The sequence below is a fragment of the Rana temporaria genome, chromosome 6, assembly GCF_905171775.1.
Source record: "Rana temporaria chromosome 6, aRanTem1.1, whole genome shotgun sequence".
NCBI classification, from domain to species: domain Eukaryota; kingdom Metazoa; phylum Chordata; class Amphibia; order Anura; family Ranidae; genus Rana; species Rana temporaria.
In genome coordinates, this window is record NC_053494.1 from 9,359,259 (window position 1) to 9,420,206 (window position 60,948).

The following is a 60,948-nucleotide window of genomic DNA, read 5'->3' on the forward strand; positions in this document are numbered from 1 at the left end:
AGCATCATTAGAAAGGTAGCACAGATAATGGAAAAAATACACCCCCTAAGCTAGTAGGAGCGGCAGAATGTGGGGGGGGGGGGGGGGTGTAATTCAGATTTTTTTTTGTTTTTTATTCTGCACTGACTGTCTTTGAAATTGCCCCAGCCCCTGTTCAAATCCAATCCTGGGACAGACAGGGGTCAGACTTGGTCCGGGGACAGTGTCCTCAATCCAGGGACTGTCCCCCGAAACTGGGGATCTCTGGACACCCTATTCTAAGCTGCCCGGGACTCCTCTCCTCATTGGCTGAGACAGCAGTGCGGTGAGATTGGCTCCCGCTGCTGCCTATCAAAACCATTCAGCCAATCAGGAGAGAGAGAGGGGTCGCAGCTCCATGTCTGAATGGGTTACCCCCTTTTTCTTATTTTTTTTTGTGTATTTTTGTTTCCTTATTTATTTATCCCGATTGTTTCTTTTTTTCTTGATAAACTTTCCCCCTTTCCCCTCCCCCCTCCTTTTTTTTATTTTTATATACATATATTATAGACACATGGGGGCAGATCCACAAAAGAATTACGCCGGCGTATCAAGTATCTCTTGATACGCCGCGTATCTAAAAAACAAGATATGACGGCATCTCGGATCGATCCGACAGGCGTACGTCTTAGTACACGGTCGGATCTTAGATGCAATTTTTCGGCGGCCGCTAGGTGGCGTTTCCTTCGAATTCCGCGTCGAGTATGCAAATTAGCTAGTTACGGCGATCCACGAACGTACGTCCGGCCGGCGCATTTTTTTACGTCGTTTGCGTTCGGCTTTTTCCGGCGTATAGTTAAAGCTTTCTATATGGTGGCGTACTCAATGTTAAGTATGGCCGTCGTTCCGCCTCGCATTTTTAAATGTAGTTTACGTCGGGTCAAGACGCATTTACATAAAACACGCCCCCATCACAGAGATTTGAATGCCGCGCCATTACGCCACTAAAGATACACTACGCCGCTGTAACTTACGGCGCAGATTCTTTGTGGATTTGAAAAAAAAGGTAAGTTACGGCGGCGTAGTGTATCTTAGATACACTAGGCCCGGCGGATAAATGCGCCGCTGTACGTGGATCTGCCCCTAGCACTTTTAGAGAGTATCGAGTCTAGAACTTTAGAACCCAAACATATAATTTCCATAGATGCAAATCACTTTGCACATGCACTTTAGTGAATATTGATTCTAGAACTCTAGATCTTAAACACACAGGGGCAGATCCTCAAAGAAATTACGCCGGCGTATCTGTTGATACACCGCGTAATTTCAAATTTTGCGCGTCGTATCTTTGTTTTGGTATCCACAAAACAAGATACGACGGCATCTGTGTTAGATCCGACAGGCGTATGCCTTAGTACGCCGTCGGATCTTGTAATTTTTCTGCGTCCACTAGGCGGCGTTCCCGTCGTATTCCGCGTCGAGTATGCAAATGAGCTATTTCCGACGATCCACGAACGTACGAGTGGTCGTCGCATTTTTTTACGTCGTTTCCGTTCAGCTTTTTCCGGCGTATAGTTAAAACTGCTATCTGGTGGCGTACTCAATGTTAAGTATGGCCGTCAATCCTGCGTCTAATTTTGAAAATGTTATGTTGTTTGCGTAAGTCGTCCATAAATGGGGCTGGACGCCATTTACGTTCCCGTCGAAATCAATGACGTCCTTGCGACGTCATTTGGAGCAATGCACCCTGGGAGTTTTTACAGACGGCGCATGCGCAGTTCGTTCGGCGCGGGGACGCGCTTCATTTAAATAAAACACGCCCCCTACCCGCCCAATTTGAATTCCACCGCGAGAGATGCACTACGCCGCCGTAACTTACGGCGCAAATTCGTTGAGGATTCAAACCAACTCAAAGTAAGTTACAGCGGCGTAGCGTATTTGACATCTGCGCCGGGCGCAGCGTATGTATGTGGATCTGCCCCACAATATATAAAAAAATCCTTTCTTTTTTTTTTTTTTTTATAAATGGAAACTTACCAGTCCAGGGCACCCGCGATGTCGGCAGCCTAAGCTAATCAATCGCGCGGGTCTCGGCTGCCCCGCCGCCATCCTCGGCTTCACCTCTCGGTTCCCTACTGCGCATGCGCAAGTCGCTCTGCGCGTTCTCACTGGTCCCTGCTGTCTTCTGGGACCAATGTGTTTCCCAGAAGACAGCAGGGGAGGACAGTGTATGCGCCGGACATGACGTAGGTCACCCCAATCCCTGCGGTGATCTATGTCAGGAAGTGGGAGCAAATACCTGTATTAGACAGGTTTCTGCTTCCCCCTCCCCTTGACAACGGAGGGAGGAGGGTTCCAAAAAGTGGAAGTTCCATTTTTGGGTGGAACTCCACTTTAACCACTTCAGCCCCGGAAGATTTTACCCCCTTCCTGACCAAAGCACTTTTTTGCGATTCGGCACTGCGTCACTTTAAAGCGGAGGTTCACCCAAATAACATGTATATAAGATCATATTCTTTATACTTCCAACATGTACAGTATGCTTTTTTTTTGGCTGTACATACCTTATTATGGCTATTTTCCATCCGGCTTCCGGGTACTCACCCCCGCAGTAGTAGGCGTTTCTATGCAGAGGCGCAATGTCACCTGGGACTTCGCCCAGATGATTGACGGACTTGAGAAAAATTTCCCCCTGGCAGGTAAGGCCCCCCCCCTATTACGTAGGCTCGTCACGAGAGTCACAGAGTTTCCGAAAGTAGCCGAACTGCGAGTCAGCTCTACACGGCTCCTAGTCGGTGCGCAGGCGCCGTGTAGAGCTGACTCGCAGTTCGACTACCTTCGGAAACTCAGTGACTCTCGTGACGCACCTACGCAACAGGGGGGGGGCCTTATCCGCCGGGGGGAACTTTTTCTCAAGGACGTCAATAATCTGGGCGAAGTCCCAGGTGATATTGCGCCTCTGCATAGAAACGCCTACTTCCGCGGGAGTGAGTACCCAGAAGCCGGGTGGAAAATAGCCATAATAAGGTATGTACAGGTATATAAACAATTGAAAAATGTAATATGTAAATATGTGCTCATACACTTAGTTCCAGGCATATTCAATTAATATATAGTCACTATGGAAAGAAAGCTAATTGGAAATCAACTAATTCAATAAAAACTTTAAAAATGTATAATTATTGTAAGTAATAACTAAATATAGTATTTATGTATAATACAGCACCATTTAAATATGGTAATACAATAAAATAGGGAAATAGAAAAAAAGGACAGAGTAATGCCGCGTACACACGATTGGTCAAACCGATGAGAACAGTCTTGTAACGGTCAGGGGTTAACGCGGTTTACGATATTCCATTCCACCAACCCAAGACAGCTTATCCGACGCTCCACAATCCAGCAGACACGACCCATTCCATTCCCCAGAATAACGAGACACACAGCTCTGTTCTCTGGTTCCAAACGGATGAACACTTTAATGGTAAACTCAGCTGGTTATATACAGTTAGAAACCAAATCTGGACAATGACTCAACTCCACCCACAACATGACACAATGGGTGCTCAATACACATTCCGTTAGATAATGACATTCAGATGAGCTAATTACTGATCATTACCCAGACAGTCTGGCTCTGCGATAAGTTATTCTCACCTGCTACACAAAACACATTCCTTTAGTAAACATAATTGACATGCTAATCCACTACACCTGAAAGGTCAGACAGCTGACCTTTCAGACTGCCAACACATATCTATCATCAATAGAACTTTCACATAATACAGGGTTAGTTAGCATACACAATGAAATATCTTAGGAGCCAGACTTAATTAACACAATAGACAATAGAATGCAATCACAGCAAGCTTTTATCATTACAGCCCAGTAGACTTAATTAGCACCTTAACAGTCTATGTGTCCCCACATGAATGAGTCACTCTCCTATTGACCTGTTGGGGTCAGAATTAACCACCTGTAATATTTCAAGATATCCTGCAATAAATGATTTATCATTACTGTCCCATCTCATGTAATCCAAGATATCATTTCTCAGTCATCCTATGCCCCTATTGGAAATAGGATGACCCTAGACCCAAGAAGCTGGGCACAGGAGTACCCCGCATCCTTCAAAAGTCTCTGGGTATCACGGGCCATTCCGTTACAGGTCAGGTCATCGGACCAAAACGATCGTGTGTCGGCCCCATCGGCTATTTATCCATAGGTAAAAAAAAAGCAATCTTGTTTTAAATTTAACCGATGGATACCTAACCGATAGAAAAAAAAAACTGATCCATCGGTTAAAAATCCACGCATACTCAGAATAAAGTCGAGGGCATGCTTGGAAGCATTGAACTTCATTTTTTTCAGCACATCGTTGTGTTTTACGTCACCGCGTTCTGACACGATCATTTTTTTAACTGATGGTGTATAGGCATGACTGACCATCAGTTAGCTTCATAGGTTAACCAATGAAAACGGTCCATCAGACCGTTTTCATCGGATGGACCGATCGTGTGTACAGGGCATAATAGTAAAAGGGAAAAAATGAAGGTAAGAAAGAGAGAAAAGAGTCTAGGGTAAGAAAGTTCTCCGGAGCATCTATATTGTAAGAATATTATTAAGTTAGTACAGAAATAAAATGTTCATGTTTAGTACTTGTTTCCACTCATATTGTTGTATAATATTATAGTATTATAGTATATCAAGGTCTTCATAGGGAATTGTCAGGGCTCATAGGAAGAAAATACGTCATCCAAGGATTCCATATTTTCTCAAAATTTTGTATAGTATCGTTGGTTATGGCTTCTGATTTGGAAAGGATCATTGCTTGGTTTATTCTGTTTTTAGCTTCAGAGATCATTAATGTATTGGTTTTCCAAGCTTTGGGAATGGTTTGCTTTGCGGCTCTGGAGAAAGAGCCTAAATTGAGTGTAAGAAATATGAACTGGTTTTATATTTAAAAGCGCAATAGTTGTGTCTGGAATGATGGCTATCTTAAAGTGGAGGTTCACCCCCAAAAAAATCAATTTTTACCATTAGATTAAGGCTAATTACGGGAAGCAGAATCGGGTGTTTTTTTTTTAATCAATGCAGTACTTACCGATAGATAGATAGATGTTCTCCGTGGCTTCCGGGTATGGGCTGCGGGACTAGGCGTTCCTATTTGATTGACAGCCTTCACGTTCCAACCCCTGTGTCTTTGTGCGACGCAGAAAAGGTGAACGGATGGACTCCACATGCCTGGTTCCCACCGTGAAGCATGGAGGAGGAGGTGGGATGGTGTGGGGGTGCTTTGCTGGTGACACTGTTGGGGATTTATTCAAAATTTAAAGCGGTGGTTCCCCCTAAAACAAATTTCTAACAATAGATTCGTAAGACCCGTTACACTGCGGGTAGGCTGGCTTTTTTTTTTTTTTTTTCGTACATACCGAGATCTCGCCTTCTCGTCCCTTGGCGGTGGGCGTTCCTAGTTGATTGACGTTCCTCGGACGGGCGCATACGTGACGTCATGACTTTCCGACAGAAGCCGAACGTCATTGCGCAGGCGCCGTATAGAGTCGGCTCTATACGGCGCATGCGCAGCGACGTTCGGCTTCTTTCGGAAAGTCGTGACGTCACGTATGCGCCCGTCCGAGGAACGTCAATCAACTAGGAACGCCCACTGACAAGGGACGAAACGCCGAGATCGAGGTATGTACTAAAAAAAAAAAAAAAAAAGCCAGCCTACTCGCAGTGTAACGGGTCTTACGAATTTATTGTTAGAAATGTGTTTTAGGGGGAACCACCCCTTTAAGGCATACTGAACCAGCATGGCTACTACAGCATCTTGCCGCGGCATGCTATTCAATCCGGTTTGCGTTTAGTTGGACCATCATTTATTTTTCAACAGGACAATGACCCCAAACACACCTCCAGGCTGTGTAAGGGCTATGTGACCAAGAAGGAGAGTGATGGGGTGCTGCACCAGGTGACTACCACTTGAAGCTCATCAAGAGAATGCCAAGAGTGTGCCAAGCAGTAATCAAAGCAAAAGGTGGCTACTTTGAAGAACCTAGAATATGAAATAGATTTCCAGTTGTTTCACACTTTTTTGTTATGTATAATTCCACATGTGTTACTTCATAGTTTTCATGCCTTTAGTGTGAATCTACAATTTTCATAGTCATGAAAATAAAAAAAACTCTTTGAATGAGAAGGTGTGTCCAAACTTTTGGTCTGTACTGTATGTATATTTTTGGCGTATTGTTAACAGAGGTGATATGTATTGGGGTCAATAATTACAAATATTGCCCAGAAGTTAGTGAATATAGATCAACCACCAGGGTAGCGCAATCCACATACCACACTTAAGATTATGGAGTCGTTTTGATTAATTACCTTGTCATTCAGGTGTCCATGAAAGCCGTGAAGACCTAAGAAGAACCATCAGCTCAGCCCCTCCCTCCGCAACATGCTGTTTTTATTCTTATTGGATGTTACAAAAGTAAAAGGGATAGAGGTAGAACAGGAAAAACAAGTAAACAAAGTCAAACAATTGCTGTGCATACTGCGCTCAGAAGAGGAAATGAAACGACGTCTACAGCAGAGGAGCCGCAACACTTCTACAGAGGTAAGAAATCATTCTTTTATAATATTAATTTTATTCTTGGGACTTTAGTCTACATATTCATCTCAGGAATGGGATTAGTTATTGTTATAGTGTAATTATAGATTTCCTACAATTCCCTCAGGGAACGGAAGGTTTTGCTCCCACAGCGCCCAGCTGCTGCTATTTGCCAGTTAGGAGCTGCCAATCCAATGCTGATTGACAGTGCTGGGACAAGGTCATCCAGTGCCCAGGGCAAAGATGCCAAACTGCGCCCCTCCTTTCCCTTAGGGTTAGGGTCCCTGCAATAAACCGTGCGCCAGGGGCAGCCGCTCCCTCCTGCCACCCCTTGTCCCGGGGTCTTGCCGAAAAAGGTCCCCCCGGCGCATAAGGTCCCCCCTGTACTGCGCAGGCGCGGCGCTTGCCTCCGAAAATAGCCGAACATATAGAGCTGAGAGTCAGCTCTAGACGGCGCCTGCGCACACCAAATTGTGCTACACTTCTGACATCCAGGCTCATTCCTTACCATCCCCGTGGACGTGGAGCATGTTAAAAAAAAAAGAGCCAGGAGGCCGAGCGAGCGAAGTGAGGACATGAGGCCGACTGGCCACTTACAGCGAGGTCCACGCAGGCGCCGTCTAGAGCTGACTCTCAGCTCTACATGTTCAGCTATTTTCGGAGGCTCAGTTCAGGTTCGTACTGCGCAAAGCGCCACGCCTGCGCAGTACAGGGGGGACATAATCCGCCGGGGGAACACTCATCGGCAGAACACCGGCCCTGCTGATTGATAAGGGCGAGGTTCAGCTTTGCACTACACAATGGGATTGTGGGGATTGCCTGAGCTTCAGTAACTTCTGTCTGAAATCTTTGCCGGTTTGCCACCAGAAATAAGGAACAAAGAAAAGGGTGTGCAGCGCTATATAGTGATAAACCAAACACAGTAGACATGTGCGTTCCCGTTTGTAACGAATGGATTTTCGTACGAATTTGTTAGTATTCGTACATTCGCATCAATTCGAGCATCCGAATAGGTGAAAGAACCAAAATAGGAAAATTACGAATAAGCCAAATAACGAACAAGCGAAAATACGAACGTACGATTGCACAATCTTTCTAAAATACGAAACACCGAAACAGCAAAAGAACGAAAATGACATCTATAACGAACGATTTTCATTCCGTATTTTAAATCCTTTGTCTGTTTTGTATTTTCATTAGTATGTTCGTATTTTCATTTGTGTGTTTTGTGAATCCGTTTCTTTGTCTGTTCGTAAATTTGTGCACTCAAATCGTTCTTTCGAATGGGCAGTGTAGTTAGTGAGTGATGTATCTTACTTAACCACTTAAGACCCGGACCATTATGTAGGTTAAGGACTTTGCCCCTTTTTGCGATTCGTCACTGCGTCCCTTTAAGTGACAATTGCGCGGTCGTGCGACGTGGCTCCCAAACAAAATTGGCGTCCTGTTTTTCCCACAAATAGAGCTTTCTTTTGGTGGTATTTGATCACCTCTGCGGTTTTTATTCTTTGCACTATAAACAAAAATAGAGCGACAACTTGGAAAAAAATGCAATATTTTTAACTTTTTGCTTTAATAAATATCCCCCAAAAATATATAAAAAAACTTTTTTTCCTCAGTTTTGGCCGATACGTATTCTTCTATCTATTTTTGGTAAAAAAATCGCAATAAGCGTTTATCGATTGGTTTGCGCAAAATTTATAGGGGCAGATCCACGTATCGGATCGTAATTTTATTCCGGCGTAGCGTATCGTAGTAACGCTACGCCGCCGCAACTTTGAGAGGCAAGTGCTGTATTCACAAAGCACTTGCCTCTAAAGTTACGACGGCGTAGCGTAAATCTGCCGGCGTAAGGGCGCGGAATTCAAATGTTAAAGATGTGGGCGTGTTTAATGTTAATTTTACTTGACCCAACGTAAATGACGTTTTTTCTGAACGGCGCATGTGCCGTCCGTGGGGGTATCCCAGTGCGCATGCTCGAAATTCACCCGCAACAAGCCAATGCTTACGACGTGAACGTCATTCTACGCAAAGCCCTATTCGCGAACGACTTGGGCAAACAACGTATAATTTTCAAATTTCGACGCGAGAACGACGTCCATACTTAACATAGGATACGCCTCATATAACAGGGGTAACTTTACGCCGAAAAAAGCCTTACGGAAACTAAGTAAAAAAATGCGCCGGCCGGACGTACGTTCGTGGATCGCCGTATCTAGCTAATTTGCATACTCAACGCGGAAATCGACGGAAACGCCACCTAGCGGCCAGCGTAAATATGCACCTTAGATCCGACGGCGTACTAAGACGTACGCCAGTCTGATCTAGCACCGTTTCAGGCGTATCTTGTTTTGTGGATACAAAACAAAGATACGCTGGAGCAAACTAGAAGTTACGCGGCGTATCAATAGATACGCCAGCGTAACTTCTTTGTGGATCTGGCCCATAGTGTTTACAAAATAGGTTATAGTTTTTATTAATATTTTTTTTTTTTACTACTAATGGCGGTGATCAGCGATTTTTTTCGTGACTGCGACATCATGGCGGACACATCGGACAATTTTACACATTTTTGTGAGGGGAGTTCTACATCGGGGGAGGGGGGGGGGTGAGGTGAGTAGTGCTGGAATTTATAGGAGTCAGGTAGGTCAGTGTGTGTGTAAGGAGGCACTCCACTGGCTGGGGACAGTGACACCTGAGATGTAAGGAAGCACTCAGCTTGCTGGGGACAGTGACACCTGAGATGTAAGGAAGCACTCCGCTGGGGACAGTGACACCTGAGATGTAAGGAAACACTCCGCTGGGGACAGGGACACCTGAGATGTAAGGAAGCACTCCACTGGCTGGGGACAGTGACACCTGAGATGTAAGGAAGCACTCCGCTGGGGACAGTGACATCTGAGATGTAAGGAGGCACTCCACTGGGGACAGGGACACCTGAGATGTAAGGAAGCACTCCACTGGGGACAGTGACACCTGAGATGTAAGGAAGCACTCCGCTGGGGACAGTGACACCTGAGATGTAAGGAAGCACTCCGCTGGGGACAGTGACACCTGAGATGTAAGGAAGCACTCCACTGGGGACAGTGACACCTGAGATGTAAGGAAACACTCCGCTGGGGACAGGGACACCTGAGATGTAAGGAAGCACTCCGCTGGGGATAGTGACACCTGAGATGTAAGGAAGCACTCCGCTGGGGACAGTGACACCTGAGATGTAAGGAAGCACTCCACTGGCTGGGGACAGTGACACCTGAGATGTAAGGAAGCACTCCGCTGGGGACAGTGACATCTGAGATGTAAGGAGGCACTCCGCTGGCTGGGGACAGTGACATCTGAGATGTAAGGAAGCACTCCGCTGGGGACAGTGACACCTGAGATGTAAGGAAGCACTCCACTGGGGACAGGGACACCTGAGATGTAAGGAAGCACTCCACTGGGGACAGTGACACCTGAGATGTAAGGAAACACTCCGCTGGGGACAGTGACACCTGAGATGTAAGGAAGCACTCCACTGGGGACAGGGACACCTGAGATGTAAGGAAGCACTCCACTGGGGACAGGGACACCTGAGATGTAAGGAAACACTCCGCTGGGGACAGTGACACCTGAGATGTAAGGAAACACTCCGCTGGGGACAGTGACACCTGAGATGTAAGGAAGCACTCCACTGGCTGGGGACAGTGACACCTGAGATGTAAGGAAGCACTCCGCTGGGGACAGTGACACCTGAGATGTAAGGAAGCACTCCGCTGGGGACAGTGACACCTGAGATGTAAGGAAGCACTCCGCTGGGGACAGGGACACCTGAGATGTAAGGAAGCACTCCGCTGGCTGGGGACAGTGACACCTGAGATGTAAGGAAGCACTCCGCTGGGGACAGTGACACCTGAGATGTAAGGAAGCACTCCGCTGGGGACAGTGACACCTGAGATGTAAGGAAGCACTCCGCTGGGGACAGTGACACCTGAGATGTAAGGAAGCACTCCGCTGGGGACAGGGACACCTGAGATGTAAGGAGGCACTCCGCTGGGGACAGTGACACCTGAGATGTAAGGAAGCACTCCGCTGGGGACAAGGACACCTGAGATGTAAGGAAGCACTCCGCTGGGGACAGTGACACCTGAGATGTAAGGAAGCACTCCGCTGGGGACAGTGACACCTGAGATGTAAGGAAGCACTCCGCTGGGGACAGTGACACCTGAGATGTAAGGAAGCACTCCGCTGGCTGGGGACAGTGACACCTGAGATGTAAGGAGGCACTCCGCTGGGGACTGTGACACCTGAGATGTAAGGAAGCACTCCGCTGGGGACAGTGACACCTGAGATGTAAGGAAGCACTCCGCTGGGGACAGTGACACCTGAGATGTAAGGAGGCACTCCGCTGGGGACAGTGACACCTGAGATGTAAGGAAGCACTCCGCTGGGGACAGCGACACCTGAGATGTAAGGAAACACTCCGCTGGGGACAGTGACACCTGAGATGTAAGGAGGCACTCCGCTGGCTGGGGACACCTGAGATGTAAGGAAGCACTCCGCTGGGGACAGTGACACCTGAGATGTAAGGAGGCACTCCGCTGGGGACAGTGACATCTGAGATGTAAGGAAGCACTCCGCTGGGGACAGTGACACCTGAGATGTAAGGAAGCACTCCGCTGGGGACAGGGACACCTGAGATGTAAGGAAGCACTCCGCTGGGGACAGTGACACCTGAGATGTAAGGAAGCACTCCGCTGGGGACAAGGACACCTGAGATGTAAGGAAGCACTCCGCTGGCTGGGGACAGTGACACCTGAGATGTAAGGAAGCACTCCGCTGGGGACAAGGACACCTGAGATGTAAGGAAGCACTCCGCTGGGGACAGTGACATCTGAGATGTAAGGAAGCACTCCGCTGGGGACAGTGACACCTGAGATGTAAGGAAGCACTCCGCTGGGGACAGGGACACCTGAGATGTAAGGAAGCACTCCACTGGGGACAGGGACACCTGAGATGTAAGGAAGCACTCCGCTGGGGACAAGGACACCTGAGATGTAAGGAAGCACTCCGCTGGGGACAGTGACACCTGAGATGTAAGGAAACACTCCGCTGGGGACAGTGACACCTGAGATGTAAGGAAGCACTCCGTTGGGGACAGTGACATCTGAGATGTAAGGAAGCACTCCGCTGGCTGGGGACAGTGACACCTGAGATGTAAGGAAACACTCCGCTGAGGACAGTGACATCTGAGATGTAAGGAAGCACTCCGCTGGGGACAGGGACACCTGAGATGTAAGGAAGCACTCCGCTGGGGACAGTGACACCTGAGATGTAAGGAAACACTCCGCTGGGGACAGTGACACCTGAGATGTAAGGAAGCACTCCGCTGGGGACAGGGACACCTGAGATGTAAGGAAGCACTCCGCTGGGGACAAGGACACCTGAGATGTAAGGAAGCACTCCGCTGGGGACAGTGACACCTGAGATGTAAGGAGGCACTCCGCTGGGGACAGTGACATCTGAGATGTAAGGAAGCACTCCGCTGGGGACAGTGACACCTGAGATGTAAGGAAGCACTCCGCTGGCTGGGGACAGTGACACCTGAGATGTAAGGAGGCACTCCGCTGGGGACAGTGACACCTGAGATGTAAGGAAGCACTCCGCTGGGGATAGTGACACCTGAGATGTAAGGAAGCACTCCGCTGGGGACAGTGACACCTGAGATGTAAGGAAACACTCCGCTGGGGACAGTGACACCTGAGATGTAAGGAAGCACTCCGCTGGGGACAGGGACACCTGAGATGTAAGGAAGCACTCCGCTGGCTGGGGACAGTGACACCTGAGATGTAAGGAAGCACTCCGCTGGGGACAGTGACATCTGAGATGTAAGGAGGCACTCCGCTGGCTGGGGACAGTGACATCTGAGATGTAAGGAAGCACTCCGCTGGGGACAGTGACACCTGAGATGTAAGGAAGCACTCCACTGGGGACAGGGACACCTGAGATGTAAGGAAGCACTCCACTGGGGACAGTGACACCTGAGATGTAAGGAAGCACTCCGCTGGGGACAGTGACATCTGAGATGTAAGGAAGCACTCCACTGGGGACAGGGACACCTGAGATGTAAGGAAGCACTCCACTGGGGACAGGGACACCTGAGATGTAAGGAAACACTCCGCTGGGGACAGTGACACCTGAGATGTAAGGAAACACTCCGCTGGGGACAGTGACACCTGAGATGTAAGGAAGCACTCCACTGGCTGGGGACAGTGACACCTGAGATGTAAGGAAGCACTCCGCTGGGGACAGTGACACCTGAGATGTAAGGAAGCACTCCGCTGGGGACAGTGACACCTGAGATGTAAGGAAGCACTCCGCTGGGGACAGGGACACCTGAGATGTAAGGAGGCACTCCGCTGGGGACAGTGACACCTGAGATGTAAGGAAGCACTCCGCTGGGGACAAGGACACCTGAGATGTAAGGAAGCACTCCGCTGGGGACAGTGACACCTGAGATGTAAGGAAGCACTCCGCTGGGGACAGTGACACCTGAGATGTAAGGAAACACTCCACTGGGGACAGTGACACCTGAGATGTAAGGAAGCACTCCGCTGGGGACAGTGACACCTGAGATGTAAGGAAGCACTCCGCTGGGGACAGGGACACCTGAGATGTAAGGAAGCACTCCGCTGGGGACAGGGACACCTGAGATGTAAGGAAGCACTCCGCTGGGGACAGTGACACCTGAGATGTAAGGAAGCACTCCGCTGGCTGGGGACAGTGACACCTGAGATGTAAGGAGGCACTCCGCTGGGGACTGTGACACCTGAGATGTAAGGAAGCACTCCGCTGGGGACAGTGACACCTGAGATGTAAGGAAGCACTCCGCTGGGGACAGTGACACCTGAGATGTAAGGAGGCACTCCGCTGGGGATAGTGACACCTGAGATGTAAGGAAGCACTCCGCTGGGGACAGCGACACCTGAGATGTAAGGAAACACTCCGCTGGGGACAGTGACACCTGAGATGTAAGGAGGCACTCCGCTGGGGACAGTGACATCTGAGATGTAAGGAAGCACTCCGCTGGGGACAGTGACACCTGAGATGTAAGGAAGCACTCCGCTGGGGACAGGGACACCTGAGATGTAAGGAAGCACTCCGCTGGGGACAGTGACACCTGAGATGTAAGGAAGCACTCCGCTGGGGACAAGGACACCTGAGATGTAAGGAAGCACTCCGCTGGCTGGGGACAGTGACACCTGAGATGTAAGGAAGCACTCCGCTGGGGACAAGGACACCTGAGATGTAAGGAAGCACTCCGCTGGGGACAGTGACATCTGAGATGTAAGGAAGCACTCCGCTGGGGACAGTGACACCTGAGATGTAAGGAAGCACTCCGCTGGGGACAGGGACACCTGAGATGTAAGGAAGCACTCCGCTGGGGACAGTGACACCTGAGATGTAAGGAAGCACTCCGCTGGGGACAAGGACACCTGAGATGTAAGGAAGCACTCCGCTGGGGACAGTGACACCTGAGATGTAAGGAAGCACTCCGTTGGGGACAGTGACATCTGAGATGTAAGGAAGCACTCCGCTGGCTGGGGACAGTGACACCTGAGATGTAAGGAAACACTCCGCTGAGGACAGTGACATCTGAGATGTAAGGAAGCACTCCGCTGGGGACAGGGACACCTGAGATGTAAGGAAGCACTCCGCTGGGGACAGTGACACCTGAGATGTAAGGAAACACTCCGCTGGGGACAGTGACACCTGAGATGTAAGGAAGCACTCCGCTGGGGACAGGGACACCTGAGATGTAAGGAAGCACTCCGCTGGGGACAAGGACACCTGAGATGTAAGGAAGCACTCCGCTGGGGACAGTGACACCTGAGATGTAAGGAGGCACTCCGCTGGGGACAGTGACATCTGAGATGTAAGGAAGCACTCCGCTGGGGACAGTGACACCTGAGATGTAAGGAAGCACTCCGCTGGCTGGGGACAGTGACACCTGAGATGTAAGGAGGCACTCCGCTGGGGACAGTGACACCTGAGATGTAAGGAAGCACTCCGCTGGCTGGGGACAGTGACATCTGAGATGTAAGGAAGCACTCCGCTGGGGATAGTGACACCTGAGATGTAAGGAAGCACTCCGCTGGGGACAGTGACACCTGAGATGTAAGGAAACACTCCGCTGGGGACAGTGACACCTGAGATGTAAGGAAGCACTCCGCTGGGGACAGGGACACCTGAGATGTAAGGAAGCACTCCGCTGGCTGGGGACAGTGACACCTGAGATGTAAGGAAGCACTCCGCTGGGGACAGTGACATCTGAGATGTAAGGAGGCACTCCGCTGGGGACAGTGACACCTGAGATGTAAGGAAGCACTCCACTGGGGACAGGGACACCTGAGATGTAAGGAAGCACTCCACTGGGGACAGGGACACCTGAGATGTAAGGAAACACTCCGCTGGGGACAGTGACACCTGAGATGTAAGGAAGCACTCCACTGGGGACAGGGACACCTGAGATGTAAGGAAGCACTCCACTGGGGACAGGGACACCTGAGATGTAAGGAAACACTCCGCTGGGGACAGTGACACCTGAGATGTAAGGAAACACTCCGCTGGCTGGGGACAGTGACATCTGAGATGTAAGGAAGCACTCCGCTGGGGACAGTGACACCTGAGATGTAAGGAAGCACTCCACTGGGGACAGTGACACCTGAGATGTAAGGAAACACTCCGCTGGGGACAGTGACACCTGAGATGTAAGGAAGCACTCCACTGGGGACAGGGACACCTGAGATGTAAGGAAGCACTCCACTGGGGACAGGGACACCTGAGATGTAAGGAAACACTCCGCTGGGGACAGTGACACCTGAGATGTAAGGAAACACTCCGCTGGGGACAGTGACACCTGAGATGTAAGGAAGCACTCCACTGGCTGGGGACAGTGACACCTGAGATGTAAGGAAGCACTCCGCTGGGGACAGTGACACCTGAGATGTAAGGAAGCACTCCGCTGGGGACAGTGACACCTGAGATGTAAGGAAGCACTCCGCTGGGGACAGGGACACCTGAGATGTAAGGAAGCACTCCGCTGGCTGGGGACAGTGACACCTGAGATGTAAGGAAGCACTCCGCTGGGGACAGTGACACCTGAGATGTAAGGAAGCACTCCGCTGGGGACAGTGACACCTGAGATGTAAGGAAGCACTCCGCTGGGGACAGTGACACCTGAGATGTAAGGAAGCACTCCGCTGGGGACAGGGACACCTGAGATGTAAGGAGGCACTCCGCTGGGGACAGTGACACCTGAGATGTAAGGAAGCACTCCGCTGGGGACAAGGACACCTGAGATGTAAGGAAGCACTCCGCTGGGGACAGTGACACCTGAGATGTAAGGAAGCACTCCGCTGGGGACAGTGACACCTGAGATGTAAGGAAGCACTCCGCTGGGGACAGTGACACCTGAGATGTAAGGAAGCACTCCGCTGGCTGGGGACAGTGACACCTGAGATGTAAGGAGGCACTCCGCTGGGGACTGTGACACCTGAGATGTAAGGAAGCACTCCGCTGGGGACAGTGACACCTGAGATGTAAGGAAGCACTCCGCTGGGGACAGTGACACCTGAGATGTAAGGAGGCACTCCGCTGGGGATAGTGACACCTGAGATGTAAGGAAGCACTCCGCTGGGGACAGCGACACCTGAGATGTAAGGAAACACTCCGCTGGGGACAGTGACACCTGAGATGTAAGGAGGCACTCCGCTGGCTGGGGACACCTGAGATGTAAGGAAGCACTCCGCTGGGGACAGTGACACCTGAGATGTAAGGAGGCACTCCGCTGGGGACAGTGACATCTGAGATGTAAGGAAGCACTCCGCTGGGGACAGTGACACCTGAGATGTAAGGAAGCACTCCGCTGGGGACAGGGACACCTGAGATGTAAGGAAGCACTCCGCTGGGGACAGTGACACCTGAGATGTAAGGAAGCACTCCGCTGGGGACAAGGACACCTGAGATGTAAGGAAGCACTCCGCTGGCTGGGGACAGTGACACCTGAGATGTAAGGAAGCACTCCGCTGGGGACAAGGACACCTGAGATGTAAGGAAGCACTCCGCTGGGGACAGTGACATCTGAGATGTAAGGAAGCACTCCGCTGGGGACAGTGACACCTGAGATGTAAGGAAGCACTCCGCTGGGGACAGTGACACCTGAGATGTAAGGAAGCACTCCGCTGGGGACAAGGACACCTGAGATGTAAGGAAGCACTCCGCTGGGGACAGTGACACCTGAGATGTAAGGAAGCACTCCGTTGGGGACAGTGACATCTGAGATGTAAGGAAGCACTCCGCTGGGGACAGGGACACCTGAGATGTAAGGAAGCACTCCGCTGGGGACAGTGACACCTGAGATGTAAGGAAACACTCCGCTGGGGACAGTGACACCTGAGATGTAAGGAAGCACTCCGCTGGGGACAGGGACACCTGAGATGTAAGGAAGCACTCCGCTGGGGACAAGGACACCTGAGATGTAAGGAAGCACTCCGCTGGGGACAGTGACACCTGAGATGTAAGGAGGCACTCCGCTGGGGACAGTGACATCTGAGATGTAAGGAAGCACTCCGCTGGGGACAAGGACACCTGAGATGTAAGGAAGCACTCCGCTGGCTGGGGACAGTGACACCTGAGATGTAAGGAGGCACTCCGCTGGGGACAGTGACACCTGAGATGTAAGGAAGCACTCCGCTGGCTGGGGACAGTGACATCTGAGATGTAAGGAAGCACTCCGCTGGGGATAGTGACACCTGAGATGTAAGGAAGCACTCCGCTGGGGACAGTGACACCTGAGATGTAAGGAAACACTCCGCTGGGGACAGTGACACCTGAGATGTAAGGAAGCACTCCGCTGGGGACAGGGACACCTGAGATGTAAGGAAGCACTCCGCTGGCTGGGGACAGTGACACCTGAGATGTAAGGAAGCACTCCGCTGGGGACAAGGACACCTGAGATGTAAGGAAGCACTCCGCTGGGGACAGTGACACCTGAGATGTAAGGAAGCACTCCGCTGGGGACAGTGACATCTGAGATGTAAGGAAGCACTCCGCTGGGGACAGTGACACCTGAGATGTAAGGAAGCACTCCGCTGGGGACAAGGACACCTGAGATGTAAGGAAGCACTCCGCTGGGGACAGTGACACCTGAGATGTAAGGAAACACTCCGCTGGGGACAGTGACATCTGAGATGTAAGGAAGCACTCCGCTGGGGATAGTGACACCTGAGATGTAAGGAAGCACTCTGCTGGGGACAGGGACACCTGAGATGTAAGGAAGCACTCCGCTGGGGACAGTGACATCTGAGATGTAAGGAAGCACTCCGCTGGGGACAGTGACACCTGAGATGTAAGGAAGCACTCCGCTGGCTGGGTACAGTGACACCTGAGATGTAAGGAAGCACTCCGCTGGCTGGGGACAGTGACACCTGAGATGTAAAGAGGGGCACTCTGCTGGGGACAGTGACACCTGAGATGTAAGGAGGCACTCCGCTGGGGACAGTGACATCTGAGATGTAAGGAAGCACTCCGCTGGGGACAGTGACACCTGAGATGTAAGGAAGCACTCCGCTGGGGACAGTGACACCTGAGATGTAAGGAAACACTCCGCTGGGGACAGTGACACCTGAGATGTAAGGAAGCACTCCGCTGGGGACAGTGACACCTGAGATGTAAGGAAGCACTCCGCTGGCTGGGGACAGTGACACCTGAGATGTAAGGAAGCACTCCGCTGGGGACATGGACACCTGAGATGTAAGGAGGCACTCCGCTGGGGACAGGGACACCTGAGATGTAAGGAAACACTCCGCTGGGGACAGTGACATCTGAGATGTAAGGAAACACTCCGCTGGGGACAGTGACACCTGAGATGTAAGGAAGCACTCCGCTGGGGATAGTGACACCTGAGATGTAAGGAAGCACTCCGCTGGGGACAGGGACACCTGAGATGTAAGGAAGCACTCCGCTGGGGACAGTGACACCTGAGATGTAAGGAAGCACTCCGCTGGGGACAGTGACACCTGAGATGTAAGGAAACACTCCGCTGGGGACAGTGACACCTGAGATGTAAGGAGGCACTCCGCTGGCTGGGGACACCTGAGATGTAAGGAAGCACTCCGCTGGCTGGGGACACCTGAGATGTAAGGAAGCACTCCGCTGGGGACAGTGACACCTGAGATGTAAGGAGGCACTCCGCTGGGGACAGTGACATCTGAGATGTAAGGAAGCACTCCGCTGGGGACAGTGACACCTGAGATGTAAGGAAGCACTCCGCTGGGGACAGGGACACCTGAGATGTAAGGAAGCACTCCGCTGGGGACAGTGACATCTGAGATGTAAGGAAGCACTCCGCTGGGGACAGTGACACCTGAGATGTAAGGAAGCACTCCGCTGGGGACAGGGACACCTGAGATGTAAGGAAACACTCCGCTGGGGACAGGGACACCTGAGATGTAAGGAAGCACTCCGCTGGGGACAAGGACACCTGAGATGTAAGGAAGCACTCCGCTGGGGACAGTGACACCTGAGATGTAAGGAAGCACTCCGCTGGGGACAGTGACACCTGAGATGTAAGGAGGCACTCCGCTGGGGACAGTGACATCTGAGATGTAAGGAAGCACTCCGCTGGGGACAGTGACACCTGAGATGTAAGGAAGCACTCCGCTGGCTGGGGACAGTGACACCTGAGATGTAAGGAAGCACTCCGCTGGGGACAAGGACACCTGAGATGTAAGGAAGCACTCCGCTGGGGATAGTGACACCTGAGATGTAAGGAGGCACTCCGCTGGGGACAGTGACACCTGAGATGTAAGGAAGCACTCCGCTGGGGACAGTGACACCTGAGATGTAAGGAAGCACTCCGCTGGGGACAGGGACACCTGAGATGTAAGGAAGCACTCCGCTGGGGACAAGGACACCTGAGATGTAAGGAAGCACTCCGCTGGGGACAGTGACACCTGAGATGTAAGGAAACACTCCGCTGGGGACAGTGACACCTGAGATGTAAGGAAACACTCCGCTGGGGACAGTGACACCTGAGATGTAAGGAAGCACTCCGCTGGGGACAGTGACACCTGAGATGTAAGGAAGCACTCCGCTGGGGACAGGGACACCTGAGATGTAAGGAAGCACTCCGCTGGGGACAGGGACATCTGAGATGTAAGGAAGCACTCCGCTGGCTGGGGACAGGGACACCTGAGATGTAAGGAAGCACTCCGCTGGCTGGGGACAGTGACACCTGAGATGTAAGGAAGCACTCCGCTGGCTGGGTACAGTGACACCTGAGATGTAAGGAAGCACTCCGCTGGCTGGGGACAGTGACACCTGAGATGTAAAGAGGGGCACTCTGCTGGGGACACCTGAGATGTAAGGAGGCACTCCGCTGGCTGGGGACACCTGAGATGTAAGGAAGCACTCCGCTGAGGACAGTGACACCTGAGATGTAAGGAAGCACTCCGCTGGGGACAGTGACACCTGAGATGTAAGGAAGCACTCCGCTGGGGACAGTGACACCTGAGATGTAAGGAAACACTCCGCTGAGGACAGTGACACCTGAGATGTAAGGAAGCACTCCGCTGGGGACAGTGACACCTGAGATGTAAGGAGGCACTCCGCTGGGGACAGTGACATCTGAGATGTAAGGAAGCACTCCGCTGGGGACAGTGACACCTGAGATGTAAGGAAGCACTCCGCTGGGGACAGGGACACCTGAGATGTAAGGAAGCACTCCGCTGGGGACAGTGACACCTGAGATGTAAGGAAGCACTCCGCTGGGGACAGGGACACCTGAGATGTAAGGAGGCACTCCGCTGGGGACAGTGACACCTGAGATGTAAGGAAGCACTCCGCTGGGGACAGTGACACCTGAGATGTAAGGAAGCACTCCGCTGGCTGGGGACAGTGACACCTGAGATGTAAGGAAACACTCCGCTGAGGACAGTGACACCTGAGATGTAAGGAAGCACTCCGCTGGGGACAGTGACACCTGAGATGTAAGGAAGCACTCCGCTGGGGACAGTGACACCTGAGATGTAAGGAAGCACTCCGCTGGGGACAGTGACACCTGAGATGTAAGGAAGCACTCCGCTGGGGACAGTGACACCTGAGATGTAAGGAAGCACTCCGCTGGGGACAAGGACACCTGAGATGTAAGGAAACACTCCGCTGGGGACAGTGACACCTGAGATGTAAGGAAACACTCCGCTGGGGACAGTGACACCTGAGATGTAAGGAAGCACTCCGCTGGGGACAGTGACACCTGAGATGTAAGGAAGCACTCCGCTGGGGATAGTGACACCTGAGATGTAAGGAAGCACTCCGCTGGGGACAGGGACACCTGAGATGTAAGGAAGCACTCCGCTGGGGACAAGGACACCTGAGATGTAAGGAAGCACTCCGCTGGGGACAGTGACACCTGAGATGTAAGGAAGCACTCCGCTGGGGACAGTGACACCTGAGATGTAAGGAGGCACTCCGCTGGGGACAGTGACATCTGAGATGTAAGGAAGCACTCCGCTGGGGACAGTGACACCTGAGATGTAAGGAAGCACTCCGCTGGGGACAGTGACATCTGAGATGTAAGGAAGCACTCCGCTTGGGACAGTGACACCTGAGATGTAAGGAAGCACTCCGCTGGGGACAGTGACACCTGAGATGTAAGGAAGCACTCCGCTGGGGACAGTGACACCTGAGATGTAAGGAAACACTCCGCTGGGGACAGTGACACCTGAGATGTAAGGAAACACTCCGCTGGGGACAGTGACACCTGAGATGTAAGGAAGCACTCCGCTGGGGACAGTGACACCTGAGATGTAAGGAAGCACTCCGCTGGGGACAGTGACACCTGAGATGTAAGGAAACACTCCGCTGGGGACAGTGACACCTGAGATGTAAGGAAGCACTCCGCTGGGGACAGTGACACCTGAGATGTAAGGAGGCACTCCGCTGGGGACAGTGACATCTGAGATGTAAGGAAGCACTCCGCTGGGGACAGTGACACCTGAGATGTAAGGAAGCACTCCGCTGGGGACAGTGACATCTGAGATGTAAGGAAGCACTCCGCTGGGGACAGTGACATCTGAGATGTAAGGAAGCACTCCGCTGGGGACAGGGACACCTGAGATGTAAGGAAGCACTCCGCTGGGGACAGTGACATCTGAGATGTAAGGAGGCACTCCGCTGGGGACAGTGACACCTGAGATGTAAGGAAACACTCCGCTGGCTGGGGACAGGGACACCTGAGATGTAAGGAAGCACTCCGCTTGGGACAGTGACATCTGAGATGTAAGGAAGCACTCCGCTGGGGACAGTGACACCTGAGATGTAAGGAAGCACTCCGCTGGGGACAGTGACACCTGAGATGTAAGGAAGCACTCCACTGGGGACAGGGACACCTGAGATGTAAGGAAGCACTCCGCTGGGGACAGTGACACCTGAGATGTAAGGAAACACTCCGCTGGGGACAGTGACACCTGAGATGTAAGGAAGCACTCCGCTGGGGACAGTGACACCTGAGATGTAAGGAAGCACTCCGCTGGGGACAGTGACACCTGAGATGTAAGGAAACACTCCGCTGGGGACAGTGACATCTGAGATGTAAGGAGGCACTCCGCTGGCTGGGGACAGTGACATCTGAGATGTATGGAAGCACTCCGCTGGCTGGGGACAGTGACATCTGAGATGTAAGGAGGCACTCCGCTGGCTGGGGACAGTGACATCTGAGATGTATGGAAGCACTCCGCTGGCTGGGGACAGGGACACCTGAGATGTAAGGAAGCACTCCGCTGGGGACAGTGACACCTGAGATGTAAGGAGGCACTCCGCTGGGGATAGTGACACCTGAGATGTAAGGAAGCACTCCGCTGGGGACAGTGACACCTGAGATGTAAGGAAGCACTCCGCTGGGGACAGTGACATCTGAGATGTAAGGAAGCACTCCGCTGGGGACAGTGACACCTGAGATGTAAGGAAGCACTCCGCTGGGGACAGTGACACCTGAGATGTAAGGAAACACTCCGCTGGGGACAGTGACACCTGAGATGTAAGGAAACACTCCGCTGGGGACAGGGACACCTGAGATGTAAGGAAGCACTCCGCTGGGGACAGGGACACCTGAGATGTAAGGAAGCACTCCGCTGGGGACAGTGACACCTGAGATGTAAGGAAGCACTCCGCTGGGGACAGTGACACCTGAGATGTAAGGAAACACTCCGCTGGGGACAGTGACACCTGAGATGTAAGGAAACACTCCGCTGGGGACAGTGACATCTGAGATGTAAGGAGGCACTCCGCTGGCTGGGGACAGTGACATCTGAGATGTATGGAAGCACTCCGCTGGCTGGGGACAGTGACACCTGAGATGTAAGGAGGCACTCCGCTGGCTGGGGACAGTGACATCTGAGATGTATGGAAGCACTCCGCTGGGGACAGTGACATCTGAGATGTATGGAAGCACTCCGCTGGGGACAGTGACACCTGAGATGTAAGGAAGCACTCCGCTTGGGACAGTGACACCTGAGATGTAAGGAAACACTCCGCTGGGGACAGTGACACCTGAGATGTAAGGAAACACTCCGCTGGGGACAGTGACACCTGAGATGTAAGGAAACACTCCGCTGGGGACAGTGACATCTGAGATGTAAGGAGGCACTCCGCTGGCTGGGGACAGTGACATCTGAGTTGTATGGAAGCACTCCGCTGGGGACAGTGACATCTGAGATGTATGGAAGCACTCCGCTGGGGACAGTGACATCTGAGATGTAAGGAAGCACTCCGCTGGGGACAGTGACACCTGAGATGTAAGGAGGCACTCCGCTGGCTGGGGACAGTGACATCTGAGATGTATGGAAGCACTCCGCTGGGGACAGTGACACCTGAGATGTAAGGAAGCACTCCGCTGGCTGGGGACAGTGACATCTGAGATGTAAGGAAGCACTCCGCTGGGGACAGTGACACCTGAGATGTAAGGAAGCACTCCGCTGGGGACAGAGACACCTGAGATGTAAGGAAGCACTCCGCTGGCTGGGGACAGGGACACCTGAGATGTAAGGAAGCACTCCGCTGGCTGGGGACAGAGACATCAGGGCTCTCACTCATTCTGCATTATGGTGAGTTAAACTGTTAATTTTATATTACATTGTAATAATAGATGAGTCTGTGATGGGGGATCTTTTATGGGGGGCTTTGTGATGGGGGGAATCTGTGATGGGGGATCGGTGGCTGTCTCGGCTCCTCCTCGCAAGAACTAACCCCCTTCATGCAAGCTCTCTCGCATATGGGTTAGTTCTTGCGGGCGCGTTCCCGTGATACATTTGGCGGCTATATCACTTGGCTCCTGTGTGTGTGTGTGTGGGGGGGGGGGGGGGGGGGGCGTCATTGAAGGACCCGGCCTTGGGGCGGCCCAGGGAGTAAATCCAGGCCTGGTGACGGGTCCTCTTTAAGGAGAGATGGGGGGTCAATAAGACCCTGCATCTATCCTCCAGGCTGGAAAGCATGAGATCGGGAAAAAAAATTGCGGCTTTGTTTACTTCCGGGTGCCCGGGCCTCCGACGGTCATAGAGATGACTGGTGACCACCTGGACTGTAGGTTTGTTCTTCAGTAGAATCTGTTTGTAATTTTGAACTGGTACTTTTTTAAGTGTGGCTCCAGACAAAAAATCGATTTTTAAGCTTTTTGGAAAACACAGAGAAGGGTTATCACCCATGTAACATTTGTTTTGCTGTCTGTGTGCATCTGTTCAGAAGATTTCACCTCACTTTCTGTCCCAAGGACAATTGGATTTTGAAAATGTGGTGTTATTAGGGAAACAAGGATTGGTGATAAAGCATCAGTGGAGAGGAGACACCTTTTTCCCATATTAACTCTTACAGGGGTAGATTTCCTCTCACTTCCTGTTGTCTCCTTCCGTTTGTAAGTCGGATGTTTGTAAGTTGGATGTTTGTAAGTAGGGGAGCACCTGTTTATACTATACGGCCTGCCCTATACACTCTGCAGAAAATTGGGCCTTAGGTGTTGGTAGGGTGACCCCATTTCCAAACTGCCATTCAGGGACACACCCCCTCTCTCACCTTCCCCAAAAAAAGATGAGGGGGGGGGGGGGGGGCAGGGGGTGATGTAGTCTCGGGGTTGATGGGGAATTTGGCAGCGGGTTATTTGTCAGGTGAATGTGCCACCAGATGCAGTGCCGCTTGCCACCCATAGCCTGCCACCAGATGCAGTGCCGCTTGCCACCCATAGCCTGCCACCAGATGCAGTGCTGCTGTCACTCCCTCTGCATGAGCCACGTGCGTAGAAGGAAAGGAGTGGCGTCACTATCTGGAGAGTGAAGATCACACCAGTCCCTGTTGCTTGCCGCTGGGTGCCGGAGAAGGAGGAGGTGCCGAGGTGGGCGGGGACAGCAGTGCTGCACTAGGCGCAGGCCTCGGTCTCGGTCTCACTGTCTGAGAGTTAATTGTCACTGGTTGAAAGACGCCAGGCAGCGCCGGCCCTAGCAACCAGTTACGGAAATGTACTTATTAGTTAGTAAGGGGTGGCTGTGTCCTCTATTTCATTCCGGGACACTGTATTGTCCCAGAAGGAAGGTACCCGGGACCCAGGACAGACATGTCAATTGCGGGACAGTCCCGGGCAATCCGGGACACGTGGGCACCCTAGGTGTTGGTGGTGCCACAACACTGTAACTCCTCCCAGATACTCTGGAACGGGCCCTGCTTTGAAATATTAGATCAAAAATTGTAATTACATGGCTCTGTTAAACAGGGGCAGAAAAATTGGGTTTTAGGTGTTGGTGGTACCAGAACACTGTAAGCCCTCACAGTTACTCCTGTTGAGCGCAGGAACGGGCCCTGCTGTGAAATATTAGATCAAGAATTGTAATTACTGTACAGAGTAAGAACAGATACTGAGAATTACACCCGACATACAGGACAAGAGAAGTGGTACTGTGCAGAGTCCATACATACAGAATAAGAACAGATACCGAGAATTACACCCGACATACAAGACAAGAGAAGTGGTACTGTGCAGAGTCCATACATACAGAATAAGAACAGATACCGAGAATTACACCCGACATACAGGACAAGAGAAGTGGTACTGTGCAGAGTCCATACATACAGAATAAGGAGAGATACCGAGAATTACACCCGACATACAGGACAGGAGAAGTGGTACTGTGCAGAGTCCATACATACAGAATAAGAACAGATACTGAGAATTTCACCCGACATACAGGACAAGAGAAGTGGTACTGTGCAGAGTCCATACATACAGAATAAGAACAGATACTGAGAATTACATCCGACATACCGGACAAGAGAAGTGGTACTGTGCAGAGTCCATACATACAGAATAAGAACAGATACTGAGAATTACACCCGACATACAGGACAAGAGAAGTGGTACTGTGCAGAGTCCATACATACAGAATAAGAACAGATACTGAGAATTACACCCGACATACAGGACAAGAGAAGTAGTACTGTGCAGAGTCCATACATACAGAATAAGAACAGATACTGAGAATTACACCCGACATACAGGACAAGAGAAGTGGTACTGTGCAGAGTCCATACATACAGAATAAGAACAGATACTGAGAATTACACCCGGATATTTTTTATATAGATAATCAGAAGATGAAAATGACAAGGGCCATTTATAGACTAGAAATCAGAGAGGGACCGACAAATATCTATAATATTTAATATTTCTCTTATAACAGAAGCCGATCTCCTTGCAATAAATCTGTGAAGAATGCTGTGATGGTCATCATCTGTCAGATCTGAATACACCGGACAAGAAAAATGGAAGGTGATAATGAGGGTGGGTAAGAAACATTCCTGCACTATAAGGCCTCATGCACACTTATAAAAACGTCAGTAGCTTTGCAGTGAGTTTTCAAAGTTTTTGCAATATCGTTTTTTTTAGCATTAGCATTTTTCAGCTAGAAACCACCTCTCTGCTATTAGTCAGGGAGGTGGCCTTGAGGCATAGGAGAAGCATGTTGTGAGTCATCTCGGAAGGCTCCAGCGCAAGCCGGCCAAAGCTGAGCTGGCAGCTGACCTCCCTTCTGGTTTGATCTCCCGACATGCAGGCAGGGGCTCAAAGGTGTCTGGTGACCGGGCAGTTCAGTCACCGAGGTCCCGCTTTCGTTAGCTGGTGTCGGGGATTTTGTAAGGTCAGAGCAGGTCAGAGCTCCCGGGCACAACGTCTTCCCGGAAGTCCCGCGCATGCGCACTCTTTGATTTGAATTTTTTTGCTTTTAAAAACGTTTGTTAGATTCTCTGATCATTAGTGGGGTCAACATTTTTTATCAGTATAAGGACTGCCCTTCTTTCTATTCGATATGATTAACCACTTGTCCACCGGGCCTATTTTGGCACTTCTCTCCTTCATGTAAAAGTCCCAATTTTTTTGTTAGAAAATTAACTCCCAAACATTATATATTTTTTTTAGCAGACACCCTAGGAAATAAAATGGCGATTGTTACAACTTTTTTCTCGTACGGTATTTGCGCAATCATTTTTCAAACGCCTTTTTTTGGGAACTGGCTTCTCCAACAGTCATGTCAATAAACATGGAGTATCAAACCGTTTTCTATACTCTAGTGTCACCAGTGACAACAAAACAATAGATTGTAAGAAAGGAGAGGAGAATCAAAGAGAGAAAAGAAAGAGAGAAAGAAAAAGTCCAGAACAGAAAGGGAGTTTAGGTTACCGCGTCTGCTACCTCGCCCGCTCCCGGCGTGTCCTCCCTCCGATGCCACTCGCTCCAGACCTTGTTGTGGGCGTCCATGCCATTGTGTATCCTAGCTGTCATCCGTTCCATCAGCTCCACGTCCTTGAACCTGGCGTAGAGGGCCTCCTGGGATGGGGGTGTGGACTTCTTCCAATTAAGGGCTATCAGACACCTAGCCACGGTTAGAATGTGCCTAAGTAGTTTTTTGTACGGCTTGGCAAGTCGGGGTTGGGAGATGCCTAGCAAAAATTGTTTAGTTGTCAGGGGGATTGGTGTCTCAAAAAGACGGGTAAGTAGTTGTTGCGTGGACTGCCAAAACGGGGTAATGAGGGGGCACGCCCAATAGATGTGGAAGAGAGAGCCTCTGTCTTGATGGCAACGCCAACATCGATCAGAAGTGGAGAGGTAAATTTTATGGCGTATGACCGGGGTTTGATACCAAAAAAAAAGGATCTTATATGAGTTTTCTTTATACAGGGTACATAGGGATGATTTAGCTGCCTGCCTCCAGACGGCCTGCCAGGCCTCCATTGGCAGTGACTCTCCTAGCTCCCTCTCCCACCTCAGCATATACTCATGCTTCCCCCGCCCCGGCCAATCACACGCATTCAGGAGCTGGTAAATGTCTGTGATCAACCCCCGTCTGTGGCGTCCCTCCAGAACAATACGTTCAAATGGGGACGGTTGTGAGAATTGGAGCCTTGGGGCTATCGGTTGTGCCTAGTGTCTTATTTGTAGGTAGCTATAGAATACCTGTCTGGGTAGATCGTGTTTCTCCTGAAGCTCCGAGAATGTTAGCAGCTTGCGGGACCTAGGGTCGACTAAGTGCCCAAAATGGAATAAATCCCGAGAGGCCCAGGGCCAGGACATCTGGTGAGTTAGGCTGTCTGGTATTTTGGGGTTGCAGACAAAAGAATTCAGCAAAGAGCACTCGGACTTGAGCACCACCTCTCGGGACATCTTGCGCCAGAGCCCCTGAAGTAAAGACATCGAGCCAAGCAATCGGTCAGGTTCTACCTTCACACCAACATCCCACAAGAGGCTATTTGGGTGGACCGGGGCTAACCATATTTTTTCTATTTCCGTCCACTTATTAAAGGACCTCTGGGGGAACCAGGAGACTATCGCGTGCAGCTGGGTGGCTTGGTAATATCTAACGAGGTTAGGGAAAGCCAGACCTCCATCTCCCCGCGAAGCTGTCATGACTGACCCGGGGATCCTATGTTTCTTGTGGTTCCAGACAAACTTCAACATGTCACTCTGGAGTCTGCGAAGGTGGGCATATGGGATCGGGATGGGTAGCGTCTGAAAGAGGTAGAGGAGCTTGGGATAAATGACCATTTTAAATGCCCGCTACGCGGCCCAGGAGCGAGAAATTATGTGCCTTCCACTTTTGGAGAAGGCCTCTAACCATCCGGTAGAGGGGGGGGAAGTTAGCCTGGTAAAGGGAGCCGAAGGATGGTGTGATATGCACCCCCAAGTATTTAAGGGATGAACTCTCCCAAGTATAGGGGAAGTTCGACTGCAGATGTTGGACCTCAGCCCCCGGGATGTTAATTGGGAGGGCTGCTGACTTTGAAGCGTTCGTCTTATATCCCGACATTGTCCCGTATTTATCAAGTTTGGCATGAAGGTTAGGTAGGGATATTCTGGGTTGGGTCAGGGTGAGGATGATGTCTCCTGCAAATAGAGACGTCGTAAATTCTGTTCCCCGCACCGAGATACCCCTAATTTCCGGGTTCCCCCGTATGGATGCCGCCAGGGGCTCAACACAAAGGGCGAAGAGCAAGGGTGAGAGTGGGCATCCCTGGCACGTGCCGTTCGCTATCTGAAAGGGGGAGAATGTGGCAAAGGGGGTCTTAACCTGGGAGGTAGGGTTTGAATAGAGATGCTGTACCGCCCGTAGGAAAGGTCCTTTGAACCCCATGTGGCGCAATGTAGCAAACATAAAGGGCCAGCTCAGGCGGTCGAAGGCCTTCTCCGTGTCTAGACTCAGAATCAGGGCTTCCGCCCCGTCTCTGTTGGCTACATCGATCAGGTCAATGACCTTCCTGGTATTGTCCCCTGCCTGACGTAGAGGTACAAAGCCCACTTGGTCCTTGTGGATCAGGGAGGGGAGGATAGCATTCAGCCTAACCGAGAGGAGTTTTGTAAATATCTTGAGGTCCGAGTTCAATAGAGCTATGGGTCTGTAACTGGCGCAGGAGGCCGGGTCTTTACCGGGTTTCGGTATGAGGGTCAGAAAAGATCCCTTCATATCGCTCGAGATTGGGGTCTGATGGAGAAAGGCATTAAATAGTGTGGTCATGTGGGGGCTGAGTAGTGGGAGAAAGGTCTTATAGTACTCGTAGGGTAATCCGTCAGGGCCAGGGGATTTATGGGCAGGGAGGTCCTTCACAGTTGCTGCTATTTCTTCCGCTGATATGGGAGCGTTCAAGCCCTGTAGGTCCGCCACCCGGAGTCGGGGTAGGCCTGCCTGCTCTAGATATTGGGTCATACGGGCCGTCAAGTCAGGGGAGGGTCGTGTGGAACCTCTGGTTTGTTATACAGGTCCGTGTAAAAGTCTGTAAAGGCTCCTGCTATGTCACGAGGGTGAGTCAGAAGATCGCCCCCCCTATTCTTAATCTGATGTGGGGTAGAGGCAAGGGCCGGTCCGCCAGTTTCCTGGCTAGGAGTGTTTGCGCCTTGTTGCCCTTGTCGTAATAAAGTTGCTTAAGGCGGATCAGTGCTTTCTTTACTCTGCCTAGGGCGAGGTCTCGAAGTGTCATGCGCGTTTGGACAATCTGTTTAAGGAGTGTAGTGGACAGGTTCAGTAGGAGCTTAGCTTCAAGGGCCTTCAGCTGCTGTTCCGCTAGCGCCTTGGCGGCATCGGCATCCTTCTTCATAGCTGAAGAAAGGGCTATGCATTTTCCCCTGAGCACGGCCTTGTGGGTGGCCCACAGGGTGGAGACGGAAATGCCCGGAGTGTCATTTTCAGCGAAATAATGCTGCAGAGTCACCTCCAAATCCAACCTCGAGGGGGCATGTTGCAAGAGGCAGTCATTAAGCCTCCAATTATAGGGCCAGCGGAGGGGGTCATTTAAGTTCAGGGAGAGCGTGATAGGGGCATGATCCGACCAGGAAATGGGTAGCACACTAGCCGATTCCGCGATACGTAACGTGTTGTTATTTACAAAAAAATAGTCTATAGTCTATACGCGTGTGTGTGTGGTGTGGGGCCGAGTAAAATGTATATTGGCGGTCACCCGCATGAAGGGCCTGCCAAGCAGCAAAAAGTGCGTTTTTCCTAGTCAACTGGCGAAACAACTTGGAGTCCCTAAGAGCCCGGGTCTGCGAGGTCTGGGCATTTGCCACTAGGCGGTCCCAAGTAGCCGAGTGCGCCAAGTTAAAGTCTCCTCCAATCACCAGAAAGTCATGGGACTCCCGAAAAAGGTGGGTGTGTACCCTGGTTAGAAAACGGTGCTGATGCGTATTGGGTGCGTAGACTACGCAAAAGGTAATGGCCTGTTCCTGCCAGGAGCCCCTGAGGATAAGGAAGTGTCCCTGTGGATCTAGATATGTGGAAGAGCATGAAAAGGGGGTCCCCTTTTTAAAGAGAATAGTGACGCCTGCTCTCTTATTTGGCCCAAAAGCCTGGTACACCTGGGGGAAGTATCTGGATGCAAATGTGAAGGAGTCCCCTTTATCGAAATGAGTTTCCTGCACCATTATAATGTCTGCCCCTGACTGCCTAAACTCTCGGAGCGCCAGGTGGCGTTTTTGTTGGAGTTGAGTCCGTGGACATTCAGTGAGAAAATTCTAGCCATGACAGAGGAGGGGGTGCACTGCAGGTATACTTATCTGGTGGAGCTGAAGACGTGACCAGGTCAAGGAGCGCAACACCGACGCAAGGAGGCAGCAGGGCTGAGGTGCAAACCACGGAGGACAGGAGCAGAGAGTTCTAGAGGGGAAAAAGGAGAAAAGAGTTAGAACATTCGTAATAAAAACAGTAAACATTTACATGTAGGCTCTGGTTGACCAAGGGGTCATGGGCCTAACAAGTTCTGATCGGACTCCCCGACCGGGATATCTAAGAAGTCCAGGCTGGGGAGACTCGGAGGGACCAGGGTCCAGGGAGGAACTCTCAAGTGGAGAACCACAAGGGCGGATCAGCATCCGGGATGCCGATCAGTCCAGGTAGGGGCCACTTCGGGGCAGCCCGATAAACAAAAAACAAAAATGTGGTGAGGGCCTTCGGGGGAAAGGCACGTCAGTGAAGCGCATGAGCTTCCAAAAACAAGGATCAGTACTTGGTGTTTTCCGGCCGGGCAGGTCGGGCTACGTAGGCTGTGCAGCTGGTAACCGGGGGGAGGGCTCTCCGATATTGGGGCCCCCAGATCTGTGCTTAGAGGATCGACTGGAGGACTCTGGACCTCTGGAGCGCTTGTTCGGTGGGACCTTCTGCCAGACCACCGGCAAGGGAGGGGGAGTGGCCACCAGGTCCCAGTCAGGCAGTTGAGGGACAGGAATGCCCAGGGCATCACAAATGAGTCCAAGTCTTCAGGGTAGCGTAGGACCGCTGATCTCCCCTGGTGTTCGGCGGTCAGGCTGAAGGGAAAGCCCCATCTATAAAGAATGTCTTTGTCTTGTAGGGTGCGCAGTAGTGGTTGCAGGAGTCTCCGCTTCTGGAGCGTGATCCATAAAAGGTCTGGATAGATCTGCACCGGGGAATTGTCAAATACCAAGTTGCGGACAGAGCGGGCTTTGCGCATAATGGTTTCTTTCAACGGGTATGATTGTATTCGACAGATAACGTCCCTTGGTTTGGAAGCGGGCCCTTTTGGGAGAAGGGTCCTATGAGCTCTGTCCATTTCAGTGTGTTTGTCCGCGGGTGCCCTCAGGAGATTGTTAAACATCGTCTGGAGCGTTTTCTGCAGATCCTCAGCCTCCTCCGCCTCAGGGAGGCCTCGCACTCTAATGTTGTTCAGGTGCCCCCTGTTGTCCAGGTCGTCTATGTGGCGTTGCATATCTCGTAGCATGAGGCGGTGGTCAGAACCCTGAAGTTGGGTTCGATGTACTGCCAGTTTAGTCTCCTGGATCTCTTCCTCGGCCATCTCTACCCTGTCGGCTAGGTGTTTAAGGCCTGCTTAGATGTTTTGGATCTCGGTCCGGCAGGTGGCCTTCACGTCCGCAATCAACTGCTTAAAATCCTCTTTTGTGGGGATGGCTTGCAAATAGGTCTGCCAGGAGGGCTGCCCAGCCCCATCTGACCCCCATGGCGGGGGAGGGGGTGTGGGGTTCAAGTGGCGGTGGGTCTCCGTGGTGGGACCTGTGGTCTGGGGCAGGGGATGCTCAGGCGGGGGGGCCCACGACTTGGCCCAGGGGGGGCTGCAGGGTGGAAATCAGGGAAGCGTCCCCCTGAGGGGTTAGACGGGTCTGTGCTATGTGGGCATAGGAGGGGGGGTGGTGGGCTGCCTCATGTGCCTCAGACTGGCGTATCTCTCTGGAGCGTGAGGCTCTCTGGGCCTGTGGTGGGTCCGGGGCCCACACCGAAGGGGGGCTATGTGCCTGAGGTGTGCTCAGCCTCTCCATCGCAGGGGGGTGTAGTGGGCTCGGCAGGACCGGGAAGTCCAGGAGTGCATCCGGGGGAGAGGAGGGCATAGAGGCAGAGTCCTGTGTCCCCGGGGCCTGTGCTGCATGCAACAATCTGGGAATGTCCTCCGTGCCCTGCATGAACTGCGACGGAGGCTGTGTTGCTGCCTGGTCACCGCATGCCGCGGGCGGGCCGTTAGGCGGGCATTGGCGGTCACTCACCGCTTGCTGGGACCCATCGGGGTCTGATGTCCTCGACTGGGATGGAGATAGATCCTGGGGGATCTGCGGCAGGCTGGAATCCTGTGATGACGGCGGTGAATGGACGTGGCGGCGGGAGGCCTCGGTGTCCGGCGCCATCTTGCTGTGACCACCCGGCAGCATATCAGGCACCCAAAAGTAGTCCCTGAAGGACATGGAAGCTCCGGGAGGCGGTAAGGACGATCCTCTGGCTGAGGAGGATCGAGTGGTGCGGGTGGAGCTCATTAATCTGTGGAGATTTCCCCCGAAATTGGCCTAATTGCTGCGGGCTAGTTAGGAGCTCCTAAGCAGAGCGTCCGTCCAGGTCGGCTTCCGGTTACGCCCCCCTAGGGCCCACTTTTGATCCTGCACGGGCCCACTGATTTCATGATACGCTCCTGGTTTAACTAAACATATTTATGCATAGTGGTAGGGATACTAGTCTACAACAATTAGCCCTCATTGTCAAATTGTTCTCATAAATTAAGGATAGATTTCTGTTTAAATACTGTGTGAAAATATATATATATATATTTTTTAAATAACTGCTTTTTGTATAGTGTGTATTGTTAACGCATTTAAGTACAGTAACAAGCATGCTATAGGGATTAACCCTAATGGTTTATTTTTCTAAGTGATTTAAGGATATGTTATTATTTGTAACAGGCACATGGAACAGATTGTCGAAGTTGGCGTCAGGAGTGTGGGGTATTGTGCCTCGATTATTTTCACAGGAACCTTCAAGCTCAGAGCCAGGTACGTGGAATATTAAACCTCAAGTTCAGTTTACAGTTAATTATGTTTGCACTTTACTGTTGTATCGCTATGTGAGGTTTATGCAAGCCTTCTTCCGGTGTGTGGGTTCCTACATGACACAGGGACATATCATATTTAACCACTTCAGCCCTGTCCCCCCTTCCTGACCAGGCCATTTTTTGGGATGCGCTACTTTAACTGACAATTGCGCGGTCGTGCGACGCTCTACCCAAATAAAATGTATGTCCTTTTTTCCCCACAAATAGAGCTTCCTTTTGGTGGTATTTGATCACCTCTGCACTATTTTTTGCGTTATTAACGACAATTTTAAAAAGAAAAACAATATTTTTTACATTATGCTATAAAACATATCCAATAAAAAAAATAGAATTTCATCAGTTTAGGCCAATATGTATTCTGCTACATATTTTTGGTAAGAAAAATCCCAATACGCATATATTGATTAGTTAGCGCAAAAGTTATAGCGTCTACAAACTATGGGATATTTTTATGGAATTTCTTATTTATTTATTTTTACTAGTCCCTAGGGAGTGCTTTCTAACTGTGTGGGAGATGGTTTGACTGCACAAAGAAAGAGATCTGTGTTCCTGCTTAGCAGAAACACAAGATCTCTCTCTTTCCCTCTGACAGAACAGCGATCTGCCTTGTTTACATGGCAGATCGTCGTTCTGCCTCTTCCTGGAACGATCGCGGGCGGCCAGCGGACATCGGGTCCGCTAGACTCGCTAAATTAGCTTCCCCTCTGTTTAATCAGCGCATGATCACACCTCCGGCATCGCACGCATGCCCCCCAGAGAGGATGGGTGAAGCGGGCGGGGACTGTGCCCATGAGTGCAGGCGGAGAGAGCAGAGTGTGCCAGTGAGTGCAGGTGGGGAGGATGGGCGGAGCAGGCCGGAAATGTGCAGTGTGCAAGCAGTAAGGGTGGGAGGAGCGGGTGTAGAGGATGGGCAGAGCGGGACTGTGCCCGTGAGTGGGAGCGGAGAGGATGGGCGGGGACTGTATGCCCGTGAATGACCAGGGTACTATCTCCCAGGAGGTGGCGACAGCGGGCCCCCCTACAGTGGCGGAACTCAAGTGCCCAGTCGCAAGCTAAGTGCCTATATAAAGGTCAGCTGTGGGAGGGACCCTACAGCCAGAAATGTTGTGAGTGGGCCTACAGCAAAGAGTATGACACAATATGGCAGAGGGTTCCATCAACAGTAGGTGAGTAGTTGTCCTATCCAAGGAAAAGTTGGGTGGGGACTTGTGAAGTTTGATGCCAAGGCCTGTTCTGAGCAAGCAACCTCCTGTGTCCAGAATGCAGCAGGACCTAGAAGCTAGTGGAGATCACTGGAGTAGTGGTGTCTAATAGTGATTTTCAGATTCTAGAGCACTTGTGTCAAACACAAGGCCCATGGCCCGAATCCAGCACGCCAGACCATGTCATATGGCCATCACACCTATCCTGCAGCTGTGGCACTCCCCTCACCACCGCCTCCACCTTGTCTCAGCAGAAGTTAGGAGGGCAGAACTCTTCCACCAGATCCTGCACTTCTCCATGCATACGCAAAGAGGCTCGTCTCTGCCAGCCCCCTGACTTAACAGTCGGCAGCAGAGAGGAGGACAGAATCAATCCACACATCAGTCCAACACACAAAGAACAGCCAAAACAACCACACCTTAAGCAAATTTGCAACAAAATAACCCACCATCCACAATCAACCATCTAAACCAAACCACAGGGAACCACAACAGACCAGAAATGAAGGGCCAAGCCACACGGCACGGCAACTAATCGTTAAATTACCCTACCCATTGGAGAGTTAACGCCTTAATGAAACAGCTGATATCCAGTTACACATTAAGCCCCCCTGGACTGAGGTACTTAAATATATAAATCTATTTATATAAATCGAAAATACCTCATGGAGTGGGATTGTATAGGCAACGAATAATAAAAATTTCAAAAATATATATGAAAAAATAACAATTTATTACAAAGCGTCGGCTTTTCAGCTACAACTTTACCTCCCCTATGGTGATGGTACCGTATGCCGGACAGTATCTGCATCATCTATGTTTTGTTTTGTATTATGTGTATCCATACAACTCTCGAGATATTTAATAATTTTGTACATGTTGTATTCATTTTTGTAATAAATTGTTATTTTTTCATATATATTTTTGAAATTTTTATTATTCGTTGCCTATACAATCCCACTCCATGAGGTATTTTCGATTTATTTCTAGTACTATGGGATGATGGCAACTACATGCTATCATATGTGAGTTGGTTCTTTTTTCCTATATAAATCTATTTAGTCTCCCTCCTAGAGAGGTCCATAACAATGTCAGACCCCCTTCAGGAGGGATACAACCCACCTGTGCCCCAAAATTGGCAGATAGGTCTTTATCATGCTGTTTTTTTTTCTAAAATGCAATGATATGCTGTGTTGTCGGTACCCTAATAGTATATTCTGTATGTGTTCGGAAATCCGCTGTTTTAGGGGGCCTTTATTTTGGCCCACATAAATTAGGCCACATGGGCCATCACACATGATAAATTCACAGATCTTATATTGCTTATCCTCAACAGTTGATTTAATCACATGGGCCCGGATTCACGTAGCATTTACTCCAACGTATCTCGTGATACGCCGCGTAAGTCTAAATGTGCGCCGTCGTATCTGTGCGCCGTGCCCACAGAACTAGATACCCCTGAAAATAGGCTTCATCTGACCGACGTAAGTTTCCTACGCCGTCGCATATTTACGCTGGCCGCAAGGGGCGCTCCCATTGATTTACGATTTGATTATGCAAATGAGTGAGATACGCCGATTCACAAACGTACTTGCCCGGCGCATTAATATACGCAGTTTACGTAAGGCTTACGTCCGGTGTATAGTTATTCCCCATCTATGAGGCGCAATTCATGCAAAGGTATAGACCAGGGAACAGCCGTCGTATTTTACGTCGTTTACGTAGTAGTATGTGAATAGGGCTGGGCGTAGGTTACGTTTACGTCGTAGGCAGTGATTCGACGTATCTTAGGGAGTATTTTCGACGTGATTCTGAGCATGCGCACTGGGATGCGTCCACGGGACGGCGAATGCGCCGTTCGTTCGGCCCATCATTTGCATGGGGTCACGCTTCATTTAAACGCCCACTTCCACCTACTTTGAATTAGGCCGGCTTACGCCTATGAATTTACATTACGCCGGCGCAACGTTGGGAGCATTTGCTTTGTGAATTCCATGCTTGCCTCTCAGCGTTGCGTCTGCGTAGCGTAAAAGAGATACGCTACGGCGGCATATCTATGCGCCGATGTATGTGAATCCGGGCCATGGTGTCTAGTTACATTATTTTGTGTTGTTGTACACGCTCTACTACATTTATGATACACAAAAAAAAAAAAAATGTATCTTTAAATGCAACTTGTACTTTGGTGGGGGGATCAAAAATTTTCTTCACAACCATATTTCCAAAGTTAGGTGCCCTCTGATAAATACAAATTAGTTGTTTTGACAGCACTGAGCCCAATGCCGCGTGCACACGATTGATTTTCGGCATGTAAAAAAACAAAATTTTTCAGCCTCTAGAAAAAACTATGTTTTTTCCAACTTCATCAGTAAAACGGCCTTGCCCACACACAATCGTTAAAAATGAAATGCTCTAGCAAAGCGCGGTGACGTACAACGCGTACAACGGCACTATAAAGGGAAAGTTCCATTCGGATGGCGCCATCCTTTGGGTTGCTTTAGCTGATTCTGTGTTAGTAAAAGACGATTTGCGCTTTTCTGTCTGTTACAGCGTGATGAATGTGCTTACTCCATTACGAACGCTAGTTTTACCAGAACGAGCGCTCCCGTCTCATAACTTGCTTCTGAGCATGTGCAGGTTTTTCACGTCGTTTTAGCCCACACACGATAATTTTTTACAACCTGAAAAACGACATTGTTTAAAACGTCGTTAAGAAATGCAGCATGTTTGGAAAAAAAATTGTCGTTTTTCAGAGCCCACACACCATCATTTTAAATAAAACATTTTAAAAACGTTGTTTTTTTCATGCCGAAAAACGATTGTGTGTCCGCGGCATCACACTTTATCCATGCACAGTATATGTCAGTGTTTGCCGAAAATCATTTCCACCTCTCCGCCAGCACATGGAAATCTGATTTGAATCCCTTATTGTTGGTTCCCATTTTGTCAGTCTTGTCTCCTATCTCTCAAGCAATTCTCTCTAGGTAACTGTGCAAAATTGGAACCAACAATGAGGTTTGGCTTTACAAATGCTCTGTAAAGTTCTTTAGAGGAAAGACAGCAAAGCCACTTGGATAAAATATAAAGGACAAAAAAACAACAGCAGTAACACATGTTGGTGGTGGGCAAAGTTCTAAACCCATAAAGAAGAAAACAAATAATGAAGAAGTCAAATGTGTTTTATTCCAGGAACTTCCCAAGAAACTGGAGAAACCTCAGATGCTAAGAGAGCCCCTAAACGAAACCTAGACCAACCAGAACAAGGTAATCTAGCATGTGTCAGTATTTTTTATTAACAAGCGCCAGTCTAAGACTGACAATTAGCCGGGTACATCCTACATACCAGTCTGGAAATATCACCACAACCAAATGTTCTCAGACTTAACAGAATAGAGAGATTACAAACAAGTGGTGGTGCAATGTCCTTTAGCACCTAGGGGAAAAAGACCAAAGTGTGCTCCCCCATAAGATGTGGACTATCTGAGCATCAATACTTTAAGTGGTGCATAGCTTGCTGCTTTGGGGTATCTAAGGCCCCATGCACACGAGAAGCAAATGCAAACTCATCTAAACACAAGTTTTCAAGCGCAAAAACCAGCGTTTAAAACGCCCGTTTTACCGCGTTTTAGTTTATAAGCATTTGGTTAAGAAACATCATAAGACCCTCCCTAAGCTCAAAAAACAGTATTATTTAACCATTTCAGCCATTTTGTGAGACTAGAGCAGCTGAGAGAGCAGCAGGGTACGTGTATTTACCGCGTCACTTGCCACGTCACCTGCCTCAAGTTGTGAATTGTCCAATTGCCACGTCATCTGCCACGTCACCTGGCCACGCCACCTGCCACAAGTTGTGGATTGTCCACTGGCCACGTCACCTGCCATGTCACCGGCCACGTCGCCTGCCACAAGTTGTGGATTGTCTACTTACAATGTCACCTAGCCATATTACCTAACACAAGTTGTGGATTGTCCACTGGCCACGTCACCTGCCATGTCACCTGGCCACGTTACCTGCCACAAGTTGTGGATTGTCCACTTGCCACGTCACCTGACCACGGCACCTGCCACAAGTTGTGGATTGTCCACTTGTCATGTCACCTGCCACAAGTGGATTATCCACTTGCCAAATCACCTGGCCACGTCACCTGCCACAAGTTGTGGATTGTCCACTGGCCACGTCACCTGCCATGTCACCTGGCCACGTTACCTGCCACAAGTTGTGGATTGTCCACTTGCCATGTCACCTGGCCACGTCACCTGGCACGTCACCTGGCCACATCACCTGCCACGTCACCTGGCCACGTCACCTGCCACAAGTTGTGGATTGTCCCCTGGCCACGTCAACTGGCCACGTCACCTGCCACAAGTTGTGGATTGTCCACTGGCCACGTGACCTGGCCACATCACCTGCCACATCACCTGGCCACGTCACCTACCACAAGTTGTGGATTGTCCACTTGCCACGTCACCTGCCTCAAGTTGTGTATTGTCCACTTGCCACGTCATCTGCCATGTCACCTGGCCACATCACCTACCACAAGTTGTGGATTGTCCACTTGCCACGTCACCTGCCACAAGTTGTGGATTGTCCACTGGCCATGTCACCTGGCCACGTCACCTGCCACAAGTTGTGGATTGTCCACTTGCCATGTCACCTGGCCACGTCACCTGCCACATGACCTGGCCACGTCACCTGTCACATCACCTGGCCACGTCACCTGCCAGAGGTGGTGGAACTCAGTTTCCCCAAGTTCCCCCTGAAAAAAAGCCCTGACAGTTATTGTTTCTAGCTGTATGAGTTATTTCAGGGCAACACTGTGCAAACCAACACACAACAATAACTTAGCGCTGTACTTGCTGCCAGCAAAAGAAAATTGTGTGCAATCAAAATTGGATAGTGTGCAAGGGACAAATGTAACATGAACTGCCAGCCTATACATATAAAAACGTAGGGCCAGATTCACGTAAAGGGGCGCATCTTTGTGAGGGCGTATCTTATTTACGCTACGCCGCCGCAACTTAGACAGGCAAGTGCAGTATTCACAAAGCACTTGCTCCGTAAGTTGCGGCGGCGTAGCGTAAATTGGCCGGCATAAGCCAGCCTAATTTAAAGTAGGAAGCAGGTGAGCGTCATCTATTTAAATTAAGCGTGACCCCATGTAAATGAATGGCCGGTCGAACTGGGCATGCGCACGCATGCTCAGAATCACGTTGCATATACTCCCTAAGATACGTCGACGCAATGCCTACGACGTAAACGTAACTTACACCCTATTCGCGTACAACTTACGTAAACAACGTAAACTAAACGTAAATTTCGACGGTCGTTCCGACGTCCATACCTTAACATGACTTACCCCTGCTTTATGAGGGGTAGAGTTACGCCGGTCGTACGCCTTACGTAAACAGCGTACATGAATACGCCGGGCGCAAGTACGTTCGTGAATTGGCGTACCTAGGTCATTTGCATATATATAATGGGAACGCCGAATGCGTCCAGCGTAACTATGCGCCCACGATACGCCGGCGTAGGCAAGTTACGTCGGATGGCTGAAGCCATGTTTTTGGACGTATCTTGCTTTGTGAATTGGCGTAAAGATGCGACGGCGCACATTTGAAATTACGGCGGCGTATCTGGGGATACGCCGGCGTAGAAGCTTTCTGAATCTGGCCTGTAATATCCACAGACATCTCCCCCACTGTAATATCCACAGACATCTCCCCACTGTAATATCCACAGACATCTCCCCCCACTGTAATATCCACAGACATCTCCCCCACTGTAATATCCACAGACATCTCCCCACTGTAATATTCACAGACATCTCCCCCACTGTAATATCCACAGACATCTCCCCCACTGTAATAATATACACAGACATCTCCCCCACTGTAATAATATCCACAGAGATCTCCCTCACTGTAATATCCACAGACATCTCCCCCACTGTAATATCAACAGACATCTCCCCCCCCACTGTAAATATCCACAGACATCTCCCCCCACTGTAATACACACAGACATCTCCCCACTGTAATATCCACAGACATCTCCCCCACTGTAATACCCACAGACATCTCCCCCACTGTAATATCCACAGACATATCCCCCACTGTAATATCCACAGACATCTCCCCCACCGTAATATCCACAGACATCTCCCCACTGTAATATCCACAGACATCTCCCCACTGTAATATCCACAGACATCTCCCCCACTGTAATATCCACAGACATCTCCCCACTGTAATATCCACAGACATCTCCCCCACTGTAATATCCACAGACATCTCCTCCCACTGTAATATCCACAGACATCTCCCCCACTGTAATATCCACAGACATCTCCCCCACTGTAATATCCACAGACATCTCCCCACTGTAATATCAACAGACATCTCCCCCACTGTAATAATATCCACAGACATCTCCCCCACTGTAATAATATCCACAGACATCTCCCTCACTGTAATATCCACAGACATCTCCCCCACTGTAATATCAACAGACATCTCCCCCCCACTGTAATATCCACAGACATCTCCCCCCACTGTAATACACACAGACATCTCCCCCCACTGTAATACACACAGACATCTCCCCCGCTGTAATATCCACAGACATCTCCCCCACTGTAATATCCACAGACATCTCCCCCACCGTAATATCCACAGACATCTCCCCACTGTAATATCCACAGACATCTCCCCACTGTAATATCCAGAGACATCTCCCCCACTGTAATATCCACAGACATCTCCCCACTGTAATATCCACAGACATCTCCCCCACTGTAATATCCACAGACATCTCCTCCACTGTAATATCCACAGACATCTCCCCCACTGTAATATCCACAGACATCTCCCCACTGTAATATCCACAGACATCTCCCCCACTGTAATAATATCCACAGACATCTCCCCCACTGTAATAATATCCACAGACATCTCCCTCACTGTAATATCCACAGACATCTCCCCCACTGTAATATCAACAGACATCTCCCCCCCACTGTAATATCCACAGACATCTCCCCCCACTGTAATACACACAGACATCTCCTCCCCCCCCCCCCCCCCACTGTAATACCCACAGACATCTCCCCCACTGTAATATCCACAGACATCTCCCCCACTGTAATATCCACAGACATCTCCCCACTGTAATATCCACAGACATCTCCCCACTGTAATATCCACAGACATCTTCCCCACTGTAATATCCACAGACATCTCCCCACTGTAATATCCACAGACATCTCCCCCACTATAATATCCACAGACATCTCCTCCACTGTAATATCCACAGACATCTCCCCCACTGTAATATCCACAGACATCTCCCCACTGTAATATCCACAGACATCTCCCCCACTGTAATCTACAGACATCTCCCCCACTGTAATCTACAGACATCTCCCCCACTGTAATATCCACAGACACCCCCCCCCCACTGTAATATCCACAGACATCTCCCCACTGTAATAAGGTCCACATCTCCCCCACTGTATAGGAAGATTAGTGCTTGCTTACCAGAGAAGCTGGCCGAACACGAGCAGTTGAGGCCGGGTGATGACGTCAGCACGCCGCTCTAGGCTCACCTAGGCCGCCGCTCCGGGAGCTAGGCCGAAGCCACAGCCTTTTCTATGGCCGAGGCAGCAGCAGAGCTCCACGGATCACGTGGTGTGCCAATCGGTCAAAAGAATTTTGATCGATCAAAAAAATTAACAATTAATCAAGGAATTAATCGTTAATTTCTGCAGGCCTAATTATTAGAGATATATATACACACACACATGAATAGGGATACATCCCGGAGGTTAAACTAGTCAAATAAAAAATAGTCTCTGGCTAACACCACTAGTAGAAACAAGGCTGGCTCCTGAAGCAGGCTGGGAACCCGAACACTGTAACAGAGGAAGGGATGTGGAGGAAGAGACGCCAAGTCGCTAATAGTTTAGCACAATTTTATTCAAAAATTACATGAATATACAGTAAGAATGCACTCACAAATGTCCAAGATAAGGCATGTACAGCTCAGTGTGGGCCTGCCAAGGAGAATCCAATCCTCGCTGGAGTCGATACGATGACAGAGCCATTGTGGGAAGAGGTGCAGGGAACCGGGCTACCGCTGGGAGAAACTGGAGCTGTCAAAAGAGATGACTAACCTTGGGATGTTGTGGCCAATCAGTAATGCATTTTGGAGGCCAGACCATGCCTCCTTCATCAGCCTTCATCAGAGGCTTATGAAGGAGGCATGGTCTGGCCCCTGAAAGGCGTTCCTGCTTGGTCGCAATGTCCCAGGACATCTGTGAGAGCATGTAATTTTGAATAAAACTGTGCTACACTATTGGCGGCTTGGCACCTTTTCCTCCCCATGCCTTCAACTATTTTGCTGCTGTCCTGAAAGTATCATATTGCAGGTATAATCTGCTGATTATTTCTCACCAGCTACTCCAAGCAACAAGAAAATGAGAATCAACAAACCTGAGCAAGGTAAGAAAAATATCATAGATGAAGATAGTTTGTCACTAAAAACATAATGGGGGTGTTTCGCCACATTTATGCCTCTAATCCCTCTGGTTAATGTATTGCGCTAAATTGATGATGCATTTGCAACACTTTTGGTTCTGTCAATGACTCGTGCCCTAAATTCAGGTAGTCCTAAAATGTGCCACTTTTGTGTCGTAGTGAATGAAAGAAGGAGTGGAGTTCAGGCTCCCTGGAACTCCACGTCATCCGCTTCAGCTTTAGGGATGGCAATCTCCATATTTTCCACTGACGATTCATCAGCCAGGATTTCAGCGTTGTCATCTGAAATGTCCTCATAGTCCCAGGCAACGGGAGCCCCACCCTGCTGCTGAGCAGAGTCTAGCAGCTGTCTGTAGATGATCTCCAGCTCCCATTCCTGAACGGCCAGAAACTCCAAATCTTTCTGTAACCAGTCGGGGGATGGGACTGTGATATCGAGGGATGGGACTGTGGTCTCCACTCATAGCAACCCAGCAGAAGAGCTGGCAACAGAGCAGAGTGCCACAAGCCTCTGCTCTCAACTAGCAGGAGAGGGAGTTCCTGTGGTAGTGGATGGGACTTCAGTCTCCACTTGTATACCCCAGGGATGGTGGGCAGTTGGCCCAGATCCCCAACAGCATGATGGACTGAGCCCAGTCACCCTGTCTTCTCTCCAGCGGCTAAAAGGACTCCAGGGAGAAGGGCCAGTCCAGGCCTCTCCCCAGTGACAGGCATGTTCTCTGAGAGAGGCAGAGGTTGGCTGGTTGAATAATGCTCTGTTTGGAGAAATTTATTTGGGGTACTGTATGGATACCAGCATTGGAGGAATGGAACTATGGACTAACTTCGGAGTCAACCCATCTGGGGTCCCCTCCTGTGTTAGTCTCCCACTGAAAGGGGAGAGATGTAACGGAATGGCCCGTGATACCCAGAGATATTTGAAGGATGCGGGGTACTCCTGTGCCAGCTTCACTAATGACTCTTGGGTCTAGGGTCATCCTATGTCCAATAGGGGCAAAGGATGACTGAGAAATGATATCTCGGATTACATGCGATGGGACAGTAATAATAATTCATGTTTTGCAGGATATCTTGAAATATTACAGGTTGCTGTGATTGCATTATATTGTCTATTGTGTTAATTAAGTCTGGCTCCTAAGATATTTCATTGTGTATGCTAACTAACCCTGTATTGTGTGAAAGTTCTATTGATGATAGATATGTGTTGGCAGTCTGAAAGGTCAGCTGTCTGACCTTTCAGGTGTAGTGGATTAGTATGTCAATTATGTTTACTAAAGGAATGTGTTTTGTGTAGAAGGTGAGGATAACTTATCGCAGAGTCAGAACGTCTGGGTAATGATGAGTAATTAGCTCATCTGAATGTCATTATCTAACGGAATGTGTATTGAGCACCCCTTTGTGTGATGTTGTGGGTGGAGTGTTTCATTGTCCCTGTGATTACTGCAGCATGCTTTGTAACTGTATATAACCAGCCTGAGTTTACCATTAAAGTGGTCATTCGTGTGTCTCGAGCTGTGTGTGTCTTGTTTCTGGGGGAAATCCAATGGATCGTGTCTGCTGGATTGTGGAGTGTCGGATAAGCATGTCGTGGGTTGGTGAAATGGAATATCGTAAACAGTGTTAATCCCTGAACGTTACAAGTACACCTTTGTATCCTAAAACCCCTGCTAACATCTGCACCCCAAACCTTCCCCATCCTCTCCACTCCAACCCTCCACCCTTTTAACTCTACTTGCCACTTCTGCTCATCCTTGCATCCACCTTCCTTACCCCTATACATCCCCTCCTTGCTCACCTATGCACCCAAACTGTAATTCCTTCTCTGCCTCCCTCTGCACACCCCATACAACCCTCCACCAACCAATTTGCTCACCTTTGCAGAACAGGCTGATGTTAGGCTGAATAACCACAGTTGCAGGCTGGACTTTTTAAGCATGCCCCTTTATCTCCCCAGTGGGCAGCATTCAGTATAGGTGATGGTGGATATGACCTCAGGAGGCATGATATGCACCCTCGGCTATTTACATATGAATGATGCCGCTATTTACATATTGTAATGGTCATGGGTTAACGCTGATTCCACCAATCCACGACAGCTTCCGACACTCCACAATCCAGCAGACAGGACCCATTGGATTTCCCCCAGAAGAACGAGACACACAGCTCTGTTCTCTGGTTCCAAACAGAATGACCTTTTATTGGTAAAACTCAGGTTTTTATACAGTTAGCAACCACAAAGCATGCTGCAGTAATCAAAGGGACAATGACACACTCCACCCACAACATCACACAATGGGTCCTAACGAGTCCCCCTCAATCCACATCTTAGACAGAATTTCTGGCACCGAATCTACATGAGTTAATTACTATAGCTGACAAGGCAGACGTTATGACTTCAGCTTATCTCACCTGCTATTCAATACACATTCCTTTGTAAACATAAGTCAGACGTCTGACCTTTAGAGGGTGCTAAGTCACATTCCACATCTCCACAGTAGCAGGCTTAATTAACACCTTAACAGTATGTGTCCCCACATTGAATGAGACACTCTCCTATTGACCTGTTGGGTTCAAAATAAACCACCTGTAATATTTCAAGATCCTGATATACATTGTGAATTATCCTTACTGTCTCATGTAATCCATGATAAAATTTCTTAGTCACCCCATGCCCCTAGTGGACATAGGATGACCCTAGACGCAAGAGTCATTGGTGAAGCTGAAACAGGAGTACCCTGTATCCTTCAAGAGCTTCTGGGTCCCACGGGCCATACCGTTACACAAATCAATGACGGTTATTTACATGTAAACACAGGGTCTGCAGGTGAGTCATCTGTATACAACAATAGGGCAGCATTAGTAACAGAACTTCACACTGAGATATCGGGCACAGCAGGGGAATAAAATGACAAGGGAATTTAAACCAGGATAGTTGGCAAGTATGAGGTAGCTGCCTTGGGCCCCACAACAATGGCAGGGTCCAGAGCAGCTGCCCCTTTTGCCCTGCCTTAAAGACGGCCCTGGGTCCAGGCAGTTCAAACCAACGCACAGACCTTCCAAAACACATTGGTGATAATTGCAATGTTTCTGGTCAGGCAAAGTAAGCCTTGTGAGAGAGTTGTGTCGATATGGGTGTGGGGGGAATGTGTAATTCTTACAAAGAATTCTTTAATAAAATTCTGAACAGCTTATCACGCACCTCCAATTTCTAAAAAAAAAAAAAAAAAGGAGGGACACCTAGTGCATTATGAATTCACACTGCTCCAGGCAATAATCCCATGAAACACCTACCCTGCTGTTAGAAGTACAGGTGCTGGCTCTGCAGGCAATCAATGGACAAAGAAATGCTGGATAGCCACACTCCAATGCAACACCTTTATTGTGTCAAATTAATAAAATCCATACAGTCAATCCATACAGTCACAGAGGTGCAAGGATTATAGCTGACGTGTTTCACACCACTGGTGGGTGCTTAGTCATAGGTAAAAAACACACAGGAGGGCACAAGCACATAGTGCATTACCAGAGATTTAATGTGTAAAAATGTGGAAGATAACAAAATGGGTACTTGCAAATGTGAAAGGTACAAAAGCATTAAAAAAACACAAGATGCCATGCAGTGCGGAAATCGCATAACCCGACAGATACCCTGCTATGCTGGCAAGCTGATTTGTTTTGGGGGTGTGCCAGGATAGCGGGGTGTCTGTCGGGTTATACAATGCTTGCACTGCATGGCATCTCTTGGTTTTTCTTGTTCAAATATGTTATTGCAAAATAAGAAAAGGGTCCCAGTACAAAGGTACAAGTCATAGTACAACAGGTACAAATAAACAGCAAATTCAACTCATCATGGATTGAATATGGAAATAGCCATGTAGAGATAAAAGGTTGCATAACAAGTACAGGAGGATAATCCTCCGAAAAGGCATGTAGAAGTAGGCTGAAAGACCGCGTATAGTCAACATGTCAACACAAAAATGGGGGATGGGGGATGGGAAGGGATATATAGGTAAGAGAGCAGGATGAAAAAAAGGTAAACCGTTTGCCACTCTCACAAGGGGGGTACCAAAGAGCCCAAGAGTACTGGAAGACTGCAGATAGGGGTGGACGGTGAGGGCAAGCCAAGGAGCGAGCCCAATGCAAGGTCTCCATCGGGCATCTTTCACACCTTTCACTTTTGTGTGTATCCATATTGTTATCTTCCACGTGCTTTTGCACATTTAAATCTCTGGTAATGCACTAGGTGCTTGAGCCCTCCTGTGTTGTTTTTTTCATACAGGATCCCCCGGGAGGAAGGCTGCATCAGCCAAGCATTCCCGATGGATGTTCATTTGTCGCCATCTATGGTCTAATTCCACTTTGACGGTTCTCTGAGCACTGGGAGTTGCTGTGTGTTCTGAGTTTCACCTCTAATTTCTAGTCTGAGCTATTTTAGATATCTCTCCATCCAGTTTCCAGTTCACAAAGTTACATAGTTAGTCTGATTGAAAAAAGACACAAGTCCATCTAGTTTAAAGCGGGAGTTCACCCGAAAAAAAAATTTAACATTAGATTGGGCCTAATTACGTGAAGCAGATTCGGGTGTTTTGGTTAAAATCAATGCAGTACTTACCTTTTTTGAGATAGATGTTCTCCCGCCGCTTCCGGGTATGGTCTTCGGGAGTGGGCGTTCCTATTTGATTGACAGCCTTCCGACGGTTGCATACAGCGCGTCACGAGTTGCCGAACGCCGGTGCGGCGCTATACGGCACCTGTGCACCGACGTTCGGCTACTTTCGGAAACTGGTGACGCGCTGTATGCAACGGTCGGAAGGCTGTCAATCAAGTAGGAACGCCCAGTCCCGCAGCCCATACCCGGAAGCGGCGGGAGAACATCTATCTCAAAAAAGGTAAGTACTGCATTGATTTGAACCAAAACACCCGATTCTGCTTCCCGTAATTAGGCCCAATCTAAGGTTAAAAATTGAGTTTTTGGGTGAACCTCCACTTTAAACAATAAAAGTGAAAAAAAAAATAGTACAATCCCATATACACAATCCTATACTCAGAGGAGGGGAAAAAAACAGCAAAGCATGATCCAATTTGCTCCAGCAGGGAAAAAAAATTCTGATCCCCCGAGAGGCAATTGGATATTCTCTGGATCAACTTTACCTATAAATGTCAGTACCCACCCAGTTATATTATGTACATTTAGGAAATAATCCAGGCCTTTCTTAAAGCAATCTACTGAGCTAGTCAGAACCAGCTCTTGAGGGAGTCTATTCCACATTTTCACAGCTCTTACTTTGAAGAAACCTTTCTGTAATTATTGGAGATTAAACCTCTTTTCCTCCAGAATTAAAGAGTGCCCCCTTGTCCTCTCTGATGACCTTAAAGTAAATAACTCAACACCAAGTTCAGTATATGGACCCCTTATGTATTTATACATGTTGATCATATCCCCCCTTAATCTCCTCTTCTCAAGAGGTAAATAATTCAGTTCCTCTAATCTTTCATCATAGCTGAGCTCCTCCGTGCCTCTTATCAGGTTGGTTGCCCTTCTCTGCACTTTCTCCAGTTCCCAGGTATCCTTTTTGTAAACTGGTGCCCAAAACTGAACTGCATATTCCAGATGAGGTCTTACTAATGATTTGTACAGGGGGGCAAAATGATGTCTCTCTCCATGGAGTCCATACCACTCTTAATACAAGAAAGGATTTTTCTAGCTTTGGAAACCACAGCTTGGCATTGCTTGCTATTATTAAGCTTATGATTAGAGATGGGCCGAGCGACCCCCTGTTCGGTTCGCTGCAGAACTTTCGAACATCGCAAAAGTTCGGAAACCGAATAACGAACCCCATTGAAGTCTATGGGACTTGAAGTGGAAAAATCATTTTGAAGGCTTATATGCAAGTAATTGGGCATACAATGGTTATAGGGATCTGGGTACTGCCCTGGGGGACATGTATTAATGAAAAAATCTTTTGTAAAAAACATAGGGGCAGATCCACGTACCTGCGCGTAAGAATCCGCCGGGCACAGCGTATCCAAGATACACTATGCCGCCGCAACTTATTTTTTTTTCGAATCCTCAACGAATTTGCGCCGTAAGTTACGGCGGCGTAGTGTATCTTTGGCGGCGTAAGGACGCGGAATTAAAATGGGTGTAATGGGGGCGTGTTTTATGTAAATACATCTTGACCCGGCGTAAACACCGGTTTTTTTTAACTGTGCATGCGCCGTCCATGGGGGTATCCCAGTGCGCATGCTCGAAATTAACCCGGAAAAAGCCAATGCTTCAGACAGTGACGTCATTCTACGCAAATCCCTATTCGCGAACGACTTACGCAAACGACGTAAAAATGTCAAATTTCTACGCAGGAACGACGGCCATACTTAACATTGAGTACGCCTCAGAACAGCAGCTTTAACTATAACCCGAAAAAAGCCGAACGAAAACGACGTAAAAAAATGCGCCGGCCGGACGTACGTTCGTGGATCGCCGTAAATAGCTAATTTGCATACTCAACGCAGAATTCGACGGTAACGCCACCTAGCGGCCGCCAAAATATTGTACCTTAAGATCCGACGGCGTACTAAGACGTACTAAGACGTACGCCTGTCGGATCCCTCCGAGATGCTGTCGCATCTTGTTTTGTAGATACAAAACAAAGATACGATGCGGGAATTTTTAAATTACGCCCGCGTATCAATAGATACGCCGGCGTAATCCTTTTGTGGATCTGCCCCATAATTTTTAAATGAGCAGTGATTTACTGATGCTTTAAGTGAAACAATAAAAATGAACATTTCCTTTAAATGTAGTGCCTTAGTCTGCCTGTAAAGTGGCAAATCTGTACCGTGTCTAGAACCTGCTGCAGCAATAATGAAATTTATAAAGCCAAAAAAATGACATTTTCCCTGTAAGCTTCCTTTATTTTGGAAATAAAATATTTTGGAAATAACAGTTTGGGAGCTCGTCTGTATGATGAGGCCACAATGTAGTGCAGTGGGAACAAGATAAGAGATTTTGTGGATAAATTCTGGTGTCTCTTTTTGCAGACTTTGGATAGAAGTAACAAGTGCGAAAAAATTGGGTGTTGGGTGTTGGTGGTGCATTCACACCATAACCCTATAGAGGTACTCTTGATTAAGGCAAGCATTGGCCTTGCTGTCAAAATTTTAAATGATAGGCACCTGTCAAACAGTAGCAGAAAAATTGTTTTTTGGGTGTTAAGTGTGCCCATGAAACCTACACCAAATTCTTCCAGATGAAATCAACACCCACAAAGCTAGGCCGCCTAGAAGTCTTACAGAGATTCCACATCCCAAAAACACTTGGGCCAGGTTCACACTGGTACGACACGACAGTCGTACTACTTTGGATCTCACTTTGCCCTACGACTTGAAGTCTGACATGCATTAACTTTAATTAACAGGGATCCGACTTGAATCTTTAGGAAGAACTCCACACCAATGTTTTTATTAAAAACGGCATGGGTTCCCCCTCTAAGCCCTTCGGTCTGGTATGGATTTTAAGGGAACCCCCCCTATGCCAAGAAAACGATGTGGGGGTCCCCCAAAACCCATACCAGACCCTTATCCAAGCAAAGCAGCCTGGCCGGTTAGGAAAGGGGGTGGGGACGGGTGAGCGCCCCCCTCCTGAACCGTACCAGTCCGCATGCCCTCAACATGGGAAGGTAGGTGCTTTGGAGCATGGGGCCCTACGCCCCCCACCCCAAAGCACCTTGCCCCTATGTTGATGAGGACAAGGGCCTCTTCCCAACAACCCTGGCCATTGGTTGTTGGGGTCTGCAGGCGGGGGGGGCTTATCGGAATCTGGAAGCCCCCTTTAATAAGGGATCCCCCACCCTATGTGAATGAGTATGGGGGTACATTGTACCCCTACCCATTCACCTGGGAAAAAGTGTCAAGAATAAAACACACTACACAGGTTTTAAAAGTAATTTATTAGGTAGCTCCGGGGGTCTTTTCCGACTTCTTCTCCCCCTCTCCGGCTCTTCGTTTCTTCTCCCGCTGTCTGGTGTCTTCTGCCAGGTCTCCTCTGCTATCTTCTGCTCTTCTACCTACTCTTTTGCTAGTTCTTTCCCGGTCTTCTCCATTGTCTTCTTCCCTCTGCTCTTCTTCCGATGTTGACTCAACGCTCTCTCCCGCTGAAATGCCGTGTGTGCAGTGCGCAATGACTTATATTGGCATGGGGCAGGGTCACCGGGTGATGTCATCCATTGACTCTGCCCCCTTATGAAGTCACCGTCCCTGGGACTGTCCCTGGGTCCCTCTCATAACAGACAGAGGGGAGACATTTGACAGGTAAGGATACATGCAGGAGGCATGTATATCCTTATAGATCAGCACTATGGCAGTAGTTTAGAAAGGATGAGAGTGGGTTTACATCCACTTTAAAGTTGATGTGTATATAGGGTGCACGGTTCCTCTCAAATGATTACAATTTAGCAAGTGAACTGAATGGTGATTTAAAAACATATAACATTAAAAAAATATTTTCTTACAGAACCCTGTACCAACAAGACTAAAAAGACTACTTTTCATCAGCTTGCAGAAAGAATGTCAAAGATTTCGACATTGACTCTGAGGGATATCCTGAGCGTTGGCTTAGAGAATGTGAATGACAAACCACCTAAAACTGTAGAGGATATTCCCTGGAATTACTTGAGGAAACTCATGGCCTTAAATAGGACTGCAAGAGACATTCTTCTTGAGAAAGATCAGTCTACTGGTGTTGATGTATGTGATAATGATGATGATGACAACCTAATTAATGATTCTTCCATTCCAGGTGACAATTTATCTAGTTCTGTTCACCCCCTGGATGTCCTGTGTCTCCTCCTGCATTGCTCAGACAGTTTTCTCCAACAAGAGATTGTAACCAAATTGTCCATGTGTCAGTTTGCCGTCCCTCTGCTGCTCCCTGCTGGTGATGGGTCACATTGCACCCTCATGGTTTGGGCAATGAGAGACATAATGAAGAAGTGGAGACCTCAGTCATTAGTAGACAGTAAAGGCTTTAGAGAAGAAAATGTAGTGAATACTTCCATGCCAATCTTGTCTTATGTCAGATTGGGAAAAAACAAATTATCCAAATCTAAAATCCTGAACCAAATTCTTAACCCAGCTCAGCTACATAATAACTTCTTCATACATGACAATATGGAGGGAGGAAACATTAAGAGGGAAATATCTGATGGACTGATAGAAGTTTCCTGGTATTTTCCCTCTGGTAAGTCTGATGTTTTCCCAGAACCCATCACAGTGACCAACCTACGAGGAGATCTGGAGACCAACCGTGACCAGTTCACGTTTTTGACTAGAATTTCATCAGCTGTGTTTATATTCATTGAGGATATTTCTGAGAGGGAATTCAAACTTTTATCATCCTTCCCTACCACTGACACCCAATATTACTTCATTGTTACTCCCGGTCCTGGAAAAAATGTGAGTCCACAGACACTGAAGACCCTTCAAGAATTAATGCCAGTGCTAAAGTTCAAGAAAACAAATGTGATAATACATGCGGGCATCGCAAATGAGGCAGCATTTGTAAAAAAACTACAAAGCAATATGATTAATTTATTTAACAGTAAGCCAAAAGAAAAGAAAATGAGAGACTTTGAGAAAGAAACTCATGGATTGGAAATCAAAGTGGATGAGAGAGTTCCTGAATGTCAGAAGGCCAGGGAAAATGCCAGGAAAATTACAGAAGAAATCAGGAATGTATCTGAGTACAAAAAGAACACTATGAAGTTACAGGGAGATCTCTGGAGACAGTTATCTAAAGTGGAAAAAGAATTTTGTAGAATGACAAAGCAAGGTGGTAAAGACACACAACAATATCAAGATGACCTGATAAAGAAACGTATTTCACTACATGAGGAACAATATAACCATGATCTGCCCATTGGTTTATTTATTTTTATTGATGCAATCAATAATTTGTCTAAGACTGAGAAACAATATTTTCTGAAATGGATGAAATTTGAACTTGATTCAGTTGCTAGAAATCATCTTTCTATTCTACAAGCTGAATACAAAGAAAAATGTAACAATACCTTAATTAATAATCAAGAGCTCAAACAGATAGACCAGAAAATCTCTGACAGTTCTTTAGGAATTGAACATTTCCTACGTGAGATGGGACAGTTTTATGAAGCTGAACGCTCCATGGTTAAAGAAAACAAAATAGCTAAAACAAAAAGACAATTTAATAGACTGCCGGGAGTTGCTGCTGATCTCTTGTTGGATGGTTTCCCATTGGAGCTGATAGATGGAGATGCCTCCAACATTCCCCTACAGTGGATAACTGATGTTCTAAATGAGCTGGACACCAAAACGGGCAGAAAATGCAGAATGAGAGTAATCACTGTGCTGGGAGTGCAGAGTACGGGGAAATCCACTCTTCTCAACACCATGTTTGGTCTGCAGTTCCCGGTGGCCAGTGGAAGATGCACACGAGGAGCCTTCATGACTCTTCTTAATGTGAAAGAGAAATTCCAGGAGGAGCTGGGCTGTGACTTCATCCTGGTGATTGACACTGAGGGGCTGAAAGCTCCAGAGTTGGCTTCCTTGGAGGGCAGTTATGAACATGACAATGAACTGGCCACACTAGTGGTTGGGTTGAGTGATATCACCATCATCAATATGGCCATGGAAAATACAACAGAAATGAAGGATATTTTACAGATTGTGGTCCATGCTTTTCTTAGAATGAAAGAAGTAGGAAAGAGACCCAACTGCCAGTTTGTACATCAGAATGTGAGTGATGTGTCCGCTCATGACAAGAACATGAGAGACAGAAAGAAACTTCTGGAACAGTTGAATGAAATGACAAAAGTAGCTGCAGAGATGGAAAAGAAAAGTGAAGTCAAAACTTTCAGTGATGTGATGAACTACAACCTGGAGAAAGACAACTGGTACATTCCCGGGCTCTGGCTTGGGGTCCCACCAATGGCTCCAGTAAATTCTGGGTACAGTGAACATGTGTCTGAACTGAAAAAGTATTTATTAGAATTAATGAGAAGCAACGAATCCCTGAATAAGCCTTTAACCATTCCTGAATTTATAACATGGATAGAAAGTTTATGGAACGCTGTAAAACATGAAAAATTCATCTTCAGCTTCAGGAACAGTCTGGTGGCAGAAGCTTATAATAACCTGTCTATACAATACTCACAGTGGGAATGGGATTTCCGAAAAGCTCTCCATGATTGGCTGATCCGCACAGAGACAAACATTAAGAATCAGAATGTTGAGAGTCTAGATGAAAAACTTTGCTCCAAATTTAGGAATGAGCTCAACAATTTGTTGATTATTAGAGAAAATGAAATCTTGAAATTGCTGGAAATCTACTTTGACAATAAAAATGAAAATGTTCATCTAATAGAACGATACAAACAAGATTTTATTCTGAGCACAACATCCCTGAAGGAGGAATTGAAAAGAAATTCTTTTATGAAGTTTAATGAGGCTGTTTCAATTCAAAAAGGGAAATTCAAGATTCAGAATATGCAAACTAATTCACAGAAATTGATTGAAGACAAAATCACAGATCTCCTCAAGAGGTGCAGAGAAAAGAAAAAAACTCTGAATAACGTACAGTTAAATAAAGAGTTTGATGAGATGTGGGAGAAGACACTCAGTGATCTACAGATGAAGAAATTAAAAACACACATTGTCAGTGGATCTATGTTACATCTGCTGAAGAATGACATGAGCAGTAAAGGACCAGCTGTAAATCAACACTTACTGGGTATGAAGGACTTGGCAAATATCACACAGACTGATTTCAAAATAGATGAGAAATATATTGAGAGTGGATGGTTCAAGAAATTGACAAAAAAAGTTTTAGATAAATTTGGTTTTGGGTGCAAAAAAGATTATTTGGACAAAATAAATGTTTTTTCTCAATCTCTTATAGATAACTGTAACAAATATATCAGAGAGAAGGTGGAAACTGGAGAGGACTATTGTGACAACTATTGCCTGGAATTACTTCATATGATTACAACAGAGGTTTCTAAAGAGTCCAAAAATCTTCATTTGTCCACAGAGTTTGAACTGGATATTAAGCTTCACATTCTTGGAAAAGCTTCCAGAGAGTTCCAGAAGATGCATAATAAATTCATTAAAGAGAATGACCCAAAACTGTGTTTGGAGAAACTAAAGCCTGGATATTTAAAAACATTTATCAGCACATTTCAAGAGAAAGATATAAGTCAGACTAAAGCCAAAGAATTCTGTGAGCGATGTCTAAAACCAGCAATGATGGATCATGTATTCCACCATCTTGGGCAGAAAATAGTGGACGGCATAGTAGCTTCAGACAAGAAATTAAGCAGTAGAACATTTTTTCAAAATTTTTTACTAAGGGAGCTGCTGGAAGAAATATCATTCCAGACATATGTAAAGTATACACTATCATATGAGAAATATACCAAAGCCCGGATATTAAAATACACTGATACATTTGCAAAGCCCCGAATCCTAAAACCATTCCAAGAACTTCTGCTGTTTTCACTGGACATAAAGATAAAAGCAGCTCTTAATGGAGACAACTCTGTTAAAAGTTCATCAGTCTCAGATTTTCTGAAAAGTGTATGTGAGATACTAAAGGAAGAATTAGTGATCCCTCAGAATGAGATGCAAGCGGTCACTTTCCAGAACACGGCTGATGTTGGACAATTTTCATCAGACATTCAGCTCTTCCTCCGAGATACAGAAACAGAAGTCTTATCAGAGCTGCAATCTATGGATATAAAGTCTGTACTCTCCAGGGTGACGGTGAAGCCTGAGGATGTATTGTTCAGGAAGGTTGTTGGCTGTGGGAAGCAATGTCCATTCTGTGGTGTCCCCTGTGAGGCCGGAGGTGATGAACATAAGGAGCACTTTGCTACCATTCACAGACCTGAAGGACTGGGGAGATACAGATGTAGTGATACTCAAATCCTAACCACTGATATATGTAGTACGTCTGTTGTATCTGATGTCAAATTTCAAAATTCAGACACAGAATGGAAATCACACCCATACAAAGATTATCGTACCATTTATCCAGATTGGTCCATACAACCAGATCCCAGCATCGAGTCATCAGATTACTGGAAATATATTTTTGTGATGTTTAATGAGAAGTTTGCAGAAGAATACAAGGCAAAACCAGCAAAAATACCAGATGGCTGGAAATCCATTACAAAAGAAAAAGCTCTGCAAAGCTTAAATAAAATGTTCATTAGCTAAACAGAGAAGAAAAATCAACAACATGTAATTCCTCATCCAACTTATTATCTGGAAATCATTTACTAATACAAAAAATAATCTTTCCATTGATGTTCTCTAATTGGAAAAAAACATTTAAAATATTTTCCCCACAACCATTTCCACAGTAATCAGGGTGTGAACAGAATGTCTGAGAATCTTCAGTCCCCCGATGATATAATGGGCTCATCACTTCTCTCAGAAGATTCCAGAACATCCCAATACATATTATGCCCCCTACACACGATCACTTTTTGAAATAAAATGACATTTTTAAAAACGTCATTTAAAATGATGGTGTGTGGGCTTCACATCGTTTTCCGTCTTCTGAAAAACGACAAAAAAAAATTCGAACATGCTTCAATTTTTTATGTCATTTTTGAAAATGTAATTTTTCGTGTTGTAAAAAATGATCGTGTGTGGGCAAAAACGACGTTTTAAACCCGCACATGACCAGAAGCAAGTTATGAGACGGGAGGTAAAACTACCATTCATAATGGAGTAAGCACATTCATCACGCTGTAACAGACAAAACAGCACGAATCGTCTTTTACTAACAAGTAACCAGCTAAAAGCAGCCTCAAGGCGAATAGAACTTCCCCTTTAGAGTACGGTCGCTTTGTTCATCATTTTTCAAAAACGAAGGTGTGTGGGCAACATAATTTTTAATGATGAAGTTGGAAAAACGTTGTTTTTTTTTCATGATAAAAAATGAAATTTTGTGCCAATGCTAAACTAGAAGCGCTAGACAAAAATGGATTGGAAAAATTCGATAGCATATGGAAACCCTGGGCCATATATACGTCAGACACTTTTCACTCAAGAGTTATCATGTCATGGTATTGATACCCTTTCATGGATAATAGTGAAATGAAATCCACCTTCGGAACACCACTACCCTCTCCCTTCCCTCCATTAGTTCCCATTCCCATTTATTAGTAACTTTTTTTATTTATGTTTATTTATATTTGTATAATACTTCAACTCCTACAACAGTACAATTATTATTGCATGTATCTGTATTTCAATGCTGTATCTCATTCTAAGTTGTTGTCATCTGACATACTGTAACTGTTGTAATCTATTACTTTAAAATAAAAACATTATAAAACAAAAAAAATGTCATTTTTTTTCATGCCGAAAAGTGATCGTGTGTACGGGGCATTACAGGTGATTGTTGTATCCATTGACTATGACTTTCCTATCACTGCACTGGATAATGTTATAGTTGCTTCACATATGTGATATCTCTCTAGAAATAAACCTCTGATACGTTTTATTGTACTACAGATTATATTATAATATGACAGAACTTTTATTTAGCTCTCATGTTGATGGATTTCAGCCTTTGTACTAAAATAGATAATCTCAGAATCTATAGAGCAGAGGTAGGGAAGGTTTTTACAAGAACATTTGTTAAAGTATTTGTAATGTATGTGGAAGATCTGGAGAGGATTAATCAAAACTGGAACAGACAGAAACTGGAGCAGCTGTGCATGGCAACTGTGATGGAACGTCCCACACTCCACTTGAGTGCTTCCTTCACTATATCACTTCCTAAGTCCTGGAACACGAGACCAATGGATCTGACTATAGTAACCCCCAAGAACCAGACAACACCAGTCTTATGCCGGGTACACACGAGAGGATTTATCCGCGGATACGGTCCTCCGGACCGTTTCCGCGGATAAATCCTCAGAGGATTTCGAACCGCTGGAGTGTACTCACCATCGGATCGAAATCCGCACCGAATTCACACCGCGGTGACGTGTCGCGCCGTCGCCGCGATGATGACGCGGCGACGTGAGCGACGCTGTCATATAAGGATATCCACGCATGCGTCTAATCATTACGACGCATGCGAGGGATGGGTTCGGACGGATCGATCCGGTGAGTCTGTACAGACCACCGGATCGATCCGCTGGAGCCGATTCCAGCGGATAGATTTCTTAGCATGCTAAGAAATTTTTATCCGCTGGAAATCGGTCGGCCCGAAAAAAATCAGCGGAAAAATATCCCCTGGGTTGTACACACCAGCGGATCTATCCGCTGGAACTGATCCGCAGATCATTTCAAGCGGATAGATCCTCTCGTGTGTACGGGGCCTTAGAGTACATCAGGAATAGCCTGTTTTATTTGAGATCTCACACAAATATATACAGAAGGATGACAAACTGTAACCAGAAACCTAATTAACATGAGCTAATTATCTAATCCTTTAGACAGCCTTGGTGACTCAGAGGCATGACCTTTAGGACAGACTTGTCGTCTTTTAGCTCAGAAGACAATCAACATAATTATAAATAGAAACACAGAAAACCTTCTCACAATAGCAGAAGCTAATTGCAATTAACAATACAAACAGTGATCTCCCCCCTCCTCAGCCTAATAGGCAAACAGACTGGCCCCCCTCACTACACGCAGAATAAGGCCCCGCCCCCTTCAACCCTGGCAAACAGATGATGCTAGAAGTCTGAAAAAAACACAGCTGTGCTCTCGAGTGCCTGTGGCATAAGAGTAAGTCCCAGAAAGATTTCGTCCAGTATAAATCTGCCCTCCAAAAATACAATTCCAGCCTCCTCGCTGCCAAGCAGACCTATTTCATCACCCTCATTAAAAACGTATCACCCCGTCCCCGTCAACTCTTCTCTACCTTCATATCTCTCCTTCGTCCTCCACTGCCTCCACCCACTAACTCACTCACCGCCCAGGAGATCGCCAATCACTTCAAACAGAAGATTGATACGATTCGCAAGGAGATCTCTACTGTTCAGATACCCTTCATGCTTTACACCTCATGCCCACAGGTACAATCGTTACTTCCCTCTTTCAACCCCACCACTATAGACAAGGTTGCTAAATTACTTGCTAATGTCCATCTTACCAACTGCGCTCTGGATCCTGTTCCCTCGCAAATGCTACATTCACCCTCTGGCTCTATTCTACAATCTCGTCTCTAACCCACATCTTCAATCTCTCCCTCTCTTCTGGCATCTTCCCAAACTCTTTGAAACATGCACTAGTCAGCCCCATACTTAAAAAGCCCTCACTGGATCTATCCAATCTTAACAACCTACGCCCCATCTCCTTGCTCTCCTTTATTATCCAAACTCCTTGAATGTCTAGTCTACAAACGACTGAGCATCCACCTTCCTGATAATAACCTTCTTGATTCCCTTTAGTCTGGATTTCGTCCTCAACATTCCACAGAAACTGCTCTCCTAAAACTAACAAACAATATACTAACGGCCAAAACTAAGGGACACTATTCTGTGCTCCTACTCCTGGACCCAAAACCAAGGGACACTATTCTGTGCTCCTACTCCTGGACCTCTCTGCTGCCTTCGATACTGTTGACCACCACCTACTCCTCAAAAAACTCCACACCTTTGGTCTCCGTGACTGTACTCTTCGCTGGTTCTCTACCTACTTATCCAACCTCACCTTTAGCGTTACTTACAACTTTACTTCCTCCTCTCCTCTTTCTTTTCTCTGTTGGGGTCCCCCAATGTTCTGTTCTTTGACCTCTCCTATTTTCAACCTACTCCTCCTCCCTGGGTCAGCTGATAGCCTCCCACGGCTTCCAATACCACCTCTATGCTGACGACACTCAAATCTATTTCTCTGCCCCTCAACTTGCCCCTTCACTCTCCTCACGTATCACTAATTTACAATGAGATATATCAGTTTGGATGTCACACCACTTCCTCAAACTTAATCTATCAAAAACTGAACTTATAATTCTTCCTCCGCATGTGCCTCTTCCCCTGATCTCTCTGTCAAAATTGATGGCACAACTATCAGCCCATCCCCACATGCCAAGGTCCTAAGAGAGTTGTCCTGGACTCTGAACTCTCTTTTAAGCCTCATGTCTAATCATTGTCCAAATCTTGCCGCCTCAACCTCGGCAACATATACGCCCCTTTCTAACCAATCACACAACAAAACTCTTAATTCACTCACTGGTCATCTCTCGCC

The 60,948-nt window shown here is 48.1% G+C and overlaps 1 protein-coding gene across 1 annotated transcript; it reads left to right on the forward strand.

The window, feature by feature from the left end:
- Nucleotides 1-6,470: 6,470 nt before the first annotated feature.
- LOC120943025 (interferon-induced very large GTPase 1-like) lies at nt 6,471-57,283 on the forward strand. The gene is made up of 6 exons (XM_040356076.1): nt 6,471-6,571; nt 26,323-26,423; nt 33,816-33,905; nt 38,356-38,430; nt 43,621-43,665; nt 52,214-57,283. Exons 2-6 carry the CDS (start codon nt 26,405-26,407, stop codon nt 56,950-56,952), a joined length of 4,968 nt encoding a protein of 1,655 aa, XP_040212010.1. The 5' UTR covers nt 6,471-6,571; nt 26,323-26,404; the 3' UTR covers nt 56,953-57,283.
- Nucleotides 57,284-60,948: the final 3,665 nt, after the last annotated feature.

Coding starts and splice junctions, on each gene's coding strand:
- LOC120943025 (XM_040356076.1), top strand. Junction 38,431..43,620: donor CCTAGACCAACCAGAACAAG/GTAATCTAGCAT, acceptor ATTTCTCACCAG/CTACTCCAAGCAACAAGAAA. Junction 43,666..52,213: donor AATCAACAAACCTGAGCAAG/GTAAGAAAAATA, acceptor ATTTTCTTACAG/AACCCTGTACCAACAAGACT.